This window comes from Chelonia mydas, chromosome 1 (assembly GCF_015237465.2).
Source record: "Chelonia mydas isolate rCheMyd1 chromosome 1, rCheMyd1.pri.v2, whole genome shotgun sequence".
NCBI lineage: Eukaryota > Metazoa > Chordata > Testudines > Cheloniidae > Chelonia > Chelonia mydas.
The window spans coordinates 65,222,861-65,294,949 of NC_057849.1; the positions used below are offsets into that span (position 1 = coordinate 65,222,861).

Below are 72,089 nucleotides of genomic sequence, written 5' to 3' on the forward strand. Positions count from 1 at the left end.
CTTTCTGCATTCCCGTAAGGTATTTAAATTTCCCTACCCCCCAGTAGGTGCACAACAGCACCTTTTCACACCATCCGTACTTCAATTCCACAGCACTCAAAAGTCGAGAGGCAAAGGCCACAGGTCGGTCCTTTGCTCCATACTCCTGTGTTAATGCACAACCAATGGTAGTGTCTGATACCAAAGGGTACAGATAAAAGAATTTCTCCCCATCCGGGGAGGCCAGCACTGGAGCACTGGCCAGGTTTTCCTTCAGCACTCTCACTGCCTCAGTACACTCTTCTGACCATTCCCAAGTTGAGGCTCGGGTTAGATCAAATAGAGGCTGGGCTATTTCTGCATAATTGGCCACAAAATCCCTGCAAAATCCAGTTAGACCCAGAAAACTTTGCAAGCTTTTAACATCCGTAGGCAGTGGCAGGGACTGAATCAGTTGCACCCGTCCCTTATCGATTTCCCTTCCCATCTGAGACACTTCCACTCCTAAGTAGGTCACTCTTGTCTGTCCCATCTGAGCCTTTTTCCCATTGACCTTCAATCCTGCTCTTGCCAAAGCTTGCAGGACCTGCTCAGTTAGTTCCCTGTCTTCTTCCTCTGTCCCTGACATTAGCAACAGGTCGTCTACATATTGTATGCACCTTGCTGAATCCACCCCCTCCAGAGCCTGTTTCATGTATCTGTGAAAAATTGCAGGGGAGTCCCTATATCCCTGGGGTAGGACTGTCCAGCAGAATTGTCTGCCCTCCCATGTGAATGCAGTTTTATACTGACATGAGGTAGCTAGTGGCAGAGACCAAAACCCATTAGCTATGTCCAAAACAGTGAAAATTCGGAATTGGGGTCCAATACGGGCCAACATTTCAGGGTACGCTGCCACCACTGAGGCTGGAGAATTGGCCAGAGCATTTAGTGCCCTGTAATCCACAGTGAGGCGCCAGCTGCCATTTGGCTTCCTCACGGGCCACACAGCAGCATTACAAGGGGATGCAACTGCCCGAATCAGTCCCCTCTGTTCCAATTCCCCAATAGTTGCCCCCACCTCTGCCAATGCCTCCCGAGGAATAGGGTACTGTTTCTGTGGGGGAGGGTCCCCTCCCTCCATCAGTACCTCCATGCTGCCCCTACCACAATCCAGGTTATCCTTCGCCCACACAGGGATGTGTTCCCACCCAGCCGGGGGTGGTGGGAGGGCATGTGCTGCTTTAATGGTCATAGTGGCTATCCCCATGGGAATGGTATAGCCCTGACCGTCCTGCGTTTGCCCCAGTAAACACACCCAATTGGCTAAATCCAGTACAAGTCCCAGTTTGTGTAAATCTCCTGCCCCCAACAGATTAAGCATATCATTACAACCCCACATAATCTCCCCTTCCCCCCAGATTCCTTTGATTTGTCCCCGCCTCAGGGTTAACTGTGTCTCCCCTCCTGTTGCCCCTACAATTGTCACAGTCCCTTCTGAGGGTCTCCCCTGCCCCCATGTGGTTAAACTGATGGCTGCTCCAGTGTCTATCAAAAAATCCCTCATGGGACTCCCTTCGATTGCCCCCTGGAGCGTGGGGCGACCAGATGCATCCCGTCCTAAACTGAGAACATGGACAGGACGCCTCCCAGGGCACCCCTAAGTTGCAGCACCCACCTCTGTCCCTCCCACTGGTTCATGGGGGGACCGGGGGTCCTGGCACCGAACACATTCCTGTCTCCATGCAAAATTGTGTGTCTGGCATTTCAGGCAGTCCCAGTCCCTTGGTCTCCGGGACCACTTTCCCCCTGATCTGGTAAAATCATGGGTAGTCAGTTTAGCCTGCAGTCTCTGGATCTGTTGCTCTATAGCTGCCCGCTCGTCCCTGACTATCCTCCCAAAGCCACGAACTCTCCCTCTACCTCCTCCTCTCCAGGCTGACCCACTCCTTTCCACCTTGTATTGATCCCCCGCAGTAATAGCATGGACTGGCTCTTCCCCCTGATGCATCTGCCTCCACACATCTGCCTGTTCCAGAAACTGGGGTAGCTGATTGGGAGCAAGTTCAGGGTGCTGCAACCTTAAATGCCCCACGAACTGCGGATTGCTCAGCTCCAACCATTTCTCCAGCAATTCCACACCCCTACCCTGCTCCACACCCCCACCAGGTCCCGGTGCCCCTGCCTGTGGTAACACCCATGGACCATCCAGGGGATTCACCCAGCACCGTGCCCATGCCTGTATGCGATTAAGTGTATCCCGCCCTGTTTCCCCAGGGATTCGCTTCATCTTATTCATCCCCGCAGTACGAGAGTACACCCCAAACAAGTGTTTTGCCACCTGTCCGGGGATTAGAAATGGGTGTGCCACTCCTGCCACATCGATTCCCAAGGTACCTCGTCCCAAAAGACTACGCCATAAGATCACCTGGTCCTCACGAGTTAGACCCTCCATCTCCCTGTCCACCTCCACTAGCCACAGCACAAACTGATCCCAATCATTCCGGGGTACCTTTCCCAAACGACCCAGTACTGCCTCCCGGTCCTTCAGGGACAAGGGGTGGATTTCTGCCTGTTCTACTACTTGTGGGGCCTGGTCCCCCCACCCCGCAACCGGGGCCACTATTCCTGCCTCCTGCAGTTCCTCCCGGGTAGCCTCTCTCGCAGGGGCTGTAACTGTGGATCGCCGGCTTACAACATCCACTGGCAGTGGTGGGTACAGTGTTTTTTCAGGGTAGGGTGGTGGAGGTGTCTCCTTCAGTTCCATTAGTGGGGCGGATGGTTTGGGGTCCCCAAGTCCATTGCCCCCATGTTTACAATGATACAATTCCTCCTCTAAGTCTCCTACTCTCCCCAGCAGTTCGTCCCTCTCTCTCCGGATTGCCTCACAAGACTCCTCTGTCCGTGCAGCATCCCGTGCCTTCAAATCTGCTACCTCTACTGCTAACACAGATTTTTCTGTTAAAATGCGTTGCTGATCCACAATCCCCTCCAAATCCTTAATGTGTTGGAGGAGATCAGCTTCCCTTTTTACCCAGTATGCCATCCCAGCACACAAACCTTGTAATACCATTCCCTTTTTCCTACACTCCTTTCCCTTGGGGTCTCCCAAAACCTCTCCCATCTCCTTCTCAATCTCATCCCAGGTGAACCCCTGCACCTGGTATGGGCCCTGATTCTTCCTTATCCATTTGTTCAAAAAATCCGTTACCCCAGCTTGCCAGAACCCGCAACTACCATCACGAGAGTTCGCCATACCCCCTCCAAGCAGCTGCGCGGACTGTTGGGGAGGGGGACTTACAGGCTGCCACTCACCTATCCAATGCGATGTATCCGAGTCACGGCACCAAGATGTTAGAGAGCTTATTCCTTCACTCTCCCACTTCCCTGGTCCTTCTCGCATGAACAGAGAGCAACAATACCCGAAGTCCGAAGGTGCAAACAATTCGATGTTTATTGGGGTGAACTTCCAGCAAGCTTAAATACAAGTTCCTTTTTCCTTATTTTCGAATCCCAACTTACTTCCTGTTTGCCCCTAATTTATATAGTAATATTCTTAGCTATACCTTAACCAATCATTCTACTAAAATTTAACTAACCAATCCTAACATATTGTAACATGATTAGCTAACCAATTATATCCCACCACCTTAATTAGATTACACCCAGCAAAATTAATTATACAGCAGACAGAAACAATCACAGGACCAGACAGAGATTATACAGACAAACAATAGCAAAGTGGGAAAACAATACAGAAGTGAGGATTTCACATCCCAGCTATTGATAAGTGAGTTCTTGCCAGACAGGATGCTATCAAACTAAGTTTCCTTTTACATTTTCTAGGCACTTCCCTTTCTTTGGAGGTGATAGGAATTATCAGGACAGGATTGTATTCAGGACAGGATTGTATTCCTAACAGCCCAATAGCACCTTCTTTCAATGTGGCTAGTTTGGAATGTGAGGATGTGACTGTTCGCTTCCTGGCTTATGGCTGCCTCTGCTGCTTAGCCAAAGGCCTTAGCCTAAGAACAGGGCCTCAAACTGTCACAGTAAGAGAAGGCCCTTACACCAGCAGACAGTGATTTTGATTCTTTTATACCTCTAACTAGCCAAGTAATAAGAATACCCCTAAATTCTTAAAGTACAGGCCTTTACAGACAGGCCTGAATATCTATATCCTAACAATAACCACCAGAGACTGACTCTAAAATAAATAAATAGGCTGAGATTCTAGCAAACAAGACAGTAGCTTTAGTGAAGTGCCAGTATGGTGTATGGATACATACTGGCTGTCAGGGTTACCTCCCCACTCTGAACCCTAGGGTACAGATGTGGGGACCCGCATGAAAGACCCCGTAAGCTTATTTTTACCAGCTTAGGTTAAAAACTTTCCCAAGGCACAAATTCCGTCTTGTCTTTGAACAGTATGCTGCCACCACCAAGTGATTTAGACAAAGAACAGGGAAAGGACCACTTGGAATTCCTATTTCCCCAAAATATCCCTCCAAGCCCTTACACCCCCTTTCCTGGGGAGGCTTGAGAATAAACAAGATGAGCACAAACCAGCCTTGAATTTTTAAGACCCAAAAAACCCAATCAGATTCTTAAAAATCAGAACTTTATTAGAAGAACAAAAAAAGATAAGAGAACAACTCTATAAGATCAGAATGGAAGATAATCTTTCAGGCAGTCAGATTCAAATCATAGAGAATCCCTCTAGGCAAATCCTTAAGTTACAAAAAGACACAAAAACAGGAATACACATTTCCTCCAGCACAGCGAATTTCAAAGCCAAAACAAAGAAAACCTAATGCATTTTCTAGCTAAATTACTTACTAACTTTACAGGAGTTGGAGGGCTTGCATCCTTGATCTGTTCCCGGCAAAGGTATCACACAGACAGACAAAAGCCTTTTCCCCCACTCCAGATTTGAAAATATCTTGTCCCCTCATTGATCATTTTGGGTCAGGTGCCAGCCAGGTTATCTGAGCTTCTTAACCCTTTACAGGTAAAAGGACTTTGCCTCTGGCCAGGAGGGATTTTATAGCACTGTATACAGAAAGGTGGTTACCCTTCCCTTTATATTTATGACACTGGCTATGTCCAAGTTCTGGCTGTGGATAAGGAATTCCAATGGTGGGGTAGGAGAGAAACTGCATGAACCAATAATACGTACTGGAGATGCTAACCCCACTTAAATTATTGTTAACCCAGATCCACTCTGTTTCTTTCCTCCTGGCTAGGGGAAATGACCTCAGGAATTCTGGGGAGGGCAGAACTAAATAGTGTGAGGACAAACACGAAGTGACGTGTTCTAAGCAGCCACTAGAGCAGTGGTTCTCAAACTAGGGCCACTGCTTGTTCAGGGGAAGTCCCTGGCGGGCTGGGCCGGTTTGTTTACCTGCCGCGTCTGCAGGTTTGGCTGATCGCAGCTCCCACCGGCCACGGTTCGCCACTACAGGCTAATGGGGGCCCAGGAAGTGGCGCGGGCCGAGGAATGTGTTGGCCGCCCTTCCTGCAGCCCCCATTGGCCTGGAGCGGTGAACCATGGCCAGTGAGAGCCACGATCGGCTGACCCTGCGGACACAGCAGGTAAACAAATCGGCCCGACCCACCAGGGGTTTTCCCTGAACAAGTGGCAGCCCTAGTTTGAGAACCACTGACTTTGGGGGATTAAGAGGAATCTCTCCACCTCCCTATCCATTGTTAACTTGCTTATACTCCAGACTAAAGTGAAAATCCAGTTGTTGTTTTTTTTATAGGCTTAGCTAACTATTACCACCAGTTTGTAAATGGTTTCAGTAACATTCAGTAACATTCAGTTGCATCCGATGAAGTAAGCTGTAGCTCACGAAAGCTTATGCTCAAATAAATTGGTTAGTCTCTAAGGTGCCACAAGTACTCCTTTTCTTTTTGTGAATACAGACTAACACGGCTATTACTCTGAAAATTCAGTAACATTGTGCCTGCTATCACAGACAAAACCATATAAAGTAGGGTGGATGGCAGCTTGTCAGAAAGACTCTGAGATAAAGAAAATTCTGTCAGGAAATCCTGTTCTGGCCAGTCCAAACTTAGACAAAATCTTTGAACTGTGCACTGATGCATCAGACACAGGCCTAGGAGCAGAACTGATACAAATAGGGGAAAATAACAAGAAGCAATGCATTGCTTACTTATGTTAAAAAAATAAAACTGAGATCACTGAACTGAACTATTTGGTCATAGAAAAAGAATGTTATGCATTTGTGTGGGCAATCAAGCAGCTAAGACCTTATCTATTTAACAGAAAATTCCTAAAACCACTTTCCATTGGTATGGCTGCACAGGACAAAAGATACCAAATTCAAACTGCTACATTGGAGCATTGCCCTCAAAGAATGTAGCACGGAAATTGTACACATTAAGGGTAAATAAAATGTAGTAGCTTATGTTTTAACCAGGCAAGAGGGTCCTTGGACCATGCCAATGGATGAGCCAATGGCTGACTCTGCTGTGCCAATGGAAGATGGTCTGACCAGGGACCTCCTAATGCCAGCAAGTGTAAGAGGTGCATAAGGGTTACAAGAATCCCCTGAGTCTGGTATTTACATTCTAGTTCACCAAAAGGGGTCATGTAAGGTCTCTAATAAGAGCCCATGTCAGACTGGTCATCAATATCATTGCAAAACACATGTATAGATGTTGTGTAAGGAGTTACGTCTCTATACTGAAAATAATGTTCTTAAGGTCTGTATCTGGGGACTAATCATCAGCAAAGGTTAAAAAGAGGTTTTCTTTCAGGTAAAACAAAAATCAGTCTGTTTTTTAATGAAAATTAAGTACTGTATGGTTCACAGTGGGCCTCCCCTCAGATTTCTGAACCAAATGCTAATGAGCGATTGTGAAATCTCCAAAGAGAGGAAATTAGCAGGAAGAGGTAAACAGCAGGGAATATTCTGTTTAGGGGTAATACAATGAATTTTGGAAGATATAAATTGCATACAGATGAACCCCTAGTTATTCCTTCAGTCTGTGAGAACAAGCTATCTGCAGGGTTAATCTTATGAGAAGGGGTCTCAAACAACTAATTGAAAATGCTGGGGAAAGAATTGGAGTTACGATTTCTTGCAGCAGATAGGGGAATGCCTGGTTAGCCAAATTTAGTCTCTAGAAAGCAGGTGATGATTTTGTTTTATTTGTAACCATTTGTTTCCAATATTATTATTCACTATCTCCTGAATCTCTGTTCTTTGACAATAAATTTATTTTTGTTTTCTCTATAAATATATCTCAGAGTTGTGTTCCAAGGTATAACTAATAAACTGGTGTGTACTGTTCTTTTGGGAACAGCAGGCCTGCTAATTCTGTGAGTGTTCAGTGAATAAGGGCTGGACACTACAACAAACTCTCCAAGGACTCAGGGGTTGCTTTGTGTGCCTATCGTTACCTGTCCAGGCAGAGCGAGGCCTGTGAAGGCTTAGAAGGCAGTGCTTGTGTTTCTGGTAGTTCTGAAACTGGTGGTTTCAGGGAGCTTATCCACAGAAGGCACAAACAAGCCTTCCTCTCACTGAGGGCAGGTGGTGGCAAGGTTCCTCACAACGCTGGGTGCCCCCTGGAAGCATCACACACATGACTAATATCAGGTCATTTACCTGGTATTCTTGAGCTTTCTGAATTAAAACAGAAGCCATCTGGAATAGCTCAGATCCATGGATCCATAGAATCATAGACTATTAGGGTTGGAAGAGACTTCAGGAGGTCATCTAGTCCAATCCCCTGCTCAAAGCAGGACCAACACCAACTAAATCATCCCAGCCAGGGCTTTGTCAAGCTGGGCCTTAAAAACTACTAAGGAAGGAGATTCCACCACCTCCCTAGGTAACCCATTCCAATGCTTCACCACCTGCCTAGTGAAATAGTGTCCAGCTTCCTGCCTTGCTAAAATCCAGCTTCTTTAGTATTCCCGTTTACACCATTGTCTCCACAATGGTGCTGAGACAGGGCTGTGCCTCTTCCTGCTGAAGCTTTCATAGGTCTCCTCCTTGATTTTCCACTTTCCTCCCTCATTCACCACTCTGGCAATCTGAGGGTCTCTTTTCTTTCTTTTACTCCTTTAGAGAGAGGGATTCATTCACTTCTGACACATGTAGCATGACAACATATACAAAAAGAGCCATGCTTTAAGCAACAACTAGAGAAAACTCACTGGCCAGGATGTCCCCATGTTTGGTAAGTTCCCTACAACACATGCTGGTCCTCTCTGGTAACTGGAGTGGACAAAGAATCTTACTCTTGATAGGGGTTTCTGCTTTCATGATTTCTGCCTTGGTGTTTTTTTTCCTGATGTCCACCAGAACAGTATATAGAGTCTTGAGTCCAGCTTGTTAGTATTAGGGTCAAGAAAATGCAGTGGAAGACTTACACTAGAAAAACTGGATTCCTATCAAGCTTGCAGGGTTTCCACCTCAAGTCTACCCACGCATTTATTGCTTTCATTCTGCGTTGCAAACCAGTGTGTCTGATTTCCTGTTTCCTTCACTAGAGCTTTGTTGATGTTTAAAGTTTTTCTGGTCTCAGCTTTAAGAACAAGGATTTCCCAGATAAATAAAATTACGTGAAGCTATCAATATATCCTCAGGTTTATACAGGAATTTGCAACTGTGGTTAAAAGGTAAATCATCACCCTTTCTGCTAACACTTTTCTTGGCTAAAAAAACCAAACCAAAACAGTTCAATGCTGAAACATAGCAAAAATTTGACAAATTTGCCCAAGGCAATGGTAATTTTTGGAGATACTTAATTGTCACCATTTTCACAGCAACTTTTGACGGCACAAATCTCCTCATCATTATGACCAAAAGAAATTCCGTAGTGGCCAAGTGTTAATGTGCTAATTATTTCACATTTCTCTAACGGTGTTCTTTTTGTCTCATCCACAACACCATGTGGCACCAAGCAAGCTTGTAGCCTTCCAGCAGTGAATGTAAATTATATTGAAAATGAGTAGACCACATATTCTTCTGCCAAAAATAGACCCCCAAACAAGAAGTAAAACTACTATTTAATTTATGAAGCACTATATAATCATATGGGCTATGCTAGAAAAATAGATTATAATACCCTTGATATTTTTGCAAGTACTTTTCCAACAGAAGTGCCTGACGAAGACAAACAATGAGTAAAAATTCAAATACATTCATAAGAAATTTGAAACTCCCAATTTCCATAGCACAGCAGCAAGCTTTGAAAACATTAACTGCCAGTCAGTTTCTAGTCCTTAATGATCTGTTTTACATTCCCATGGGATCAATGTTGTACAAAGTTTAAAAAGCATGAGGGTGGCAGTTTATATAAATCTGCTATGGTACTGTAGACTTTAATTTTCTGTTTGATCCAGACAAATTTAATCTTTCCTTAAATTCAACATTTTAGTACTCCAGAGAGATCATACCAACCTAACATAATAGTCCTAGTCCTGGTATGAATAATAATTTTATAATTAGAAATTGAAATAAATAAAGCAATCCTCTGGCATTCCAACAAGCTTCTGACCCAAACTATTATAAATCAAGTAGATTCTGTTCATGTATGTTACTTCAATCCTTGTATACTAAATCTGAAGTCAACTTCATTTAAGTTAAGGAGAGATTTGCTGACCTTGAATGCAGAATGGGGTCTTTAATGTTGGAAGGCAAAATGATTTAGTCACATTATGGCTTCAGTGTCAAAGGATGTATTAGATGTTTCATTGTAACATGAGCTTGCTAAAATGATGCACATCACCTCTAAACTATACATGCTAGTAATTGATATTGGAGCCAGGAAAAATTAGGCAGAATTGCAGATTCATTTACACTGGAATGTTTCACAGATTCATGTCCATTTCAACAAATGTTTCTTTTCTTTTTTTGGTAGAGGGGAATGAAGCATTTGGTTTCAACTTTTACCAAAGCAAAACCTTTTCATTTTTCAATAAGATTAACAAATACTCAAAGCCAGAATAAAATGTTTTGTTTTAGTTTGAACAAAAACTGTTCGTGTGACCTGAAACAATTTTCTTCCACTTTTGGATTTGGATTCAGAGAAATTGCAAAATAAATAAATAAAAAAAAAATAAAAAAAAAATATTGCTCTTTGTTCAACTTAAAATATTTTTTTTCAAAATTAGCAGTGAATCAAAATATCTGTTCAACCAACTATATTCAATATGCTTTATAGAAATAATCCAGAATTCTACATAATAATGATCCAATGGGCTATCATAATAATGATAATAGGCTGTAATGTTTTGGAACATTCCTGGAGAAAATGGGGACTTTTTAAAAGATACATCCAATTCACAACAATGACTTTGAATAAACATTTTAAGTGTGTGTGTATATTCACAGAGAGTGTTAATTAAAGTTCTATGTGTTTGTATTTACATAAAGAGGTGGTTGGAAAATGGTGTGGGTGGGCTGAGTTGGTTTTGTTTTTGTTTTTACCCCGTGGGAAATTTCAGCTTTTCAGTGCAATATTGAAAATTGAAATGTTTGTCTGAAAACTAAAATATTTTCAACCAAAGAGCAGAAACATTTCAGTTTTCATTAAGTTTTCCAACAAAATATTGAAATTTTCTATGGAAAGCAGACACTTTGGGAAAAACTGGTTTGTCAAAAACCCAATTTTCCATCAAAAACAGTTCTGACAGAAAATGTTCAACCAATCCTATATATATTACATATACATAATACATAATACATGTTTTTTAAAAAAGATGTTAAAAAACAACACTAATGTTACAAATGAATTTGGTCTTACAATATACTTATATATGCACAAGCAAGGATCATTATCTTCATTTTACCAGCAAGGTAGCTATGCTCTTCCATTCCAAATTTCTTAATTAAGCAATAGTTTAGCTAGATCAAAAGGAAGCAATCACTGTTTTCATAGCCTTATCAGGGGTCTGGTTATCAGCAAGCTAACTGTATCACAGAAAGGGTCAGTGCCTTAGCCAAACAGAAAAGGAGTACTGGTGGCACCTTAGAGACTAACCAATTTATTTGAGCATAAGCTTTCAGGAGCTACAGCTCAGTTCATCCAATGAAGTGAGCTGTAGCTCACGAAAGCTTATGCTCAAATAAATTGGTTAGTCTCTGAGGTGCCACAAGTACTCCTTTTCTGTTTGCGAATACAGACTAACATGACTGTTACTCTGAAACCTGCCTTAGCCAAGTGAACCTGTGACAAAATCAAGAACAAAACTTGCATCTCCTAACTGACCAACTCCATGCCTTAACCACGAAAACATGCTTTTTCACACATCAACTTCCTGATATGAACAGTGTACAAAGTGCTATTGCACCATATCTTGGAAATAGTACACAAATAGTACACAGATGTAAACAGTGGTAAATCTGTCTGCAATAAAAGCTAGAGGCATTCAAGATGCTGAGCTAACTGTATTTTTGGAACACCAAATATCTTCATTGAAATTAAGTCAAGCTTATAAAAAAGAAGTGATCTTCAAAATGACACTTCAGTCTCTCAAAATGAATGAGAAACAAAGATGAATGTAGTGCAGTCTTCCTTTGTTCAAGAACTCTGAAAACACAAAGACAAGGTGGCACCAGAAACATTGGTGGACAATTTCTCTGTGCTCTGCTAACATCCATGGCAATTGTAAATTATTTCTGCATAGCTCATTCTCTTCATATAGATATAAGGAAACAAAATTAGTCAGACTCATGAATGCTGGGCAGCTGTCAGCAACTGAACATAATACATGAATAATCCTACTTCCAAAATTAAATATTTGTAATGTAATTAAGGGTTTAATTCCTGTCAGCATTCATTGTCTGTGGATTTCGCTATGGATCCTCTGGTGGGTTTTCCTAACTCTGCTTCCATGGAGCTTAATCCTGATTCTGCTTAATACATTGTTCTACATTACTTACATATTCAGTCATCAGGTCCAGGCAGTCCTCCTTCAGTCTGCACAGTACAACAGTCTCCCGCACACTCCCAAAGCTTAAAAAAGGAAGGTACAGGCTCACTAGGAAGAAGTAAGAATCACTTATAGCACTTGGGCCTGATGATCTCCTTTGCTACAAGAGATGGAGGCATCAATTGATAGACAAGGTGTGAAAAAGATCTGCAAAAGCAGAGGGAAGCAGCAGCTCCATGGTTTGTTCTGCTCTCCCCAAAGCTTGAGTACAGCTCACAGGTCTGGAGCAAGAAAAGATAAACAAATAAACTGAAAATAAGAGTTACAAACAAGTGAATTACTAGCTACCAACTTGCTTCCACACTGGTCAGGGCCCAACCACAGAAAGAGCTGCTGAGAGGCTTGTATGGTTAAGGTTCAGTGAGGCTTTACCCTCCTTCCCCATCTCTGTTAGAACATGGATTATAAGGATGTGCCTCCGCAGGAAGCATCAGCACCAACTCTGCCCTGGATGAACCATTTTTCGGATCAATTCGTCCTGACTGGAGTATCAGGCCTGAGCATACGCCATGCCTGTTAGTGCTTTCAACAGCCTTGCCTAAAGGGGAAAAAAACCTTAAATAAAGTAGGACTCCAAACATGATATAGAGACCAGGAAATGTGGTGTAGTCCTCACATACCCCCAACACACTTCCTTTCGAGAGACCTGATAAGGATGTGAAAACTGTGATTGCTTCCTTTTGATCTAGCTAAACTATTGCTTAATTAGGACATTTGGAACGTAAGAGCACAGTCACTTGACAAAATAAAATATTTTCAAAATACAACAGAAACAATGGAGACCAATACAATAATATTTATGTGTATGGTTTTGTGCTTATTATACAATTGACAACTCTGAATTCATTATTAAAAAAAACCTGCTGTCTTAGTGTATTTTCAATTCATCATTCCATACTATACATTTGCAAAACACATCTTGGACATCGCATTAGTACTCAGAAAATGGTAGTGATACAATCATCTAACAAAGGGCTGCAAAAAAACAAACCACCTACTTAGCTAGGTGATTCTGACTGACGTGGCCATCAACAAGTTGCACTTCTACCACCAAAAAACTCATTGATGGAGCAGCAAGTGAAGCTGCTAATCTATGGTACAGTCACAAACAATAGCTTTGAAGCAGAAAGGCTAAAGTTGCAAGAAAATGCTACACTGAGGCTGTACTTTTCCAGTTCTATTTATCTTCTTTTTGATTTCCAAGAGCAGTTTTTTTCAATCAGCCATATACGTGCATTTACTTGCATTCATGTCTGTCCTGATTCCTGTGCTTTTGGGGTTATCATCTTTCAATTTGCTACCAGTACTAAACTTTATGACCTATTTCTGTCAAAAAAGACAACAGATGAAATTCATGATGAGCATGGATGTGTATGTTTAGACACGAGAGAGTTTAACAGCTATCTACAATCACTAAAGATGCTGACATTTCTAATATGTTCAGGAGTTTGTCCAAGAATCTAAAAATTATTTCTAATACACATGCTGAAGTTTGACAACTTGGTGCTTCAAGTTAGGCATCTAAATCTATATTCAGTCACCTAAACAACCATTTTAGACACCTAAGTGGTAATTTAAGTGGCCATAATGGATATTTAGGTGACTATGTTTAAACATCCACGTTTTCAAATTGGACCCAATGACCTCACCTCTTTATATATAACGAAAGCTGACCTTTATCTTATTTGGAGAATAATTTTCCCATGTGGCAGCTGTGCTTTCACTGAAGCAAAGAGAAGCTTTAGAATGCACACACTTATGAGAAAGATTACTGGAGCTTCCCCACTCAGAGGAAGGAAGAGCCTCAGATCCCTTCACCTCTTTCCCCTAGGCCAAAAGAAGCAATCTGTCTTCCCCTGTCAATAAGGCTGTTCTTAAGGACAAAAGTATCCATTCCAAGTACCTCCTCAGATCTCCCTCTTCTATCCTTCCCTAATAACCTTGTGTTCTCGTCTCAGGCACACTGCTACATGTTACACCAACTGCAGCCTTCTTGTGATGCTTATGTTCACCCCACATCAGAGTGATTACAAGTAGTCTACACCTGAGGAGACAGATGTGACTAGGTCCTCTTCTGAGAGCTCTTCTGGCTAGCTGAAGATGGAGAAAAGTATTCTTACTCACTATGTCAATCTGCTTGCCCATCAGTGATAACATGGCTCTCAGATTTCACACTTTGATATCTTTGTTTTGCTGTTTCTGATAAATGGAAAACTTCATCTATTGACAGCTCACTTAGTGTTACTCCCTTCTTTCTAACATCACTTCTCTTGGACTGAACTTGATCCAGTATACCATCATTTACCTCCTGTGTCCTTCCTGACCCTAAAGGAGCCTCTTTGCCTTATATCAGGTGATCAACTTTTTCTTCTGACAGTGAAGTCTTATGATTTGCTTCCAGTCCTTCAGTAGCCCATGGAATACTCCCTCTGTCTACCTTACCTAAGATTAGCATTGTGGGCAGACAAATGAAGCATCTTTCTCTGAAATCCCATCCAATGTTGGCCATATTTGAATACACAACAAGGAGGTAGGGTGGAATTTGTCTAGGGCAGCAGTAGAATACCCTATTTCTTCTTAGATTTTTAATGTGCGTGTCAGGGGTTGGGGGCAGCAAAGAAAGGAAAGGCCAGTTTCCCTGGGTCACGTTTTCTCTGTTTATGTGGCATGCCCTCTTTTTTATAGATATGCACATCCAGCACACTGTGCAACTTGCCCTGCTCTGTGCACTGGACCAGCATGGTAATATTGTTTTTGTGTGTGTAAATCTGACTACTTTTCCTTCACACAAAATGACTGTTATCCCTTTGCGCTCTGCACAAAAGATGCATGTTTGGGCCCTCTATAAGTTAAGTGCCCATTTCGACAATGTAAACTGCCAAGAAAAGTGGGGAAAAAAGAAATGCAAAGAACGTCTGACTTTAATTAATCCCCCTGCCCCCCCCACACACACCTCACTACGTTTCCCCTCTTCATTTTACAGAGTTTTGCTGCTGCAAAACTAAATACTCAATTAAGACAGAAACATCTAAATAAAATGCAACTACAGTGCCGCTGTGATTCCAGAGACAATGATCCACAACTGGCACAGTCAGCCAATTTTCACCAATTGGGAAACTGAGGGACATTCTGTTGTCAAGGAGCTTGCAATATTTCAGTAATGAGATGGCCGTAGCTAGTGCTTCAGCTAATGCTACTAATTACCCTTTCAAAAGATTTTTATCAGTTCAGCCATTGGCATAGGAAGATATTGGTTCAGTAGAAGTATATCCCTCCCAATATTTTGTCTTATTTTTCACATCATTGCTTGGTATATACATGAGCTGTTAATGCCTGTTCTATGCTAACCTGAAAATAACAATGTGATCTGGTTTTCTTCTCCTTCAGTCAACTAGATGAGAATGTTTACTGTGAAGAATTTTCACCCATAAAAACATATATTACCTGTATCAGCCAGTTTATGACTGGATCTGATGCAGATATTGCAGATGTTCAACTTAGAAATGAGAAAATCACAAATGCAGGTGCAACTGAATTCAAGTATCAGAGGGCTAGCCGTGTTAGTCTGTATCCACAAAAACAACGAGGAGTGCGATGGCACCTAAAAGACTAACAGATTTATTTGGGCATAAGCTTTTGTGGGTAAAAACCCCACTTCTTCAGATGCATGGAGTCATCTGTTATAAATACATAAATAAATAAATAACTTGTTAGTCTTTAAGGTGCCACCGCACTCCTCGTTGTTTTAAATAAATTCAGTAGTGTCACCAAACACAAGCATTCAGTTCTATCTTTGGATGTACTAGACCCATAATGATCTCAAGTCTGAAGGCTGGTTGCTGGGTGATTTCAGGTTTCAAATTATATTTGGCAGATTAGCAATCAGAAATTGACCGCTTACATTTCTCACAGCACATTTTGGATGGCAAGAGCAGGGGGACTGCAGGTAATTGAGCTACATTGACAGAGCTACTTGCCGAAACCTGTGTAGCTCCTTCTTCCTGTCTACTTGGCTTTAGCCAGGGTTATTAGTGCCTATCAATTCCTTTCGAAAGCAATACATTTCACCAAATTCATCCCAACACAAGAAAACACATAAAGCATAGTTATTGTACATTTTACTTTGTCCCAACTCAGTGAACCATTAAAAATGAAGTGAATCGCTGAACAAAAGTGAGCCGAACAACAAAAACCTGAAATCAGTAAAAACATGTTTAGACTAACAGCGTTTTATTTCACTTAAAAAGAAAAGTTACCTCTTCTGTGATGTCCATGACTATGGGCAAATAATTTTTTCTGACTTTTTTGCACTTCCTCTTATCTCCTGACCTTAACATGTGGATTGCTTAAGTCTTTAGGGCTGTCCCCAAGGCATAGTGTGGGAGAGTTGGTTCATTTTTATGAAGATAAGCCTCTCCATAGTGCTGTTAGACAGAATCCTTTGGTCAGTGACAATGGCCCTGATAGACCAAAAAACATTTGTGTTCACTCTAAGTGGCTGACCTTTATTTCTAGAAAAGTGTGGGGGGGGGGGGGGCAGGGGGGTCTCAGCTTTAATACCAGTGGCACAAAAGAAATAAGAAATTCCAACTGATCTAATGAGTTGAAGGGAACTACTGGATCTGTGGTGCCATTTTGTAAAAAAAATCTCCACAGCTCCATAGCATCAAATATGTAAATATATATTCACACTGACTACTAGCAAATTTAGCACAGTTTAGCACAAAGCTGAAAAGCGAGCTAATTTACTAAGGACTTGGGTCTGAAGTGAAAGCCATGAGTGTAACCCCAAAAGGTAAAACAACCTGTGCATTTGAGGAGTTAACTGTAGTTACCATATCTATATGGGATTGAATCTGCTCTGGTGTAATCTTGTATCTGAAGGACTCAAATATTCTCAAACAAACAGGGGAGGATTTTTTCTAATCAGAAGCCCTATCTCCTCCACTGCTCAGAATATTGTACAGTTACTTGAAATGCACCATATGTTGCACAGGGGGAAAATGTGCTATCTGTTAGCATCGAGAAGCTGAGTAGCACAATTTAAGCCACAATTTAAGCTGGGGGTTATAAATGGAGGGAAAAGGAGCTAGTAATTACAAGTATAGTCAAGAGAAGATAAGGTCTCAAAGTTGCCGGAACATAGTTGTATTCCATGGTAACACAGAAGGTCAGAAAATCACCTTATGGATATCATAAGGATGTCATAAATGAACTCAAGAAACAAAACTGAACAATGACATAGGAGCCAAACAGAGCCCAGAACAATGGTGCCAGGGAGGAAAGGTTAAAATCACTGTCTGGGTGATAATATGAATTAAAAAGTAATAACAAAAATAATCAGTAAAGAACATAAGTGTGGAAATGGTCTTACCCTTCTTCACTAGAGGCCAGTTCATCTCTTGGTATTCCAGGGCCAGATTCTACTACCCTTACTAAACTCTGAGTAATACCTTACTTCAAGAGGAATCACACTGATCTGAAGTGGATTTTTATGGGACAGCTCTCCAAGTAAAGCATCATTGGTTGTGAGCAAGCGCGACAGAATTGGGGCCAGAATGACTTGCAATGAGCCTTGCCCCAATCATTGATGGATACGCATATTAAAGTAATCACATCCTCTATAAAAGGAAAATGGGTATTAAAGATTGGGGAACAGTGGGTATCCTCAGACGTTGAGGTAATGAATCAGAATTAGAGCTGGTAGAAAAAATGGAACACATCCTTCCCAACCATTTTCTGGAAAATGTATCCCTGTTTTTAATTGTTTGACCAGCTTTCATGTTTTTCATGCTCAGCAACTCTACTGCAACCTGGGGTAAAACGTGTTACAGCTCCTAGCAGGTTTGGACCCTGCATCTCCCATATATATGCAACACACCCATTTCATTGGGAAATGATACCTCTTTCCATTTCCAAGCCCTTCAAAATGTCCATTGGTGCATAAACCATGCTTTTTCACACTGCGCTGCCCACTAACACACAGCAGACCTATTTGATATTGCCCCATTCACTGCACTGCAGGCAAAATTGCTGCATAACATTCTGGATTTAGCTTTCTCTTCTTTGATGATTTCCCTCTGCCTTAGTGTGTGCCACACTTTTAGTGGGATGATAAATAATAAATAATATTTTATCATTTTATAACGTACTTTCCTTATATATTGCACCTAGTCCTACCATCTTTGTTCATGCTGAGTAGTACCTTATATGAGTGCTCCCATAGACTTCACAGAGGAGTACTCTGAGTACTGTAAATTGTTACGCAATATAGTAATTTTCATCCACAGATCTCAAACTGCTTTTCAGAGGTAAGTATTGTTATCTTCATTGTGGTTGTGAGGAAGCTAACACACAGACAGCTTAAGTGATTTGTCTACTGTTACTCACACCTTCTTGTCAACTGTTTAAAATGGGCCATCCTAATTATCACTACATTTTTTTCTCCTGCTGATAATAGCCCACCTTAATTGATTAGTCTTGTTAGAGTTGGTATGGCAAACCCATATTTTCATGTTCTCTGTGTATATATATCTTCCTACCGTATTTTCCACTGCATGCATCTGATGAAGTGGGTTTTAGCCCACGAAAGCTTATGCTCAAATAAATGTGTTAATCTCTAAGGTGTCACAAGTACTCCTCATTCTTTTTCATAATATCAGTGACTTCCTCAATGTTAAGTCAGTAGTGCAAAAAGGAAATAGAACTCAGATCTCCTGACTGCATGTCATGTGTCCTATCCACCAGCTGCTCTTGACACACCAGATTTGGAATGTGTCATCTAAATTATGCATGACTATATAAGTGTGTATGTGTGGGGGGGATTACTGGACAGTATAATAGAGTGAGTTATGAACAGCACATGGGCACTACTATAATTGCTTATATATAAATAACTGAAATAGACGTAGGTTTAAGCCCTGCTGTAGGCTTGAATTTCCTTTCTTTTGTGGATTTTAGTCAGACCCTTACCGCATGTTGAACAGAATTGTTTGTAGTCTAATTTGCTAGAATTATTGCTAAAGTTCCTCATGAAACAAAGAGCCAAACAGAAGTACCTAGGGAGAGGAACAACAGCCAGAAGGTGAGACAAAGACAGAACAAGAGAAGTAATCTCATTTGGCAGGTCCAGCCAGCCACAGCAGAGTGATAGTGTAGAAATTTGTTGAGAGATATTTTCAGGACATCCCTGTCCGCACAGAAAACAGGGTATGCATTATGCAGTTCAAAGCACAAGATTCGCTGTTACTGCTGCTGGCAAATGTCTATGCATGGCAGCAATGGATTGCCCCTAGTGCCATTTATATTTCTATCTCAACAATAGCCAACCATCTTTATACACTTAAAATCTGCAGTGAGGACAGGATTGCTTTTTAGAAACATTGTTGCTAGCAGTATTTTTCATGTGAGATTAATAAATCCCACATTCCAGTGTCTGACACTGAAATATAACCCTCTGTTTGACATGACCATGACAGCCTTCAGGAAAAAAGAAGGTCTTTTCAGAAGGCTACATGTGGAAATTGTATACAAGTAAACTGAGAGGAGTGGGAAGACGGATGCATACCTGATTTTCAGTAGCAAAGAATTTGCAGGTGCAACTGTGATGAATACCAGGAAGTTGTGTGCCCACAAAATGGGACTTGGGCCCATTTTGACTGCTTTCTGTATCATAGGTATCCATTTTGTGTACTTTCAGACTTTTCTAATAATAGCACATGCAGATTCAGTGGCCCTGGGTGGAGTGATTTAACAACAACTCCCAAGTGGCTGTGTGGTCAGCAACTATAAAATAAAAGCACAGCAGCTGACAAGGGCAAATTCTCAAAGCTTCTGACCTGGATTGAGAAAGAAAGAGCAAATCTATGAGGAGGGAGCGAGCACAGAGAGTGGATCCCTTGTGATAAGTTGAAAAACCTGTAGAAGTAGGGAAATAAATGTTACACCAAACTCTGTAATGCAATGGGAAAATGTACAATTGCTAACAGATGGGCTTTAACAATGAGAACCTGTGCCCATCTCAAAGAATCATGTGTCAATAACCAAAATGAAGAATAGAAACATAATCAGAAATGAAACAAGACCAGGCAAATGATAACCAACTAAAAAAGGAATAATAAATAAAAATGACAAGAAAATACTTGCACATAAGGAAGGAAGGAAAGGTTAATTCTGTCTTCTCAATTTCTTTTTTGCAAGCTGGCTGGGCTTTTCTAAAATTGTCTGAGAGCATGTCCTTCCTCATGTTAGCCCTGAAACATGCTGTGGTCACATGGAGGTTTCAGGGGCAGGGGGAAATTCTACACATGGTACAATCCAAATGCATCCCAATTGTGTTCCAGAGATTGTAAATCATAACGGAATTTGGCCATATATATTATATTCTGGATATGGGAGTTACTGTACATTGTATAGCATATATCTAGATTTATCCAGGCCATTAAGACATCTTTAATACAAATTTAAAAAAAGCAGTGCTAGTTTGTTTTTAGTGCTCCTATTTCTTCAATTACAATACATACAGCTACTCTGTACCCATAAAGTCCTCTGGAGAATATGCTCCTTCTAAGATTTTTCTTGCACTTTTAAAAAGTTCCCTCTTGCGCTATTTCTAGTATCTACAGTATGCTGAACTGAAAATTGTGTTTTGGGACCCTGGCACTTGTTTTTATTTTGTTTATTTAACTGTTTCATCTTTATGTTTTTTATAATGCTGTACATGCCATAGCATACGGTATGCTTACTCCCAGAATCACTCATATTACTTTCCCTTTGTATAAAGTGTCATAATGTCTTCTAAAAGTTGTTTTGCTGTTAATAGGGGGAAGCTCATGTTAATTTATGATTTAGAATACTACTTTTAGTTTGCCAGATGTTGGCTCAGTTACAAGACAGGTTAATAATTCAAAAGATGTGTCGGTTTATTATTTGACTCAATGGCACTCACAAAATACCCATACCTACTATGGCATTCTTTGTATTTGACATTTTACCTTCACATTTTTTAATATCTAGTGAGAAAATCTGGCCCTATTGAAGTCAGTGACAAAACTGCAATTTATTTCCATAGGACCAGGATTTCATCCTTAGTGTAAACAAGGCTTGTAACCAGAAGTATTGCTTCCAGACCAATCATCTTTCACAGCCAGTCAAACAGCAGACTGCAGATTAGCTCCTACCACACACAATAGTCTAAGGGTCCACTGATACTTGGAAAATGACCCATTGTTGACAATCCTTGTCAGCTGTCACCCTCTATTGTTCATCAACCAATGGTGAAAACTGTTTGTCTGACAGAGAAGACAGGGCTAACCCATTTTGAATTTTCCAATACAAAAGAGGCTTGTAAACCAGCTTAACCAGACTTGAGGAATCTCCCCAGTTGAGGAAATCTCCAGACAGTATAGAGGCAGAATAGCCTAGTGTGGCAGTTTGGAAAATGTAGCTAAGTAAACCTTACAAATGAATGTTATGAAATTGCTTGTATCACTGAACGTCTCACTGTATACTGAATCAGCCATTTGATATTAGGGTTTGTGTCACATACCCCCCAGACCTGGGCTAGGGACATTCTACAGGAACAAATAAGAGTCATTAACTGGCTGGTCTTCAATTCAAAGAGTTACATGCTAGAATGATGAGAAGGCCGCAGCTTAAGAGAAATCAGTTCTTCTCAGGTTCCCTGTAAGGTGTGGGGTTGCAACAATGGAAATGACTCAGCAGAAAAGAAGGGACAAAGATAAAAGGTATTAGAAGTTGCTGTTAAGAGGGACATGCTCACTGAGCTAAGAGGGAGTCTTATGACTGGTGGGTCTAAACACACTAAGGACAACTTGTTGCAGGATTAGAAGAGAGTCCATGATGACAAGACTGAGTCATGGGAGTCGGGGTGAGGAGAGGGAACCTGAAGGCACTGACTGAAACACAAAGAACATTCAAGCATGATGAGGACCTTAAGGGACGGAATTGCATGCAGGTGTTTATTGTTTTTTGACTAAGAATGCTTCTTTGGGGCTATGCCTTTGAGTAAAATATAATTGCTTTAAAAAGTCCTCCGCAAAGTCTGTGGGTTACTTACTTCAACAGTCATGTGTCTGTGAAGGGTTAAAATATAAACTGGAGTACCCATGAGGGTGGAGTTCTGGGGAAGGTATGCTTTAGTAATGGGGTACCTTAGGGGATCAGCACCGATCCTGGTTGCCAGGCTCTGAGTAGAGTGAAAGCTAAGTTCAAAAGGCATCAATGCCTCATAATGTGCCAGAGGGGAAGGGAGCATTGGGAGGGGGCCAGTGGAGGGCTACTGGGTCCAGGCTTGCATGGAGCCAGTGACCACTAACCACCACATAACAGGTATAGTGGATCAGCAAATGATACTCCAGATGTGAGTCTGGAGTAATGGCTACACCGACACAGTATTCTATACACCATGATTTCTATTTTTGTTTGTCTTCTATCACTTTTTATCATTTACATTTATACAAGATATATTTATGAGGGAAGGAGTTTATCCCTTTGTGATTATTGGCTTTCCAAATTGTTTTCTCGGGGCACTGTTGTAAGAATCTATTAGCTGCTCCACAGTTAATGTGCCACTTACTGTCTGTTAAACAGATTTTCTATTATCTTTCTATCCTTTGCCAAAAATAGGAAACAAAAAAACACAGAGGGAAAAATAAAAGTTTCTCTTATGTCCAAATGCTACTCTCCAGGTTCCTGGAAATGTCATTTAACTTTCTGTGTTAACATGGTGACTACCCAGGAGTCTGGTAAGCCTGGCAGCCTTGGCAGGTATTCATGACAGCTTGTCAAGCCGGAGGCAACTGCACACAGTCTTTCCTCACCATAATTAATAATTAATTATTAGTCATTATTTTTTAATGACTGGTTCTTTTGAATTCACGGGTATTTATTTTACACAATTTGTTTTGTTGTTTATTTTTTTAAAGTAAGAAAGGCAAGCAGTGTGCATTCTTTCAAACAAAAGACAAATGAGCTTGCTGCCTTCACGGAGGAAATAATGTGCAGATTTATATACATACAGACCTACATACACGCATGCATGTGTGGTATGCACACCTATATATACATAGGGAATCTAGCCCTTATTTCCAAACACAAGTAACTTGAGCACCTTTTTGCAAGCCCAGAAAATTAAACACAGTCTAAACCACATCAGTTAAGTTGTCTACTATTTTACAAAAAGAAAACAACAGCAGTGTTGTTTCTTAGGCTATGCCTACACTTCAATGGCTACAGAGGTAACACTGCAGCTGCACTGCTGTAGTGCGTCAGTGTAGACCCTCACTACAGTGATGGGAAGGGTTCTCCCATCTCTATAGTTAATCCTGAGAGGAGGTAACTAGGTTGAAGGAAGAATTCTTCTGTCAGCCTAGTATTGTCTACACCAGGGTAAGTTGGCTTAAGAGGGGTGTGCATTTTTCACACCCCTGAGCGATGTAACTGGGTCAACTTAACTCTTTAGTATAGACCTGGCCTTAGTGATTTGGAATGACATGTTCTCAGGAAGTGTAGAGAAGTCACTCTCCAGAATGCTGTCATGTGATTGGTATGAACTTCCTCCTCAGAGACATCACAAGGACTAGTTGAAAGCAGGCTTAGATTGGAGAGAAGAAAAGGTTTATGGAATCATTTTAATAAATGTGAATCATAAATGTTATTTGTATCAGCCATGTGCTCCATTTAATCACAGTCACCAGTTAAAATGACAATAGGTTAAATAATAGTCACTTGATGCAGAGCAGCTGGAGTACTTTTTCTGCACATTGACAACTGTATAAACACACGCACACACACACAGATTCCCTTTGAGCCTTCACATAGCTGTCTGCTCTTCCACAACTGAGTGAGGCTTCGTAGTTGTATTTATGAAATGGAGCCCAGATCCTGCAAACCCTTAGCATGTGAGTAACTTTACACATCTAGGGCTATTCACATGACTAACATGCATGTTGGCAGGAATAGACTCAAAGGGTTTTATTCCCTTCTAGGCTGGAGCTCTGTTTGGCACAGGAGGATGGGGCAATGTCAACAAGATGGTTCCAGTCCCCTCATTCCGAGGGCCATCCCTAGCCCCATCAGCAACTGAAGCTGCGTCTGGGCAGCTCTGACTTCTGCCGCTGCTGAAGTGAAGCTCTGATATGCCCTCTCCTCACTGTCTGTGTGTGCCCCTCCTATCTCCTATACCTAACGTAAGGGAATTGTGGCCCTTTATACCACCTGGCAACAAGGAAAAACCCAGCTAGAAGTGTGGCTGATAAAGTATCATTTTCCCCCAAGATGGACTCACCTTAGCAAATTACATGTGTTGAAATGTCTGCAGAATTGAGACCTAACAAGGGCCATCTCAGGATAGAACTAGAGGAATACAATCCGATATAATTGGCTTCACAGAATTCAGTTTTTATGTTTTTATATCATTTTGACAGATAATATCAGTTTGTCAGCATTTTCTTCTATTTTTATTCATTTCAGCTTTCATAGTTAAGAGAAATTATGAGAGAGAAACCAAAAATAATTATTTAGTGACAATAGTTTTTGAGATTAAAATATTTAAAGCTTTTCTAGCTGTTAAAAGATAAATTAACATCACATTTCAAAATATACAAAGTAAATGTCCTGAAATCAAATTCCAATAAGTTATTGAGCAGCATTTTTCTTACTTTGCCTGTCTGTATATTACAATTGTTATCGATATAAATAATATTTGTTCAATTGTGTGGCTACAGTGAAATTGACATTATTGATAAAAATCTGATCCTTCCAAGCCTAGATGTGTGTATATATATATATATATATAATAGGGCTGTCAATTAATCACAATTAACTCATGCAAATAACTCAAAACATTAATCATGATTAAAAAATTAATCTCTTTATCATGAAAGTGTAACTTACAAATATAGATTTTTTTGTTATATAACTGCATTCAAAAAACAAAACAATGTAAAACTTTAGAGCCTACAAGTCCACTCAGTCCTACTTTTTGTTCAGCAAATTGCTAAGACAAACAAGTTTGTTTATATTTACAGGAGATACTGCTGCCTGCTTCTTATTTACAATGTCACCTGAAAGTTAGAACAGGCATGTACATGGCATTTTTGTAGCTGGTGTTGCAAGGTATTTACATGCCAGATATGCTAAACATTCATGCTCCTTCATGCTTTGGCCACCATTGCAGAGGACATACTTCCATGCTGATGATGCTTGTTAAAAAAATAATGCATTATTTAAATTTGTGGCTGAACTCCTTGGGGGAGAATTGTATGTCTCTTGTTCTGTTTTACCCGCATTCTGCCATATATTTCATGTTATAGCAGTCTCAGATAATGACCCAGCACATGTTCATTTTAAGAACACTTTCACAGCAGATTTGACAAAACACAAAGAAGGTACCAATGTGAGATTTCTAAAAATAACTACAGCACTCGACCCAAGGTTTAAGAATCTGAAGTGCCATCCAAAATCTGAGAGGGGCGAGGTGGGGAGCATGCCTTCAGAAGTCTTAAAAGAGCAACACGCAGATGCAGAAACTACAGAATCTGAATCATCAAAAAAGAAAATCAGCCTTCTGCTGGTGGCATCCAATTCAAATGATGAAAATGAACATGCGTCAGTCTGCTCTGCTTTGGATCATTATCAAGCAGAATCCATCATCAGGGTGGTTGAAGCATGAAGGGACATATGAATCTTTAGTGCGTCTGGCATGTAAATATCTTGCAACACCAGCCATAACAGTGCCATGCAAACGCCTGTTCTCACTTTCAGGTGACATTATGAACAAGAAGCAGGCAGCATTATCTCCTGCATATTGCAACCAAACTTGTTTGTCTGAGCGATTGGCTCAAGTACGACTGAGTGGACTTGTCGGCTCTAAAGGTTTAAAAAAATATATTTTTGAATACGGGGTTTTTTTGGTACAGAATTCTACATTTGTAAGTTCAATTTTCATGATAAAGAGATTGCACTACAGTATTTTTATTAGGTAAATTGAAAAATACTATATCTTTTGTTTTTTACAGTGCAAATATTTGTAATCAAAAATATATATAAAGTGAGCACTGTACACGTATTCTGTGTCGTAACTGAAATCAATATATTTGAAAATGTAGAAAACATCCAAAAATATTTAAATAAATGGTATTCTATTATTAACAGCGCAATTAATCACATGATTAATCATGATTAATTTTTTAATCATTTGACAGCCCTAATATTTTACATACATGTATGCATTTACACCTCTTAAAAGGTATTATAAACTGACAAAATAAACATCAGCTATCCATATCTGCCCCTGATTTAGCCGTCATAAATTGGTTTATTTCTCATGTGTCAGAGCAATGGTGTTTTACGAGGACTGAATCTGAAGATGCAGCATGGTTTAGAGTTGGGATCGGCAACCTTTGGCACATGGCCCATCAGGGAAATCTGCTGGCAAGCCGGGACAGTTTGTTTACCTGCAGCATCCGCGGGTTCAGCCGATCGCAGCTCCCACTGGCCGCGGTTCACCCCTCCAGGCCAATGGAGGCTGCGGGAAGTGGCAGCCAGCACATCCTTGGCCCATGCCTCTTTCTGCAGGCCCCATTCACCTGGAACAGCGAACTGCAGCCAGCGGGACCTGCGATCGGCCGAACTGGCGGACGCTGCAGGTAAACAAACCGTCCCGGCCTGTCAGCAGATTTCCCTGACGGTCTGTGTCGCAAAGCTTGTCGATTCCTGGTTTAGATATTTCATTGGCAGGAGTTTGAGAAGATCACATTATTCACATATGACAAAATCACAGATGAGTTATGCATCTCACCCCCAATACCTAATTCCAACTTTCTACCATGACATCATGTATTCTATGACATCAATGTTACAGAAAATCTATTTTAGAAGTTTTTAGAGATCTAAACAAGTGGTATTATTTTCAATATATTACAAAATTACAGGTTTCAGAGTAACAGCCGTGTTAGTCTGTATTCGCAAAAAGAAAAGGAGTACTTGTGGCACTTTAGAGACTAACCAATGTATTTGAGCATAAGCTTTCGCGAGCTACAGCTCACTTCATCGGATGCATACTTTGGAAAATACAGATGTTTTTATACACACAAACCATGAAAAATGGGTATTTATCACTACAAAAGGTTTTCTCCCCCCCCCCCCCCAAACTACTCTCCTGCTGGTAATAGCTTATCTAAAGTGATCACTCTCCTTACAATGTGTATGATAATCAAGGTGGGTCATTTCCAGGTTTCCCCCCCCCCCCCCAACCCACTCTCCTGTTGGTAATAGCTTATCAAAAGTGATCACTCTCCTTACAATGTGGTAAGGAGAGTGATCACTTTAGATAAGCTATTACCAACAGGAGATTGGGTTTGTTGGGGGCAGGGGGGAGAAAACCTGGATTTGTGCTGGAAATGGCCCACCTCGATTATCATACACATTGTAAGGAGAGTGATCACTTTAGATAAGATATTACCAGCAGGAGAGTAGTTTGCGGGGGGAGAGAAAACCTTTTGTAGTGATAAACACCCATTTTTTCATGGTTTGTGTGTATAAAAACATCTGTATTTTCCATTATATGCATCCGATGAAGTGAGCGGTAGCTCACGAAAGCTTATGCTCAAATAAATTGGTCAGTCTCTAAGGTGCCACAAGTCCTCCTTTTCTTTTTACATGAGCTGGAACCACAATCCTAGTTCCAAGTATTGACATAGCATGAAGCACTAGGGCACGTTTGAGCTCAGGCTCATAGTAATATATACATGGAAAATGTTGGTATAAGAAAAGCAATCTTATCTCATGCATTGTCACAAGTGTGACAAATTCACAACCTTTATATAGGCACAACTGCTACTATGCTCATGTTATAACAATTTGGAAATGTTTTAAGGTCTAGTGAAATTATTTCATTCTGTTTTTACCATTCTTTGAAAAACCATAGCCAGTGTTACTCGAAAGCAATTAATAAGGGATTAAAGGTGAAGGTGAACTTTCTCTTTGTTCCTGCTTTATGCATGTGAAGGCTGCTCTCTTCAACTAAAATAATAAATCCAATGTTGCAACCTTTAAAAAAATCAGATATCACAAGAATGAGTAAATGCATCCCAGGTACCAGCATTAACCGTCATATCCACCCCAAAGCTGCTCAGCTTTCAACTAATATATTGCTCCAGGATAGAAGTGGCAACGTATTGCCAATATTTTAATGAAGGACTTCTACAAATATATTCCCTAAAACCTGTGAAAAATTCTGTATGATAACAAGAGGTACAAATGCCTGTAAGGAAGATGGGTAATGAATTGAAAGATCTATTTTTGATTGTTTGTTTTGCTATTGTTATGGAAGACATCCCCACATAGCCTTCCAAGTCATTTTTTCTCAGTTTGTGTGTGAGGAAATTTTGACTCTTGGGAAAATAAGCTGTGTTTTTGTTAGTTTTAGGTTATTCAAGGTTGTGTGTTAAAGACATCTTGGAGAGGGAGTTGTGCAAGAGGAAGAAGAGTTTGCTGTCTAACTTGGGCTCTCATTGCAGTAAATTTTTGAGGAAGAGTTACTCTTTGGGAACTGGGGGTTGGTATTGGGCTGAGATTCCTGGCCTGCATACTATTTGGTCATCTCATTTCCACAGTGGGATACATTTATAAATAAAGCAAATTACGCTTGGAATATACCCAGACTGTGTCACTAATTTCTCCTCCATTAGGAAGCTATCCTGCAAGCCCGTTATCTGCTCCCCCCAATAGAATAACAACATTGGTGTTGAAAGAAAGGGCAACACTACTCAAACAAAAATCCTTTCTGAGATGCATAACCAAAGAACCTGGTAAGACTTTGCTGGAAATAGTTACACTTTGTCCCTGAAATTATGCCAAGTATCATAATAGTATAACACTGTATTCAACTTGTGTACTTTAATATGGTGGGTCTATGAAGAATTTGTAGAGCAATGCCAGCAGTATCCTCCTTTGGGAATTTTACTTTTTAAAATTCTTTATACTCAGTGTAATGTATTACATTACAAAAAGGGGAGGGGAAAAAAAGCAGCTTTTACAGGAGCTTTTTAATGAGCCGAAAAGGTAAATAGTGTCTGGCAAGGCTAATTAAGTAAGCAGTATTAAAAGAGGGAATATATTCCACGGGAGGCAAGGAAACAACCCTCCCCTTTTATTTGTTCACACTGGATTTTAAACAAGGGGTTGCCAGGGTGCAAGAGAGTATGTTAGTTAATCTAAGAGGTCTTTTTTCACCTCTAATGTTGATGAATTCCCCTCCCCGCAAAACAGGGCCGGCTCTAGGCACCAGCTAAGCAAGCTGATGCCTGGGGCGGCGCTGCTGAAGGGGTGGCACTCCAGCTGTTCTTGGGGTGGCACTCCGGCAATTTGGTGGAAGCACCTCTCCGATGTGCCTGTTCTCTCCGGCAGCGGCGTATTTGGCAGGGTTTTTTTGTTTTTGTTTTTTTGGCTGCTTGGGGCAGCAAAAAACGTAGAGCTGGCCCTGTCCCAAAATGACCTTTTCTCATTTGTAAATTATATAAAGATACAAATAGTGCACTGTGGAAGATAAAAGTCTTTAATTCTTTTCTTTGTGACACGTGTGATATTAAAGAAACATGATGGAATTCTGCAGAAAGAAAATCTGTAAAGTTTTCATGGTTCTGAGAGATCAGCTGTTTGCCAAAGTAGTTTGTGTCTGTTTTTTTCAGGACTTAAGCCAGTGGAAAAGCACATGTATGACAGACAAGAAGGAATATCTCCAGAGGATCAGATAGCTCACGAAAGCTCATGCTCAAATAAACTGGTTAGTCTCTAAGGTGCCACAAGTACTCCTTTTCTTTTTACGAATACAGACTAACACGGCTGTTACTCTGAAACCTACATACCCTTGTTAATTGAAATCAAGTACTTTTCTTCATTTGCTATCCAATAACCTTTGAAACCCAGGAACAAATCAAGGAGAGGCTGAACGCTATAAAACAGCTCTTGAATATTACATGGGGGAAAGTGCCTAGTTATAGTGCAACGGGAAAAAGAATGAGCTGATTCAGGTGCACCATTTGGATCTAATTTTCAAACGGAAGTTTGCTCAATTATATGTGCAAAACTGTACATTCAATGTATGTGCTATTTTTACTCTTATACTCCCCACTGCTTGGCCTGACATACCTAGCCCAAAGCTGTCTTTAAGCTGTCCCAGTGGTCATGTAATTTGTAATCCAGAAGGTTTAGTGCAACCGCAAGTCCTCACCACACCCTGTCCAAGCCAATGGTTGGGAACTAGCTTACTCTGCCAATACCCCATAGAACCATTTCTCATGAGAGTACTGAGAGGTACAGTATTGTCAACTCCAAACATTAAATGATCATGAGATTGACTTATAAATAATGAGATTAAAAAAAAGGGTTGGGTTATTTTTACGTGTCTTCAGATTCTGAGTTTTAGGGTACACTCACTTAATATTTTCTAGCTTTTCTCAATCTTTGTCTAGCAAGGGCTAGACATTCACTTTGACTTTTTTTAATGCAAGCTAAAATTGTCGTATAACCACATTAATCTACACCTGGACTAAAGAAAAAGGACCAAATATTGCATGACTAGTGATAAAACTGTAAGAGTTGGTGACTTCAGAAATATCAAAATTTATAGAAGACATAATGGCCTAGCACGTCCATCCTGCTGAATGAAAGTCAAAGACAAATTTGTTCTAAACACAGCCAAATTTCTGGCCTGCCAAACTAGCCCCCTGACAGCAGGCACTGGACCCATGCCAATGCTGTGACAATTAAAACAAAAACCAACTAACAAAACAGCTCCCCTGACCAGATCTACAGGGTGCAGACAGGAAGGCAAAACCCACGAAAGGAGCATGCCATCTTTGCTTTGTGAGAGAAAAACGTCTTTCCCAATGACAAATGACATTCATCTCTGCTCTCAGCACATCCAGAAGTCCAAGACAACAACAATCTCCAACTGACATTTAACTATTTAGGGAGCGAGAGTGGTCAGCACAAAATGATGACAACTAAAGCAGCTTTACTTAGGAGGAATCATATAAGGTGTTGTGGGGACAGATGCAATAGGGGCCAATCCAGCCCTTAGTTGCCCGCAAATGGCTCAGTCAGCAATAGGAGAGAAGGAGTATGGCCAAGACTGCAGTCTGCCACTCGACCAATCCCTCCTCTGGGTTTGGCTGCATATTGAGGCTACACTGCCACATATCCAGGAGTGGGGGAAAGAAAAGAAAGAAGGGTCCTCTCCCAGTAGCTCAAACTGGGAGGTGTGTCCATAACTCTGCTGGCTGAGACTAAGCTTTACTGATTAGTGGAGTAGGCATTTTTGTTCTTTCAAACAGAAATAAAAAGAGACAATACAAAACTGCAGGTATTGGTACAGGCCCCTGTTCTACAAATGCCAGCGATAGGGTAACAGTTACAGCAACGAGCCAATACAGGACAGACCAGTAAGTACGTTAGCAACAACAAACTAGCAGGTGCAATATTAATGGAAGACACAAGGGGACCCAGAACTTTGTGTGTCATGCCATCAATTCTCAGACTTCCAGAGGATATTGACCATAAATAAATAATTCTTCCATTCTGCTTTTGATTAAAATGTTAGTAAAGATACAGAAATACATGTGCAGAATCTAAAATCTCACCAGGACTGAGAAAAATCCATAAAAGAGGTCAAGGAAGGTTTCCCCACTGCTCAGTCTTCCTCAGATTAATACCTATTCCCTAGAAGATAGAATTTCAGAAGGATAAGGGATTTGAAAGAAGGTATTGTAACTCACAGTACCCACACTGCTATACAAACTTGTGCTACACACATTATTATACATACAGAGAGCTTGTCTTTCTCAAGCGTGATATTAATATTCACAGGAAAGGGAAATCAGAAAGAATATCTGAAGTGAACTAAATAGCAGTACCTGTATTCAAAACAATTTCAGAAACCAGAAGTAGGACATAATGCCACTAAACATGGACAAACCAGTTTCTGAACAACATTTGGACTGAACCCACCAGAAAGCCCTTTTTGAAAATTGAGACAAACTTATTTTCATAATACTTTATATTTTCTCATACCTTTGCATTTGCTGGTTCCCACCTCTCAGGCTGGGTGCTATGTTTCTGTGTTTGGTCAGTTTAGTACACAACGATAGATAGATAGATAGATAGATAGATAGATAGATAGACGTAAAACTTATTTTTGTGTCAACTTCAAAAAAACTGATCTTTATACTAAAAATATGATAATGTTTATAAAAGGAGTATTCATAGAAGATTAATATCATTCTGCACAGAGTACTCAACTGATACATAAATTTAAAAAAATCAGTTTACTGAATTAGTATTCACCTTTTAAATGTGCCCATCAGCCTAGCACATAGCCATTTGGTGGCTTACTTAATACAAAAAATCTGAGTAACATCCAATGATTGAATATTGAGGTATACATGGTTTTAGGCTTTCCTCATTTAAATAAAAGATACAAATACAGATTCATACCTAGGTAGGGTATATGAACTGAACTGAACCCATTTCATCCTTGCATGCTGAGCACATATTTTTTCTAAACTAATCAAAACTTAAAGGAGGCTTATTTTGTTTGTTTTGGCTGAGTGAAAATACTGTCAGGCTTTCTTAAAGGTGATGACATAGATGATACTTTCCAAAAAAACCCAACAACCTTTCATTGATTTGAAGATAAATTTCTTTCTGATACCCTTATTACTGAGCTCCTAGCAAAATGCAATGTATGGAAAGAAAGGTATCGTCAAGAACAGGGGAATACTAAAGGTTGTCCTAAAATGCAGTATAGCTGGTCATTTGTTTTAATGAATACAAAAAAATGCTTCCTCTGCCTTTCCAATGATTTTGGGAAAGAGAGAAAAAGATCATGTATACTGTGCAGCTAAGTTGGTATTTCTATTCTTCATGTGTAAGATGTTTGAAAGATAAAAATGTGGACGTCACTACAGCCTAACTCTGCAAATTGCAGATTGCTTCTCACTGATTTCATATGGCATCTACCTTTAAATCAACAAGCATGGGAATGGGACAGTGATGGAGGTTCCTCCTGCTCTACATGTACCCTCCAGAGTGTGAGTTAGAGATGGCTATTATAGCCTACACTACTGGCCACTGGCCAAGCTGTGTGACTTGGGATGAGGTGAATGTCCCCCACCCCCCAGTTCCTTGTGAAATTACCTAGTGTCCACCCAACTAATTAGAGAGGCTCATGATATGGACTAGGTGGTAGCTCAATGGGCAGTGGACTGGAATTGTAGCAACTTCTTGCTGGGCATGGGGAAATGGGATTAAAGCTAAAGCAGGTTCTATTGGTGAGTAGAGGAAAGGAAGGAGAATTATGAGCAACTTTCACTTGGGGAAAGAGGTCAACAAGCACAAGAGTGACAGCTAAACTGGAGACAGAGTTGATGGTTATTTTGGAGAAGAGAACGTCAAAAATACAGATTAGGCAGCTGAAAGAAGGAGGGCTGAGAATTTGCAGAGCTAGGAGAAGACAGAATAATCCATGAAAATGGAGAAGAGATGTGGATCATTACGGATTGGCTCAAATATGAACCAGATCCTTCTGGAGTTTAAAAATCTTTTAGTATTTCATAGATTGCTTGTTCCTTGTATTCATCCTCCTATTTTCTTTCTTTCTTTCTTTCTTTCTTTCTTTCTTTCTTTCTTTCTTTCTTTCTTTCTAAAGAAGGCAGAATTCTTCTCCAACAACTAATAATTACCCTGCCCCTGTCAGAATAAAAAAGACACATTAGCGATAATCTTCAAAATCAAGGTAGTCATGAGGCAGTCAGAACTTTTCCATTCATTGACAGTGTTTTTCTTCAGTACCACACTACTATATCCATTTTATACTTAAATCAAAATGAGAGGAAATAACATGCTGAAGTGTTTTTGTCAGAAATGTTTTCCTGTTATCACCTAATCTATTTTTGATATCTAGTTTTGTTTTAGCTTTGTATTATTTTAATTGGACAAGGACTGAATTGGGCTTTTGTAATATATACAGTCTGTACTCACCACGGTGCTTTATTTCTTGAACAAGACACTGATTTTACTTCTTTAGAACATATGATTCATGTATCCTGAAGACACTGCACCTTGTACACTAATTATTATTATATGCATCTACCTAGAGTTGTCTGTATATCTTTTCAGTGTTTGAAGCAGTGATGTGGATTTTCAAGCAGAAGAATTAAGAATTTAAAAAGTGTGAAATTCAAGGAGCAAAGTGGTGGCTTTTTCTTTTTGGAAATACCAAAAGTAAAATCTGCCAATACTTTAGAATATCAGGGTTGAAAGGGACCTCAGGAGGTCATCTAGTCCAACCCCCTCCTCAAAGCAGGACAAATCCCCAATTTTTTTCCCCCAGATCCCTAAATGGCCCCCTCAGGGATTGAACTCACAAGGATTGAACTCATTAGCAGGCCAATGCTCAAACCACTGAGCTACTTATTTATAAATGTAATGTTCTGTGGTTACTGGATAATTCTTGACCAGTTCAGTAAAGGTGAAGGCAAAAATTTGTCCATGGTGATTTTATATCTGTTTTTGTTCTATACCAAAAACGTTGTTAATTTATAGTTATGGCTGCTCAACTGCACATCCTATCAATACCATCACCAAAAATCCAGGGAAAAAATCAATATCAACCCACAATTTGCATATCCAGGTCTTCACAGTCACACTCACATACACAACCTGAATGTAAATACAGGTTGGTTATGTGATGTACGGATGTATGTGATGGGGTAAAATCTTTAACATGGTCCTTTTAAATTGAAAACATGAAGTTGGAGTTCAGTTTCTCCACATGAGTATGTGAGGAAACAGATGTGTGTAGTATTGCTAACCCAAATTGTTAAAAAATCATGAATATGCCCAGTCAGGGGATTAGCGGTGTACTCCGGGTAGGGCAGTATCACCTCATGGTGAGAGTCCAAAAGTCTGTATCCCTGGCATTCATGTCTTGAGGTAGTGTCACCCACTGGCAAGAGTCCAAAGAATGCTTTACCTAGTGGCAATAGCTCAGGGTAGTGTCATCCAGTGGTGCGGGGTTGAGCACTGCCCACTGCCTGAGGTGGCCAGAGCCAGTCTGCCCCGTATAGCAACTGGCTCTCCTTCCTCCTCTGGTGTTGCTGCAGTCATCTGTGGTTGGCTAGATTCTTCCATCTCAGATATTTCTACATGCATAATGTCAAAGAAGTCAGTGATGCTACAAAGACAAGCCACCTCCTCCTGCAGCTCTCTTACATGTTTCTTGAGGGATTCCAACAACACGGTATCCCTGTCTGGCTTTTGTTGGCAGGAACATGCATTCTGCATTCCCAGCAAGTTAAGACCAGGGCTCGGGTCAGGATGCCTGTCTGGTGGAGATCTCCAGAGGTGCAGACAGAAGAGTTAGCAGTATTGTTGGTGATACTGTTTTCCTCCTTGGCAGGTTCTTCCTTGGGGATAGCTGCAAGTTAAGGAAAGGAAAAGGAAAAAAACCCATACAACTCTATTTCCCTGACTTCCTCTGTTAGCAAACTCAACCTGCTAAATCCCTTAGACTCCCATCTGCTTTCATCTCACCTGCCGCATGTCAATATTCAGAGTTGAACCAGTGATGCTGTATTGTTCAATATTCCATGGCTGAGATAGATAAAAGTGGGGGCTCTGTATCATTGGAAAGGGAGTTACCCAACTTCCCAGTAAAACTTGGCACTCACTTCTCACTCCCTGAAGCTAATATGACACAATTCTGTATTTAGAAATTGTTGCTCTTTCTAAAAGTTTTTTATGGATTCCTTTAAGCCCTCTACAGTTGCTCTCATGGGAGCAGATTCAATATTGCCAACCCCCAAAGTTCAAAAATAATAAATCAAACCTCAACTATTAGTGAAATTGACCACAAAATCAGGCACTGGTCACTGTGGAGGATGAGGGTCAAAGCATGTGGTGGGTGAGTTCAGCAAACCCTTACTTACATGAACAAACCTTACTTACATTATTATGTTGATATATTATATATCTGTATTGTATTGCAGTAGTGGTTAGGGACCCCAACTGGGTATCAGAGATCCTTTCTAGTAGGAGCTGTACAAACTCATAGCAAAAAGATGGTTCCTGCTCCAAAGAGATTACCTATTAACGACATTGGGACTACTCAAATGTAGAAAGGTTTCTTGGAACGAGCCCAACATTTGAATATCAGTGTATATAGGTGATCCATACATTTACTGTACTGCATTATTATTATAGCCTCAATTACAGTCAATATGATTTTACATCTTTTTTTGGCAACATACATGCTATAGCAGGGGTGGGCAAATCTTCTGATCTGAGGGCTGCATTGGTTTTCAGAAATTGTATGGAAGGCCAGTTAGGGGAGGTTGTGCCTCCCCAAACAGCCAGGCGTGGCCCGACCCCCACCCCCATCCGACCCTCCCCCACTTCCCGCCCCCTGATGGCCCCTGCCCCAGCCAACCCCCTGGTCTGTGTCCCCTGACCAACCCCGGACCCCCCGCCCCTAACTGCCCCATCCAACACCCCCTCTCCTTCCTGACTGCCCTCCCTGGGACCCCTGCCCCATCCAACCACCCCTTCTCCCTGACAGGCCCGGAACCCCTGTCCCCATTCAACCCCCCTGTTCCCTGCCCTCTGACCACCCCAACCTCTATCCCCATCCTCGGCCCCTGACCACCCCCCAAACTTCCCTGCCCTCTGTCCAACCCCCTCCCCCGCTCCTTGCCCCTCTGCCTGGAGAACCGCTGCCTGGCGGCGCGGCTGCACCAGAACTGGCAGTTGCGCTGCCCGGCTGGAGCCAGCCATGCACCGCGCAGCACACAGCAGCGGGTCAGGCCGGGCTCTGCCGCTGCGCAGCCCCAGGAGCTCACAGCCCAGGCGCCCAGAGCATTGCGCTGGCAGTGCAGTGAGCTGAGCCTGCGGGGGAGGGGGGGCAGCAGGGGAGGGGCCGGGGGCAAGCTCAGGGGCTGGGCCAGGAGCTCAGGGGCCGGGCCGAATGGCCCCGCAGGCCGGATGTGGCCCGCGGGCCGAGGTTTGCCCAACTGTGTGCTATAGCAACTTCCCCTTGGTTATTGCACTCTGTGCTTGTGTTCAGTGTCTTGTACATATGCAGTTTTACCCAATTTGTGATCTTCCTTAGACATGAAAAGTAAACATAATGGGCTTTTTATGTGTGATACGTTATTCAAACTCTCTGATAACTTTATAATTGTAAGAGGACATGATTGAAGTCATTTTCCCAAACCAGACACATCTAACCTAATTAATAAATAAGTAAATTAATGAAATAAAACCTTCTCATACCAACCTCAGACCAAGAAATAAAAAGAGCCAGAGGAAATTACCATCAATGATTAAAATATATTCACAGCTCTACCACTAAGAATACTTTCAAGAAATTATTGTTAATCACAGCATTTCTGAAATCCAGATATTTTCAGTCATTTTAAATTTAGATAGACAGACAAGAAAGACATGGCAAGAAAGACAAACATGGCATCAATGGGTTCTATTAACTAGTACATTAGACATCAAGCAATAGCCTTTGTTGAGCAAAAATGCCTATTTGTTGGTTTCTAAGCACCTGTTCAAAAGCACTGGTTAATAAAAACAGAACAATGACATCTTAATGAAGGCTATAACTTAATGAGCTGTTACAAAAGATACAAAGTTCTGTTTATGCAAAAAGTTTTTGTTTTAGTTTTTCTAAATTTACTTATTTGTTCTAACTTAAAATGATGGATCCGCATTACTGTTGATAGATTAACACAGAGGTTAATAGTGGGAACTGCCTGTATACATGGTCTTCATTAACACCGTATAATTAAACTGAAATTCCTTGAGCTTGACTTGTCAGACAAGATCTTATCTAGATGAATGGTTTTCCTTGCTTTGATTGCTTGAATGATTCTGAGAGTCATTTGACACTTGGCAGCCTACATTATGACATGTTATCAACCAAGCACTGTAAAGAAAAAATAATTATTTCAGAGAAGAAATACATGATAAAAATATTTAAAAATGTAACAATAGCAGTGTTGGCTCTGAGAAAAAAATTACAAAGCAGAGACAAGTCCAGTGAAGAAGAACATCTTTCTTCAGAGAACTTGCAACAAGGTTACCAATCAGTGAACACAGCTGTCAACTATCAATCCCCTGCAGGAACATTATTTTGAGAAAGTTCAAACAATTAAGCAAATGTATTCATTGTACTCCTCCCCATAAATTAACATAACCACTTTTTCTGTTAATACCATTGTCTTGGGGCTATTTCTTGACACACTTTCACTCAAGGGCAGTCAGAAGATAAATTTCATGTTGAGAGAAAATGTTGGAATGCCATTTCTGTCAATTCCACCTTAACTTCATCCTCTTTCTATGAACCCCTTTCCTACAAATTGCTGTGTATCCTCAAATTCTAAGAGCTCTCACAGTTCACCAATGAAATTACCTTCAAAATTAGCTCAGTCTTGACAGGAAGGGTGGTCTTGTGGCTACAGGCGCTGGATGAGACCCCAAGATTGGCATTTAATTTGCAGTTCTGCCACCTTGCTCAGGTAAATTGCTTAGGGCTGGTAGATACTTCAAAAGTTCTACTGACATAACTGTGTCAGTGTGGGTGTGATTTATTGCCAGCATAGTTGTGCCAGTAAAAAACCCTAGTGGAGATGCATTGATACTGGTATAGCTTGTTTTGGTTCCCAAATCAAAATAAGCTACACTGGTATAAGCCTAACCACTATAACTGCATTTATAGTGGGGGGCGGGGGAAAAGGAGGATGCAATTTTTTACTGTGCAAGCATAGTTAAAGCAGTAAATTTCTAAGTGTAGACAAACCCTTAATCTCTCTAGCCCCCTCTGTTAAGAGGGGGGTAATGATACCTCCTTTCTCCCATCCTTTGTCTATTTAGAACGCTAGCTTTTCAGGGCATGGGTTATCTCATACTCTGTTTGTACTGTTCCTGTATTTTTGAAGTCTCTAGATGTTACCACAATAGATATAATAACATCAATTGTAAATGTATTAAACACAGAGGCAATACAGGTAAATTTCCTACCCATGGCAAATGTCAGCATTCTGGCAGTGTGTTTCCAATATGGCGTTACTGATGTGTGGTATTTTTATCAGAAAACCTGCAACTAAAATTAAATATACTCTGCCCACAACTGTAACTTGATAATGTGTCATCATGTAGTCATTTCAAAATTGAAAATAACACATATGCTTCCTATTATTATTATTATTTAGTCCTTGGGTTAATTGCTTGGGAGTGATAGACTCAGACTAAGCTACCAGACCTCATCCTCTTGAGAGGCTACTAATGCCCTTTTGTCCTTTAATTTAATGCACAGCATATTTTATGGATTCAAAGAAGAAAATACCATAACAAAAGTTAGAGGGTAATGTTACTTCTGTATACTTTAAAATTCATTAACACTTTGACTCTAAGATACCTCCAACAAATTGCACTAAGGTGTTGAGGATGAGTGAACTTATCCTGGAGACCTTAAGTTCACAATGCCTGCACAATACATAGCCTGTCCACCATAACACAGTTCCCTCTCTCTACTTCCCCCTTCCAAAACTTCCCCTAGTTACCCATATGTATAGGGTCTAGTTCTTCACTGCCTTGCTCCTTGTGTAGTGAGTGTAAAATGTTACCAAATCAGAATGGTGGTGTTTTACACCTACTTTTCCCTTTGTAAATTACTACATAAGGTGTAAGACAATGGAGAATCGGGACTATCAAAACACCACTTTGGCATCTATGACAAGAAATCCTTGCCCTGTAGGCACATACCATGTCTGCCAGCTGCCTCCTGGGCTATAAAAAGCAGAGGGAGGTAACTCCCAATGAGAGGCCTAGCCAAGAAGAAGAGGTTGGATATGGGTGTGGGAAATATGGCAGGGTGGGACTCAAATGCTCAGAGTAGTTTTGAATCAGATCCTCAACCCAGCAGCCACATACACTTCACCTTCAATTTCACAAGACACTTAGGTAACTTTAACAGAACTGAGTAACTGACCAGTTTCCTAGAGCTAAATGTGACTCACCAATATCACAAAAAGCTCTGTGCTACCTGGGGATTCCTCTACCCTAGAAGACTCCTCAGATGAATGTTTAGGGCAGTTTTATGTCCCCTATGCATTGCTGAAATAGCACAGAAGGGCTGTATTAGGCCAATAATCTGTCCTAGAATGTAAAGATTGATAATGATGATGAGGTCAGTGAGGAGAATAGTACTGATTATTTTGAAAGCAAAATAACTCGAAACACTTTTACATGCAGAAATCTGCTTCAGTAATGTGAAGACACACAGAAATTAATAGACGACAGCCTGAAAGATCAATTAACCAATACTATGAATTGAAGATAGCTAATAATAAACAATACTTGGCATTTACATTAAAGCATTTTATAAACAGTGAACACTTAATCTATCAACATATTTTCAACAGCTTTAGGAGATAAGTGCATAGGTTTATCCAAAGTTTACAGATGAGGAAAATGAGACAGAGACAATTGTACACTTATTGGGGTATCCTATTGTCTGGGATTAGGTAATTTTAGGATTCTGTGCTTTACTAACCTGGAAGTTTGCAAAAATGGTGAGTAAACATGGAAATATGCTGTTTGCTCCCAGATTCTGTACCTCTGATGTATGTTTTTTTGCCAATTTTCATCCTAATTGTGGACCACTCAAGTGCATGAAAATACTGACTACACTAAAAAAATCCAATACATTACAGTAGGTAAATATGTTTATGTTAATAATAAATGAGTCTAAGTGTAAATGTGAGTCTGTCTGTTAAAGGTAATTGTAATACACACACACACACATACACACACACGTGTACATCGGTCCTAATTAAAGACATAGTGGAACTCCCTGCTCTGGAAACAGAGATGGTGACTTTGTTACCTGGGAAGACCAGGTGACTGAGATGTCATTGCTCCTTCCAGAGTGAGGAACAGGATCTGGATCCTGGGGTTCCCCCTGGAAAGAGACTTGGCAGCTCAGCAATCTGGGTGGATCCCGTAGGAACCCAGGGAGAACCCCTGAACCCAGCTCCCTGCTTTGGAAAGAGAGATGGTGGATTAGTTACCTGAGTGGATCTCAGGGAACCCAGGCAGAGCCCTTGCACCCAGCTCCCTTCTCTGGAAGGAGACATGGTGGATCAGTAGCTGGGGTGGCCTACATAACCAAGCTACCATCTCTCCTTCTGGAGTGGGCCAGAAGAAGAAGAGGTGAAGGAGGCAATGTGAGAAGATGATCCCCTCACTTTCTCTACCTCTCCAGCTTCAGAACCCATTCCAGGCCCACTCCCAAAGGAGAGTCATGTTTTGGTAAAATGGGCCACCCAGGTTACCGATACTGCAGTCTCTGTTTCCAGATCAGGGATCCAAGACAGAAGTACTCTTACTTTTCTACAGTATTAACTCTTATATTTACCCAGAACGCCGTGAAGTTAAATTTTGCACTGATTTTCGCCTGTTTTAAAAAAAAATTTCTAACAAATGCTGATAACTTCCTGGGAAATTTTAAACAAAATAAAAACCTAAAATGAAGGGCTTTGGGTATGTGACAAATAATATTAGATCTGCGATGTTTGTTAGTGAAATCACTGCATATTAACATTAACTTTGTATTATCCATCAATTGTTCCACCCAATTAGGGAGCATCGTTAACAGTTTCCAAAGGGAAACCTATTCATCTGTCTCAGCTAAGAAAGATGGCGGTTAGATGCAGGGTCTACAGGTTGAGTCAAGAATAGGAGAATAAGTGGTGGGAAATCCTGGAAATTATAAAGATCTGTTAGCTGTTCTAGTCCGTGCCCCTATTAGTGTAGGATATTGTCCCACAATTTTGTTATGGGAATTTTCTCTAATCTACAGAACTATCAACCGGGTCAAGGGCCCAGTACTGAGTAGTCCTTAAACATGTGTGTACTCATGTGAGTAAGGATGATTTAAATAAGTAAAGTTTACAGGAACAAGCCATGGTTTTGTATCTCTATTAAGTCAGTCAGGAACAATTGTCCATTATTTCCTGTGCTGATTGTTCCTGATAGTTTCATTAGCCTCTAGTTATTTGATATTTGTTACCTAATGTTCCATTATTTTACTATGGATGCATATATTGTACTGGATGGTAATTGTCAGGAAAATAGGTATTGAAAAGGCAGCAAATGAGATTTTACAATAATAAAGTTTTGCAGTGACATAAGTCCGAACAACTCTCTGTGGTGAAAAGGGTAAGATAAGATGATAAATATGAAATAATTTGAAGACAAGAAAAGAAACATTAACAGCATTATATATATGAAATTTCAGCTACAAATCTGACTCCTGGTTTTATTGAATTTTATCTATTTTCATTGAGTTATGGAACAGTAGTCCTATTTTTATGCATTTGCATCTTCTTGAAATGTTGAGATTTTGTATAAATTTGTTACTTATCCTGACAAAAGCCAGATACGTACATTTGTTCAATACATACAACAAAGATTCCTTATCTGAGATCTCAGGAGATAAATCCTACTCTTCTTACTCACAAAAGTAGTTTCACTGACTTCAGTAAAACTTTTCCTGTAAGTAAAGTTAGTACGAATTAGCCCCTCAAGCCAATAATTAATCCTTCAAAATGTAAGATAGATAAGAGTTGTAGATTCACCTGGTGACGAAGACTCCCAAGGGCTTTTATTTTATCGGAATTAACCCAAGAAAAATATTGCTTCTTTAACAGAGAGGGGTTGGTTTTTCACTACCATTATTTTCAAATATCATTAGGATGTATTATTCATAGCAAATAATTTACTTGAGGAATGAAGCCCTGTTGTGATTTTGAATTGTCCTCAAGCAGACTTTGAGTTTGGCAAATGTATTGATATTTTTAAAACTGTTTCATGGATGTTTTCTGTGAACATATTTCAGCTGACATGTTAGCTTTGATTATGCCTTTTTGGCAGAGACTGCCCCAAAGGTGCCAGTTGGTGTTAATTATGATAGCGGTTTATGTGATATGGCTATCAGTCACGGGGCGCTGGCCTGAGACCCACACCTATTTCTCACAAGCCATTGAGAGATGGTGACTGGTCTCTATTAGTGACCTACTCACAATTCAGAAACAGAAGTATTAATAAAAAATTGAAACAATAAGAAAACTTTTGACTGCTGTATCAGCAGACAAAATATGTGGTTTGTGGGGTTTTTTTGACCATGTCTATCTTATATATATAGTATTCACATAGAAATACCACTACTTCTCATTAAGTTTATTGAAGACTTCAAAAATGTCCCTTACTCTTATGAAGCTGAATGACTGGCTTATGGGGAGTGGATGTGCTCCTTCATATACATAGATAAAAGTCTTCAAAGCAGAAGAAAAATATTGAACAATCACCATGGTTACAAGTTCAATTATTAACATTCAAACTGAGAGTTCAAACTAAAAATCAATTACCAGTGATTTAGCAGTCAACCTACAAAAAATGTGTATCTAAAATAAGCATTCAGGATAACAATGAATTCAAAATAATAATAATAATAACAGCTAAACCTAGGGTAGTAATATACATATCTTGAAATCCCACATGCCAGATGGAGAAAGAGCCAATTGAAAGAGCCAAATTCTCAGTTTGAGAAAGCTTAATAAAGGAGGTAAATTGACATTAAAACTGAAAATGGCATGCATTAGCAATTCTCTCTTTGCTCTTGTTAAAGAGAGAAAAAAACAACAACAAATAATTCACACACCATGATGGCACTTCAGAAACAAATAGCAAGTAAAGGTGACAAGCCCAGTCTAAGAAGTTCAAACAAGTCAGCAGTAGTAGTTAGGGGAAAGAAAAGTACAAGAGGAGAAATGGGATTGGCAATTTCAACTCACATGGTCCTTTGAGCTCCAGGAAGTGGGATTAAGCTGAATCAAATAACCTTCAATTTACCAATAATTCACCCATAACATCGTCTTGAACTAGCTGAGTAACAATCCTAGCTTAACTTCCTTTGTATCATGAGCATCTTAAAATAGTGTTTGCACTGGCAGACCAACATTCAGTAAGAGCTCTCAAGCATACTACCTTTTGTGGAATGGTCTGCACTTCAGCTTCACCAAGTTTCTTGTTCTGCAAACTTGCAACAGAGTGAGGCTCCTACAAAAGATGCCTTAGTACCATAAACTAGAGCCACATCCCCATGCATTCTAGTCCACCGTCTGCTATTTATATTTCTGTGCCCTTCATAGTCATTAGTGAGTAAGACATCACACCTCCACCATAAGACTTGCTGGAACATATCCCCGCAGAAGGGGAAGAAGTGGAACACTAGGGAAAGTAGTGCCTCTTCAGAAATCCTAGAATGAGAGCACAGTCTCCCCAGCTAAGCAAAATCATAGAGAATTCAGTCAAGAGGTGCATAGAAACTTCAGAGGCTCTGAAACTGAGTTTTCAGTTGCAGAAGTTGGGACAATGTTCCTGAAAGACCCTTCTACCGTGGGAAATCAGGAGTCTGGGGTCCCTGTGACTCCAAAAATCTCTCACTCATCATTTCTGTTCCCTTATCCTCATCTACTTTTCCATCTTCACAGTAGTAGCTGTTGCCAGAAGCTGGGAATGAGTGACAGGGGAAGGATCACTTGATGATTACCTGTTCTGTTCATTTCCTCTGGGGCACCTAGCACTGGCCACTGTCGGAAGACAGGATAGTGGGCTAGACAGATCTTTGGTCTGACCCAGTCGGGCCATTCTTATGTTCTTAGTTCCCATGGGGTTTGTGCATTTTTAAGAATTCAGGAGCATCATCAGGGCCTCCATAGGGAAGAAAAAGAGGAAATATGTGAGGAGGGATAGTCAGAGAAACAGGAATTCATTTACAAAAATGCCCTGCCCCCCAGCAACTCCACAGATCCCAAACACAGTACATCTGTGATGCAGAGTCCTCGCCACACAACTTTCTGCATCAGGCAGACCAATCTCAGGAACAGTGAGCCCAGTACTTAGTGCATATATAGTGACTAAGAGCCTGATTTTTCAAGGTATTTAGGCGCTGAATGAGGCAAAGAGTTGCCTAGTGTGATTTTCAAAAGCCTAATGGGCCAAGATGTTCCTTACTCCCACATACCCAGGGGTCAGGGTATGGCCCAAAGCCTTTTGTAGTTAGTCATTACCTTTTAGTTTACTTCACAGATCATCACTATTATAGGAAAGAGTGAACAACACTTAATGGATCTGGAGCCTTTGAGAGATAGAAGAGTCTGTTTTTATGTTTCCACTATCCAAGCACATTTGGATGGGCTCCCACACATATTTTATGCTTTCACAAATTGAAAGCATAAAAAGGCAAACTCTGCTGTGTTTGTAAAGATGCTGAGGCAGGTTTAAAGAGTCTTGCAAATTCTTAAGTAGTGAGAACAGCACAAGCAAGGATTAAACACACACACACACACACACACACACACACACACACACACACACTTTTTTAACTACAAAAGAGTAATGTGATAAGGATATACCTAACTACCTGTCTCCAATGTTCTCTTTATAGGGTAGCTTACTAAAAAGAGAGATAGTGATTTAGAAGAGTCAACATAAATACTTAAGCAAAGTTACCAAAGTGGTGTCTATGCCATACTAGAACTAAAGTGAGTATGAAAAGAAGTAAGGAAATCTGAGAATGTCATATGATGCCATATATACTTACCATATCCTTCTTAGTAATCTGCACCAAAAAGGGCACAAGATTTAAGTTTGCCTTCTTGAAAACATACATTAAAGATGTTTGTTAGAAAATGCTGGCACTACAGCTAGGTGGGAAATAATTTTCCTGTCCCTCAAATACTTCCAAGCGTTCAAAAATGTTTCCTGTCTCAAATCATGACAAATTCAAAATCTCAGAAATTGTCACAAACCAAACCAACCCACCCAGTTATTTTTTTCCAGTTTGGGTCAATCAAAACATTTCAGCAATTGTCGAATGATCTATTATTTAGTCTAATTATCTTCAGTTTCAAAACAAAATGTTGTTTCAAATTGTGTGATAGGGTACTTACCCCATACATGCCATGAGAGGGTTAAAATGAGCCTGAGAGGTGAATTAGCCCTCCTGGTTGCACCCAGAGAGCGGGCCAGGCATAATCAGAGATAAAGCCCAGCTGGAAGAGAGAGGGTTTTTTTTTCTCTCCTTAAGAGTTGATGAGTCCAGTTGGAGGTAGGAGACTCATAGAAGAGGAGTGGGGAGTTCCTTTTCTCTGGGAAGCAGGCTGAAAGAAGGCTGAGAAGGAGGAAGGAAGGAAGGAAGGAAGGAGGAGACGACTCATAGAAGAGGAGTGGGGAGTTCCTTTTCTCTGGGAAGCAGACTGAAAGAAGGCTGAGAAGGAGGAAGGAAAGATGAGTAGACAGAGTGAGAGTTTGTGCAAGAGTAAGCTCGAAGCCTTAGCAAACAATTGTATTCAGAGAGAACCGGAATTTACTAGGCTGTCAACCATACAGAGAAGTCCCATTGAATCAGTCTTCATGGATGCAAAAGTGGAGGAAAGAAACAGCTTTTTATCATTAATCAATCTCCACCATGTATACTTATAATTGTATATTTGGACCTACTCCTACTGTATATAGAAGTCCCACTGACTTCAATGGAAATTCCATGCATGGAATGAAGATTATGATAGGATAAGAGGTTATGAGTAATTTAAGAATTCTAGGGATAGATAGGGCATGAATACTTATTTCTGTGGGTAATCCCATAACTACATCATATATATTAGAATGCCACACAACTTAATGATAATATTTGTCCAATATACCTGTAAACCTAAACTAAACCCAATATATGATTGCCCTCTCCCTCTCAAACAACTCATGAAAAACCTTTGAACTCTTGAAAATAGTGGTGTAAAATTACTAGTTTTCATTATACATTCACTTTTAGAGCAGACATTTTCCACTGTAATACCATTGTTTATGTGGAGAACAATTCACATGTGCAGTGGACTAGCAAAAGGCAGTTGTAGAGGCTGCACTCATGAATGTATTGATGAAAAACTTGGTCAGGCATTTCAATATTACAATGTGCATATATTAACTAAGTGTGATTAGACCTGTGCACAAAAGATCTTTCCATTTTAGGAAGGATTTTACACTGCTCCTGAAGTCAATTAGGCCCACAGATTACAAAAGGGCATATAGCAAATTCTGATTTACTACATGTTTTAACAAAATCCAGGTCTTCCATGACACCATTTTCCCCATGCCATGCTTTCATTAGATATTAGAGTAAATCATGTGGTGCAAGGTATGGAATAAATTTGGCATTAGCTCAGCCTTAGAACTCGTGAAGTAATATTTTCTGAATACTGTAATTTCTTTGACAAGTTTTGTGATATTACTGAATAAATTAGTTGATGATTTTTTTCTACTATTCACCCAGAATCATAACACTGGCACAAAAGTTTTGAACATATTTACAAAAAGTTATTTAGCAAATTTCAGGTCATATTTTATATTAAATGTTCTGTGAATATTTTTCTGTATTATTCATTCAGGTCGACTCAGCATCTGCAATTTGTCACCACTGTGGACAAGAAGCAAATAAAGTGGTATTTAGAATGAGACTGTGGACAAATAAAAGAGATGTTTTAATATATGCTATTTTAGATAAGAATCTACTAGCCGGAGTTCAGTTAATTAATTTCTGAACTTTTAGTTTAACAGTTACTGTAACCACTAATTGTTTCAGTACTTTTACAGAGGATGTCTCTTTGTCAGCACTAATAGCCATGTTCATTGATCATGCTATCCTAGAGCAATGAACACCAGCAATATACTCTCAGTACTTATTCCAACACAATTTTATTCCTTTCTATCCTTTAATACATTGAAAACTTAAGGCTCAATAGAAAAGCAACAATCTGCCCCAAATAAGGTTCAGTGTGTAGCTGTGATGCTCCAGAAGTCAACTGAAGAAAGATTTGTGACCCTGGTGCCCATGGAGTCTGTTCTCACTCACTGTGAACCACTATGCAGGTAGCCTGTGCAGCAAAGTAAGGAGGCTCTTGTCTCTTACCTTAGGCACACATATATAATTTCCTCCAGTGAACATGCTCTCTCACTAATACCAAGACATAACTTCCTGCAGGTCATTCTGGGAACATCAAGGCATGGGAACACCTGCCAGCAAACATACCTGCAATCTGCAGCAAGGGAAGTCATATTTGTGGATCAGGAGAAATATATTTCTCCAAATGTGCACTAGCAATGTAACATGACCCAAAAGAACCAAGACACATTCATTTCACTGAGTTCATTATTTAAATTCCCTCAAACTGGTGATAAGCAGCTTATTACAAAAGCTAGTCCTAAACTGCTTAACTGACTGTAGATACCTTGTGTGATTCAAAATGTGCAGTTAGTTGGAAAAATCACTGAACAGTTTTCTCTTCTAAGGGAGGTGCCACTACAAGCAGGAATATATATGTTTATGACAAATGGCTGCACATATCAAATATGTCTGATTTCCAAATGGTCAGTTGACATTCTGAGCGGAGAGTCTAGTTCACGCCCCCTTTTGCAGTCAAATGTTGAGGAGTAGCTATTCTTCTCCAAATTGCTCGCTAATGTCCTTAGGTCACTGATCTAATTACTTTCTGAGATTTCTGAGAAAGGAACATGAGCATTCATTTCAAAGTAAGTGGGGATTTTTGTCTGTTTGAATGATGTCTGTAATACCATGAGGATAATGGTCAGTTTCTTAAAACCTTTTCCAGACAACATAAGATAAGGGAAATAGATTTGCTTTTCAATTGGGATTCACGCTGTCTATTCATCACAGCCTCAATCCAGAATTTATGACATTCTGGGGTAAATAGACTCTAAGAGCCTATAAAAGCACGGCTTGCCAGGCTGACAGTTTCAAAGACAATTGCCCAGTATAGAAAGTGGGAAAGGGAAAACATGACTCACACCAAGATCTACTTGGAGAGTGGGCAATGTACAACAACTACCTCGCTGTTCTTTCCATGACCCACAATGATAGATACAGTCACCTGGGATCGTATGATGACTCTAAGGAGTTTAGGCAGCAAGAATATAAGAATGGCCATTCTGGATCAGAACAGTGGTCCATCTAGCTCAGAATCCTGTCTTCTGACACTGGCCAATTATCAAGTGATCCGTCCCCTGTTCTCCCATCCCAACTTTTAGCAGTTAGAGATTAAGGAACATCCTGTAGCTGACCAGGCCAGTGGTGGAAGCAAGAGTTTGACCTACTGGTTAGAGCTGGATCCAGCAAATGAGCTGAGGGTCAGTACCAGAGGGACAGAAGCCAAATGCCAGAGCCAGGGGGTAAACCAGAGTCGTAAGCAAGAGGCAGAGGCAGGGATTTAAACCAGAAGTCTGAAGTCAAAGAGAAGCATGGGCTGGAGCAGAGCCTGGAAGCAGGCTGGAGCAGGTCTGGAACAGGCTGGACCAGGACTGGAACAAGGGCAAATGCAGCAGTAGGCATGATACATGTTGAGCAGCCACTGATCTGCTGTGGAGGCCAGGCATATAAGTAGGGCTGCCAAACCAGCAGGCAATCAGGGGCTAGGGCCACTCTGTCAGTTCCAAGGCAGTGCAGCTGGGTTAAGTGGTTATCTAGCAGTGCAGTTAATTAGGGAACAGGCCAGCAGTTGGTCCTAGTGGACTGGTACAAGACAGCACTTCCCTCCTTTCACAGTCATCTCCCAGGGGACCTTGGGCCAGATTTTGAGAGGTAGGCCCAGCGAAAAGTGTGCAGGAGGTGTGGGGGTTGGACATGTTCCACAGGTTCCTGTGAATGCTCCTCTGGGCCATAACCTTCCCAGTGAATCAGATATTGGAGTCTTCTGAAGACTCAGTGGGAGTCCAGAATCTGCTGGACCACATTTTCCTCTTTGTCCTCCACGGTTATTGGTGCGGGGGAGGAGGGAGGTGTAGCATGGTGTGGGAAAAGTTTCAAGAAGGAGACATGGAACATTGGGTGGATTTTGAGCGATTCTGGCAACTGCAATCAAATGGCTACCAGGTTAAGTTCTTCCATGATCGCAAATGGCCCCAAGTATTTGTGGTTTAGCATCACGAATGGATGAGTAGATCACAGGTTTTGGGTGGACAACCAAACTTGTCTCCTACACTGAGGTTGGAAATCAGCTGACTGTGTTGGTCAGCATGGTGCTTGTATGTTGTCTTAGCCTCTTCTAACCAGTTACCAAGTTCTTGATGTATTTGATGAATATTTGTGGTGAGGTCATCAATGGTGGGCATTGGCGAGTCAAGGGGGATTTTGGGGTGATTATTCATTAAGAAAGAGCTCTGTGGGTTCAAAGCATGTTTGGAGCTGTTGTAAAGGAATTCTGTACGGGGAATGAGACAATCATCCTAATTTAAGAAGCAGCATAGGTACTGCTCCCAGACCTGATTGATTCTCTCTGCCTGAAAATTGGTACTAGGGTGGTAAGTGGTCAAGGTACAAGGGCCAATACCCAGGAGGCACAGAAATTCCCACCTAAGGGGAAATGAACTGGGACCCCCAGTCAGATACTATGCTTGTGGACAACCCATGAAGACCAAAGACATTGTCTTTGAATAGGCAGGCTGATTCCTGGATGGTGAGGAGGCTGCATCATGATATAAAATGTGTTATCTTTGTCAGGTGATTGACTACAGCTAGTATAGTGGTGTACCTTTGGGATGATGACAGCTCCATGATCAAGTCCATTAACATGATGGTCCAAGGCCAAGGTTGAATGAGCGAGGGCTGAAGGAGATGAAGTGTTTTGGAATGGGGGCATTGGTCCACGCACAGAGGTCACAGGACTGGGGGTAGGTTGCTACCAAAGGGCGGAGGGCCAGCCACCAGAAATTCCTCAACACCAGAGCCTAAGGAGCATTCCTCAAGTGAGGTGACCCACCAGAGGAGCATCATGGCAGATTCACTGGATATGAAGCCTGGGTCAGCCATTGTGTATGTATATTTGGTGCAGGCACAAGGTGTCCACATTTCCCTTGTCAAACATATCTGCAAGGTCATGGTATTTTCAAAGTATTTTGGTGGTGGCAAGTGGAATGGTTGGGGGCATGCCCAACTCCCATGTGTCTGTTCCTTTGCAGCAGGGATTCCTCAAATAATGACACAAGCTTCAGAGGATACCAGCTGTCTCTTTGGCCTCAGGAAGGCAGAATCACAGGCAGTTCAGTGAGCAAAAGCATACTGTCCCTTTTTAGCAATGGATATGGGGGTCATGATCAGTAAGCCAGGGCATTCCCAGGATGACCAGAGAGTGGGGGGCCCGGAGAGTTATCACCCTAAAGGGGGTGGTCCAGTGAATGATTGACCCTGAGGGCAGTAGAAATCCATCAATAATTTCCACCAGATCTGGGGAATTCTTATGTATTTCAAGGATCCTATGGACCTTAATCACATCCTAGTCCATAAAATTATCTGAGGCCCCTGTAGTCGACCAGAGCCTCCTGGCTAGGCTTCTTGGGATTAGGAGCCGCAATGGCAGTTGGAGATCTATCAAGGCAGGATTCACAGTTACCGCTGTCACAACAGATCAGCGCAGCCCAGCACATCTTACTGGGGCTGGAGCTTGGCATTTCCTGACCCTGAAGCTGGTCTTAGTTTTGCAGAGTATCTCAAAGCGAAGTGTCCACAGCCCCACACTACAAACACAGACCCAAAGTTTGGCGCCGGCTCTTCTCAGTCTCAGACAGGCATGAGCAGACCTTGTTGACATGAGTCATGGAGTGGGTCCCGCAGTGGGGTGTGCAATTGAGAGGTGGGAGGCTGGGACGTTGACAGGGCTCAAGCTGGGCCACATTCATGGTGTTGTTCGGTAAAGTGGTCCTCAATTCTGATACATAGGTTGATCAGGGCATCAAGACGGGATAGCAGCTTGACCCATGCCTTTATATCAACATTCAGCCCAGTACGAAACTGTCGCTGCGCAACTTCATTTCCCTTGGTGTCTGTGGAGAGGCGACAAAATGTATCATTGTATTGGGCAGCTGATTAATGCCTTTGCTGTAGCTTTGTAGCTTAGCTTCAGCAGTTTGGGTGTGGTGGGAGCCACTAAAGATAACTGACATGACCTGAATGAACTGCTCCAAATGTCCCAGGTGGGGTCTGGACTGTTCCAAGTGGGGGCAAACTCAGGCCAAGTCCTCGCCAGTGAGAAAACTAATGATTAGCCCTGCTTGGGCCTCATCTGCAGGGAACAATTTGGGGCATAGAAAGAAGAGGAGCCAGGATGGGTTTAAGAAATCTCAGAACTGACCATAGTCACCAGGAAACTTGTCTGGGAGTGGGGCCTTCAGCTGCTGGGTATGGACAAGAGCCGGGGTTGTCAGCGAAGCAGCCTGAGCTTCTGGTGCTGCATTCTTTGTGTTCAGTGTGGACACCTGCACCTGCAAGTTCTGTATGGCCCCCACCTGTTCTGCGAGGGAAAAACTGGCTTGAATGGGGTCCATGTTGGCAAGATGGGCCCCTCGCCTTTGTGTGGGCTGCTCAAATAGAAGGTGAAAGGGCCATGGGCTGTCATGCCTAGTGGTGGAGGCAAACATTTGGCCTACTAGTAAAAGCTGGGTCCAGGGTGGACAGAGTCCAGGAAAAGAGTCAAGGACACTACTGGAGGGCCAGAAGCCAAACGCCAGAGCCAGGATGTAAACCAGAGGTGGAGCCAGCAATCAGTACTGCAGAGACAGAAGCTGAATGTCAGAATCAGAGGGTCAGCCAGAGTTGTAAGACAGAGGCAGAGCCAGGGATCAAAGCTAGAAGTCTGAAGCCAGAGGGGAACAGGGGCTGGAGCAGAGCAGGAGCAGGGACTGGTTGCAGGCTGGAGCAGGAACTGGGTTACTGGAGCAAAGGCAAGCACAGCTGCAGGCGTGGTACAGTCAGCAACAGCTGATCTGCTGTGGGGACCAGGTTTAAAAACACTCCGTCAAGGGCTGGGCCCACTCTGTCAGGTCAAAAGCAATACAGCTGGGTTCATTGGTTGCCCAGCAGTACAGTTAGTCACACAGCAGGCAAGCAACTGATCCCAACTGGTTTATTCCCTCACACACACATAGAATGGGGTTGCATCTCTGGCTAATTGTCATTGATGGACCTATTCTCCATGATCTTATCTAATGCTTTTTTGAACCCAGTTATATGTTTGACCTTCATAATATCCCCTGGCAATGAGTTCCACAGGTTGACTCCTTCCAAGACTCTGTGGAAATCAAAACAATGGTGACTGCAAAAGAGTGAGTGTCCAGATTTGGTGATAAGATCCTGATCTTAGCACCCCCACAGCCAAAGAGAAGACCCATCCTTTTGGTCCTTGTGTTCCCACAATACCATCAGATGAAGTGAGTTATAGCCCACAAAAGCTTATGCCCAAATACATTTGTTAGTCTCTAAGGTGTCACAAGGACTCCTCATTGTTTTTGCTGATATAGACTAACACGGCTACCCCTCTGAAACCAATACAATCAGAGTGACTCAAGAACACTACGCAAAAAGTTATAGAACATTCTTTTACTTGTACTTTCAAAAGATGTAATTAGAAGGAAGTGTGCTGAATACAAATCCTCTTGACTGAATTTTAATTACATCATATTTTATGATTTAAATATCATGGTGTTGGACACAAGAGAGAGACTGAGATTCAGTGCGCAAATTAGTCACCTCAACACCACAATGTGGTTATGTGATAAATGAAGGTGCGGGGGTAGCTCCCTTTTATGGACACCCAGCCAGCCAATTAGCTACAAAATCCCTGTTAGTAGCTGTTCTCTACTTGCTTTACCTGTCAAGGGTTAAAAAAGCCCATAGGTAAAAGGAAGGGAGTGAGCACCTGACCAAAAGAGCAAATGGGAGGTCTAGAACTTTTTAAAATTGGGAAAAAACTTTCCCTTTGTCTGTCTGTTGTTCTCTGAAGGGAGGAGGCACAGAGCAGCAATGATGTAAGAAGCTTTAAACCAGGTATGAAAAATCATCAAATCATACCTAGAATTTACTTATCTGAAACCCCAGATATATAAGTAGATCAGGGAATGTCTAGGAAGACGTGATTAGGTTTATCTCTTTCATTTCTTTATGGCTTGTGGACTCCTCTGTGCTTTTGTTTTGCTTGTAACCATTAAGCTGAACCTCAAGAAAACCATTCTTGGTGCTTAATTATTATATTTGCTCTTTAAATCTAGCAATAGCCTAAGTTCCAAATGTATTTTCTTTCTTTTTGTTTTTAATAAAATTTACCTTTTTAAAGAACAGGATTGGGTTTTTGTTTCCTAAGAGGTTTGTGCACGTTGTTTAATTAGCTGGTGGCAACAGCTGATTTCCTTTGTTTTCGTTCTTAGCTCTTCCTTGGAGTGGGGGTGAAAGAGCTTGAGGGTACCCCACAGGGACGAATTCCCAAGTGCGCCTTCCTGGGTCCAAAGGGGTGGGGTTTTTTTTGCACTTGGGTGATGGCAGCATCTACCCATCCAAGGTCAGAGAGAAGTTGTAACCTTGGGAGTTTTATACAAGCTTGGAGTGGCCAGTATTACATTTTAGAATCCTTGCAGGCTCCCACCTTATGCACTCGAAGTGCCAGAGTAGGGAATCAGCCTTGACAAGTTACAATACAGACTATGTATATTTTTTTATCAAAATGGGACAGACATGGGTCTTTTTTTCTGATCCTTGAAAAGAAGAGTATAGAAATATGTCAAAGACTTGAAAAGAACTTTATTATAAACAGATCAAATTGAAGGCAAGGCCAGAGAAAATAACGTCAACCTAGGGGACAGACAGTCCAGGGAGAACATTGGCTGGCGAAGTACACAACAGACCCTGAGGCAACTCTAAACAGACCTATACAACTGCCAATGGAAGTGCAGTCTGATAAGAAGTGTAAGACCACTGCTGTAAAAATAACGTCTCCCCTTCAGAAATGCATTTCTATTATTTCAGCTGAAGAGGTGGCAGAAAGGTGATACAAGCGAATGGAGCACATGGCATACCACCAACCTCACATAATATGGTCTTTTGAACAAAATATCTGATACTCCTTAAATAAAGATAGAGTGTCCTGAGATAATCATTACCTACTTACAACTCTGATTAACAAATAACCCACCATTTTCAAGTGATTATGTGCTTCTAAAAAGGAAAGTAGATTATTAGTTTGTTTCTTTTTAAAATTGTGTTGGGTAATATATTAAATTGTGTGTGTTCTGTGACTCTTCTTCTTAGCATATGCGCAACGTGCCTCAGGTGGCACATGACCAGGATTAATTAATGAATTTGGTCTACTGGTTGGATCATTATCTTCTCCAGCCCATTATCTCTTCTCTCTATATATATTTATATAATGAGAACTGGGAATGCCTCATGCTGAGCAAATTGACTGTCCTAGAAGGTACAATGAGGTAGAAATCATCTAATGTGTAACTACAAAAGAATCTTGTTACAAAGATTAAACTTATTGCTGAAACAGGAAATGGCAAAATGTTTAAAGATCTAGCTACAGCTGACATAGGTTCTCCTTTCCTATTGCTGTATCTGGAAGTTCAAGAAGCATTTAACACTATTGATCATAATATTATTTCAACCTGATTTCAGTTTCTGGTGGGAGAGACAGTTAGGATGGCTTGAGGATGGTGTGCTTCCTATTTCTCTTAGCTAACCATATGAGCATTAGGGTGGGGGGAGCAATGGACAGATAAAAATTCAGAGGCAATCTGTTTAATTTATATTCAGGTTTAGTAAGAGATCTTTGCATCTCTTATACCAAGCTGCTAACAAGGAGTCTAGTTTTGTACTAGCTTTTGGTTTCATTGAGAGGACAATTATATGTAGATTCACTTAGTTCTTCCATGTTAAGTAGCAGGATAAGCTAATGCTAGCCCAAGGAGGGGTAAGAGGAACGCGATAGCAGATATGCTATTGTTTGCTGTAGTCTCACTCAGGATTTATCCACAACCCCGGACCTGCAGCACTCTTTGTTCTTCCTAGGAGACTGTGTAGAGGCAACATGTGTTACAGCTGCCTGCAGGGCTGAGATGACTGTGAGTTGTGACTAGTTTGCTCCACTCTTATGTCCAAGTTATATTTTGGAAACAAAAACAAGCTGGACTGCAATGGCTTGTATTGGAAGTTAGATTTTTTTTTGATGGAGAAGAAGAAATATGGAGTCAGTATTGTTGCATCAATTGGAGCAGAGTGGGCCTAATCTCATTGATCCAGTAATAGCTGAATGAAAGTTAACACAATATCCCAGTAACTTATAACAATGAATGGTAATAGAAAAAACATGGAAAAAAGACTGCATTTGTATAAGCAATAAAAGACTAATGTGATCCAGGTACTTTGCCGAGGTCATAAATTGCAGACAAGAGGATTTTGAAAGCAGAAAATAATGAGAAAATTGGTGTGTTGGAAATTAGGCCTTAACTGGAGATGGCCTAATCTGCACCTCTTATGGTATTTAAAAAAAAAAAAAAAAAAAGAACTCTTGGGGGATTTCTTTGGGAAAGGTTGAAATGCTTCTGTTTCATTCAAAAATCTTTGCCCTTCATCTCTGAAATTTAACAAATCTCTGAGATGTCTAGGCCTTTGCACATGGTGTAAACAGAAGGCCACTATTGCTGGGGCAGTGAGAATCCCAGACTGATGTACTTGAGGTGCTTCCCTTGTCTTCATTTTTATTGTATGTCTGTTTCCAACCCCCACTATTTTCCTCCCTTCCTCTCTTTTCCTCTCTTGGCTTCTGACCTGACCCTGAGATCAGGTGCATCAAACATCACCAGCATAAGACAGCTCATCCAGCCTTTCTCTGGCCAGCCTGAAAAGGAGCTGTATAAGACCTGCCACACCCATCCAGCTGGTGTCCTAGGCCAAAGAAGCAAGGCAGAACCCAGAGATGAGTCTGTTTTGCCAAGGAGCCTGCCCTGAGCTGTTGCCCATAACTGACCAGCATTGACCCCTGTGGATGTAAACAGAAAGTTGCTTTCCCCTGCATCCTTCACTTCCCTGGTCTCTCTAGATTCCTTACTGTGTCCCTTTATTAAAGGCAAGAATACCTCTAAAACCAAGCAGCTACCATAAACATTGTCAGTTTAAAAGAAGGTACTGTAATATCCACTCTTTTACAGAATTTTAGAATGTTTAAATATTTGTTTGTGTAAATAACCATTCATTTTGAACTGAAAAATGCTTCCTCAGCTCAGCTCTGTGTAGCTCAAGAGCTTGTCTCTCCCACCAACAGAAGTTGGTCCAATAAAATATATTTCCTCACCCACCTTGTCTCTCTCATACTCTGGGACTGATATGGCAACAACAACACAGCTTAAAGTAATATGAAACAATAACTGATATTTAACTTCAGTAGAGATCAGGGAAGAGACTTTCCAGTTTGCTTCTGCTGGGGGAGACAGGGACGTTGTGAGGAGATACACTCATGTATGTGCTCTGTACAGAGACTGCAAGAAATATTGAAATATCACAAAGAAATATCCCAGTGAAGAATATGCAACAGAGCAGAGTCTCAGACACATAAGTCTGTGCACACATATAGTGGAGATGAAGAGGATATAGCTGGCGGTACCCTTTATAAAACAGACTCTGGGAGGAGATAATTACACTGAAAGCTAACAGTCAGATCCTAGAGAAAGATGTAATAGCTAATGAAGATATGTATCCATTGTTAGTGAGCAGGTATATAAAGAAACATGGCAGAGTGTATAGCCCCAATCCATCAGTACAGCACAGCAAACAGTATTGATGGAACCTTAAATGTATAACTACAGCCAGTTTGATGAGGAAAGATTAATTAAAGCAACTGAATAGGCAAGAATTGAATACTACCCAAATTTCCACATTACAAATGAGGTTTTTAAGGCGTGGCTTGACAAAGCCTTGGCTGGGATGATTTAGTTGGGGATTGGTCCTGCTTTGAGCATGGGGTTGGACTAAATGACCTCCTGAGGTCTCTTCCAGCCCTGATATTCTATATTCTGGGAGGAAACAGTGATGCTGCAAAGAGACGCACTGAAAACTGTGGTAGATTGCCAGTGCCATAAGTCCTGAGTAAGGGACAGTGCATAGTTGTCAGGAGACCAGCATCAGTTTGTGACTAGAGATTCACAGCTTGATAGCTAAAAGAAAAGGAGTACTTGTGGCACCTTAGAGACTAACCAATTTATTTGAGCATAAGCTTTCGTGAGCTACAGCTCACTTCATCGGATGCATACCACAAGTACTCCTTTTCTTTTTGCAAATACAGACTAACACGGCTGTTACTCTGAAACTTAGCTTGATAGCTGATTCCCCACTTGTCCCAGAGGGGAAGTAATCTATACCAGCCCTATATCTGATGTACATTACTTCCCTCTCCCTGTCAGTTCCTGTTCATCCCCATTCTATTCATCTGCACAGGACTGGGTAGCATCAGCTTCAGGGAGGCTGCCATACAGCCCAGTCAGTGATACAGATAGCCAGTGCAGGGGAGTAAAGGTGCATTTGCCTGCCTGGACATGTAGCAACAATCACAAACTGGCCTGAAAATTAAAGGCTGACGGTTGCAGGAACGGGGGATATTCAGCCCAGTATCTGCCCTCAGTGGAATTCCCCAAATCCACAGGAGGTGGAAAATTGGTCAGTATGCTCAGTAATCTATCATCAGGAACTATGAACTCATAGTTGACAAAGCAATACTGTTAGACTTGAACTTGTTCAGAAGACAGAGGATCTCTGTCTGGTGGAATAACATTCACAAAGCTGAGCATGCATTCCAGCAGCTAGTCCTGGAGAAAACTCCAGTCAGTAGGTTACTCTAATAGACTGGTATTAAAAGTCTTTTTAGATCCTCCCATCTTTCAGCGTATTGTGCTTTAAATGCAACAAGAGTATTTTCCAGGCAACAGAAATGGTCTTTTTAGACAACTGCATTAACATCTATGGCTTGCATCCATTTCTAGAAAACATTACAGCTATTAACAAGGAAGTTCTAGCTGTCAGGATCTTCACGGAATGAAATTATTTGTAGGTAGTATGCTGGTTTGCTTAATAAACTTCAACCTAAAATATCTAAAGTGTTTGTCCCCAGTCGCTCTAGCTTTTCTTTTTGTTGAAAAAATAAGTAGGAACTAGAGCTTTGTTCAGGGGAAAAAATGTGACAACACCATTCTAAAGCTGTTAAACTCATTCCAATTGCTAGTACATTTTAATGCCAGGATGGTTCCTATCCTGTTCTGTGACACTTTACCCTATGCGGTTGGTGCAGTACTGTCACACTGTACTGAGATGAGAGTTGGATAAATAATTGGTTTTGTGTCTCCAACACCATCTCCAGCAGAGAGGGTATACTCTCAAATTGCTAAAGGACGTCGGATGGTATTGATTGCAGGGAAAACGTTTCATCAGTATTTCTTCGACTGCTACTGTACTATTTATACAGACCATAAACCATTCCTGAGTTTTTATCTAATGGAAGCAAAAGGATAACTCCTGTGGCCTCTGCCAGAACATACCACTGGGAATACACACAAAAAAGATGTAGAAAGATCATTATTAAGATTGCAAAGTTAAGCAATTAAAAGTTAGGAAATGTCAGAATTAAGGTTATGTGTGGAAAAAATACTAGGTGATCATGTCATTAATGACTGTATCATAATGCATACACTGAAGGTGGCCAAATTAAAGTTGCATAAGAACTTTAATTCTGGAATTACCCAATTTGGAGTGCTTGACTTTGCAACCTGAATAATGTTCTTTTAACATTGCTTTTTGGGTATAATTACCAAGGTTTTTAAAAAAGCATATAAAAATAACAGAAATTCCATCATGTGGCATGATATTTACACCCCCAGGGGTTCGCCGTTCCCAGCCAATGGGAGCTGCGGGAAGTGGCGCGGGCCAGGCCACCACTTCCTGCCACTCCCATTGGCCGGGAACAGCAAACCGTGGCCACTGGGAGCTGCGAGTGGCCGTACCTGCAGACGCTAAGGTAAACAAAGCATCTCATGGCCCGCCAAGGGCTTACTCTGAACAAGCCATGAACCAAGTCTGGGAACCCCTGCACTAAAGGGTACAAGACACCTGCTTTGCCAGTGGGTTTCATAGATATTTTCTGAGAGCAGAGGAATGGCCAGACTCAGCAATCTAGTAACACAGATTTTGTTGCCCATTTTCCCCCAAGCTTGACCTTTTCTGCCCCATTCTCTTTAACCTGTCCCAATATCATTTTCCTCTGGGAGTCAGTCCCACTCTGCACACCTCAGGCTTCTTGTTCAAGTCCCATTTTCCATGCCTATCGAGTCCTAGTCTCCCCTCTCCAAGTCCCAACATCCCCCTAACTCCCAATTTCTTTCCCTCTAGCCAGTCTCACTCTCTACCTGCCCCCCCTCCACCTCCATGTCCAGCCTCAGTGTTGCCTCCCTCAGCCAACTGCTCTCCAGTTTCCCATTTCCCTGACAGGCTCCCAGTCCCAGTCTCCCCCCATGGCTCCAAACCCCAGTCTCCATGCCCAACCAGTCCCAGTCTCCCCCTCTAACTCCCAGTCACAATTTATCCCCTTTCACAAGACCCCTTGTCTGTCCCCACATCCAGCTTTCATTCCCCTCAACATTCCAGTCAGAAGTCTTCATCTTCCACTCTGCCTGGATGCCAGTCCAGTGGGTGGGGGGATGATTGAGAGTACAGGAGAGACAGGGTCCCAGCTCTCAGTTCCAGACCCATCCTGGCATAGAGCAGCTGGGATCAGCCATTACAGGAAAAGTCCACTTTCATCCCTATAGACCTGGGCTGGTGCATGCTCAATTGCTCTCTGGGCATGGTGCATACACAGTCTGGTCAGCACTAGGACCTATGACAGGTTAAAGTATGCTCAGTGAGGACTGAATCTTTGGAGACTTTAGATGTTAAGATCTAGCAAGTTTCTACTGGCCATGTGTGAACTATGATTTTTCAAAGGCTTATGACATGGCTATATTTGGGAAGATTTTCACAAGGGCAGCAAAAAGAGTCATAAAGGCCACGCCCCTGCCAAATTTCATGTACCTGCTCCAAAGCATGGGGGTGCTAAAAAGCTTCAAAGGAAAGTCATTAAGAATGTTTTTAACAGGCGAAAATATTGTAGCCTCACTCTCAGAAATGGCTTGACCATTTTGGCTGATGCTTTCCAGAAACAATCATCCTGAGGATGGAGATTTCAGCCCAAATGGTTGAAGTTTGGCAAAGTTATAAACAGCTGAAAACAGGGTTTTATAACGGGAAGTATCTGGAGACATTAATAATAGTCAGTGCTACCAGCCTTGCCTATAATAAATTTACCTTTATGTAGAGTCCAGAAAATACACCTGCTAATGCTGATGTACTGGAATTGGGTACCCATTACCATCTGACCATAACACCATCCCCAGAGGATACAGTCTTTCTGAAGGGGAGGGCTCTGAGTTACTACAGAGAATTCTTTCCCAAGTATCTGGCTGGTGGGTCTTGCCTACATGCTCAGAGTCCAACAGATCACCATATTTGGGTCAGGGTATTTCGGTCATATTTTCCCTACGTCAGATTGGTAAAGACCATGGAGGGATTTCACCTTCCTCTGCAGCATGGAGCATGGGTCACTTGCAGGTTTAAACTAGTGTAAATGGTGGATTCTGTGTAACTTGAAGTCTTTAAATCTTGATTGAGGACTTCAGTAACTCAGCCAGACGTTAGGGGTCTATTACAGGAGTCGATGGGTGAGATTCTGTGGCCTGCAATGGTCAGGAGGTCAGACTAGATGATCAAGAATCTAAGAATCTATAAGTCTATGATGGATCAGTTACAGGCAAGCCCAGAGAATGCAGCTTTAATGTGAGAATGGATCCTTGCAGATCCTGGGCTGTCTTAGATGCTTCAGTTCATTCTGAAGAAGATACTGAACAATCCTAATTCTATACCTCTTGCAAGGAAGGTGTTTCTGATCCTGGCTGGAAAATACAAATGGGGAGGAATTTACTTATATAGAACAAGACTGTGCCTTTTCCTGTGTGGCTGTGCAAGGGAATAAGGGAATAAACCCCCTCACTCTGCAGGGTGTCTTACCCAGATTGCTACTTTCTGTGAAAAAGGAGGGGAGAGGGAGGTCATGGTCCCTTGTGCAGTTGGATTTGTATGTGTGGAGTGGGGGAGGTATATTTTGGCTCTGCCTCCCACTTCACTGGTGCAGCTGAGCCAGCATTGCAGGAGAAATACTGAGCCTACACAAAGGTGGTACAAATTATTATTTCCCTTGGAGCAAAGACTACACAGAAAATCATGCACACAGCAAGAAGTAAAGTCTTCATTTTGACCTTCATTAGGGTCTGAACCTAGGCAATTATGTCCTATGAGATGAGTACAGTAGAAGTGCCTATTAATGAACAAATCCTGCATGGAGTTCAGTATCTCAGAAGACAAGTCCCTTAATATGCTGTTTACCTCTTTTTACTCTGTGTATTGTATTCATGAATAGCTAGATGATGGGTGCACCCTCCATTTAAGAGAGGCTCAGGAAGTGACTCTGTGATATAAGGTGTGTGTGTGTGGGTGTGTGTGTCCAGAGTTGTGCTGCTGAGAGCAGAGCATGTATTGGAAAAGCCTTATTATTAAAATATCTGTTTAGTTTACCCTACCCTGTGTGGACCTCCATTCCTTTGATCAGTCTTAATCAGTGGTGGGCTACCTGCTGCTGGCGGGCCGCACGTGGCCTGTCAGTGTAATTTGCTGGCGGGCTGCCAGACAGTTTGTTTACATTTTCACAGATGCCCGCAGCTCCCTGTGGCTGTGGTTCACCGTTCCCGGCCAATGGGAGCTGTGGGAAGCGATGGCCAGCACGTCCCTGTGGCCCAGGCCGCAGGTTGCCCACCACTGGTCTAAACAAAGGCAATACACTATGGCAATGAAGTTCCAATAAATAAGGGCTAGTCTGTAACCTTACAATCTACCTTGAATAGGGGATACTATATAGCTGCACTGCCCCAGGAGCAGATCGAGAACAAATTGCAACTCACAATACCTCCTCATTTCCCCTTTGGTCTGGGGAGGGAGTAAATTACCTCACCCAGTTCTGTGGAGCCATTTAATCCTCCTGTGTGCCTAACCAGCCATTACAGCCCATGAGTAGCTGAGGAGGAGCTCATCCCATTTTCTTGCCCTTTCTGCTCCCTGTTCTCTTCCCCATGGCCACAGTCAAAATCTAAACAGGGGGTAAGGGAGGGCCTTATTTAGCCCTCATTCCCCTGCAAGGGCTGAGAAAATCTAACCCCTATGTTCACATCCTTCAAATATTCTCAGTGCTGTACCCGAAAAGCAGAAATGCTGAAAAAATCCCAGAGCTGGTTGAAAAAAGAGAAGAGTTACATTTAGATGGAAATGTTCTAACCTGCTTTAGTGCAAGTGTAGAGTAAATTGGTTATAGCTTGCAATGTGATTGTCAAAAAGTCAATATGCTTTTGGGCTACATTATATGGGTGCATCTTGTCACGGAGCAAATAAGTGACAGTCCCTGTCTTTGTGGCACTGGGGATGCTGCGTCTAGAAAATGGAGGTTCCCAGAACTGAATGTAGTACTCTAGTGGGCCTTTGGACTCCAATTTAATCTATGGGGAAAATGGAGCCTAAGTTTCACTGGGCTGGTGCACAGATACGTTTTAGCTTTACAGCTGTGAAGCTATGGAAGCCTGGAGAGGCTCCATAGATAAAACTGTGTAAGTCTGACATTTGCTGAACATAGCCCTTAATGATCACACTAGATCTCTCTGAAGTCATTTGTGATCTGAAAGCTTTACAAAAAATCTTAGGGGAGAAAGCAAAAAGCTATAATGAAGATAAGAGGCGGACAAGGTGCCCAACAATTCACATTCTACATTTTTGAAAGGAAAGACGTCTGTGATCCCAAAGAATTGTTTCTAATGTCAGTATATCTGAATAATTTTACAGACAAAATAACAGAGCCAGGTTTGCCAATTTAAACTCCATCTCACATCACATTCCATTATGCCTCGATACGTAGACAAACACTAAGATAAAGGGCAGTTACCTTGTGAATTCTATTTGATGAATACATTGCACCGAGGCTGCAGCTGCCTCTGTACTTGGGAAAGAGCAGGAAGACAAAGAGGTAGAGAAAGAAAGGAGAAATTAGGAGCATGGCTTGAGCCCCCCAAAGAACCACATGGATATTTTTAAAAGCACTTCCGAGACACAGAATAAAGGATAGAGAAAAAGAGGCTTCAACAACAAAGTAACACTTTTGCAGCTGGTGTTATTTCCTTGGGTGTTCAATGAAGAGGAAGAGAATGGATATTTATTTTACCACAACGCTTTTCAGTGTTGCAATCAGGACAAAGTAAGAATAAGAAAGTAGCAGGGCTTCATTAAATTAATCACTGATAATATTTACCCTATAAATATAGTTTCAATTTCTGTTGGCGAATTGTTCATGAGAGGTCCTGGTTTCTGCAAATGCGTTCATTATTTGTAAACGGAGAGTAACATCTTGGGGTGAGTCCCCAAATGGTATTTTTTATGATTTTATTTTTCTCTCCTCAGTTTATGTATCTGTTATCACTTCACAAGCTGTGCCTTTCTGGAGTGCTGTGCTGAGACAAAGGGATACACTTTGTGATTTTTCCTCCTCAAAGACTTATTTTGTTTTGTCTGACTGAGAGCAGCAAGAGAGACACTTACATTTCAGCATAGAGCAACGATAAAACTATTCCATTGTTAGGTGTTCTGTTGTTCTGTTGTTCAAGGAGGGGTGCAATGTTTTATTGTATTTGAGACTAGAGATGGATTGCTCTAGAGAAAGGCCTTTCTGGTTTTGAGATCAAAATAAAAGTAGGGCAAAAAAGGTGCTTATGTGAGCCAAGGCTTACTAATAGTACTCAAGTGTCATGTTCCAGTAGTGTCAAATGAAGTATGTTTCAGAAAGATTTTGATATTATTATGGTAGATAATTCCAAGGGCCAGATGTCCCCATCTTGGGAGTGGGGTAGAGATAGGAATTTTCCCCAGAACATTGTTTTAGAATGGCAGAGTTTGCCTCCATGTAGAATGTAGGGAGAGTTCATCCCTTAGAATCCCCAGATGCCCCATAATGCATACATATCTCTTGAACCCTTCTGCTCTCATTTCTGGGTTCCCTACACTATCACCTCTTTTTGAATAATACTGTGGACTCCCCTGCTTGCTGCTGCTGCCCCACAGGACCTCTCTTAAAGAGGGAGAGATGTTTCTACCACCTGAAGGGACGTTGCAGAAACAGTTGATGAAGACTTTAGGCTGCATTAGCTTTTCATTGGACTCACTGGGATGAAACAACCTCTCCACATCCATGGTCTGTCCCTTCTCTGCCCTCAAGTAAATCCTTGGACATGTGGAGAGGTCCCCATGGATCCAGGAAGAGGGGGCAATGGGCTGCAGAGGTGGGTGACCTTTTCCGATACATTTGGGAAGGGGGAGATCCACACATGGAAGAGGGCCCTCGATACAGTCTGAAGGAGATTGGAGTAACCAGATGTAGCCACTCTCTTCCTCTATATCCCATTGCTTCTTTATCTATTGTTGTTTAAATGGGAAATTTGTGATATTAGTGTTCTAACCAATACCTACAGAACATGTCCACTGCCTTTAATACAACCACTGAACATCTGTATCTATCTAAGTGCTTGTCTACTCAAAGCAGCAATGTATGCTACATGGGTGTGATTTCTAAAGTGTACTAACATGTTGTGCATTAATTAGTCGATAAGGACCCTGCTGCTGTGCATTAAAAGTTCCCTAGTATGCTTTATGGTCATGCAGTTTGAAACAAATGTAGTTTGCATTACCCCACCATGTGGACACGCTGTACAGGTTTCTCATGGTGCCCATCATCATAGGATCTAAGCATTGCACTGGCAAATCAGAGCTGCATAGTGAGAAAATCCTAGTCTTTGTATTTTCTTTTGATAGACTGTGTGTGTGTGTGTGTGTGTGTGTGTGTGTGTGTGTGTGTGTGTGTGTGTGTGTGTGCGCATAATGAAACATTAGGGGACAAATTCTGCCCTCCAATGAGCTTGTAGAGCTCCCATTGAAGTGAGCAGAGCCACAGGTGTGGATCTGAGAGTGAAAGTGATGAGAACAGATCTATATATAGCCTGCTGAATACAACTGCTGTCAGGTATTTAGAATGTCCTCTGTCCAATGTTTATTCAGAATGTTATTTTCAGTGCAGCTGGGAATATTATACTAACAAACAAGCAAGCTTGAGTAATGAGAATGTAACACAGCTGATATTCTTAAAGGTGAATATGAAAAAAAATTGTATCCAAAGGATTCTACTGCTATTACAAATGCATATTGAGATTCCAACACTGAAATATGATGAGTGACTAATGTCAGTTCAAGATGAAAGGCTACAAAGTTAAAAGGAATCCTCTGATCATGAATCCTCTCATAGTACCACAGCACAACTTAAAAGCCTTGGCATTCCTGACCAGAAGGGGATTGACTAAAGATCAGAAATAGATTAATATATTAACAAAATAGATGGAGATTTTAAAGCAAAGTCATAATAAGTGTCTCTAATTTCCCCACATTAAGTTATGATTTTATTGTTGTTTGATTAGAAGAAATGGTTTATTGTTGTTTGATTAGAAGAAATGGCTATACTGCAAATGGGAGGAAATAGAGGGTACCATAATTCATAAAAAGAGTAAATATTTTTGCATTCCTGACACCGATATTGACTGACCTCGAGCAGAATGTAGGGCCAAATTCTGGGTCCAATTACACTGATGTAAATCTGGACTAAATCCATCGACTTCAGTAATTTGAGAACCTGAAAGCAGAATTTGGCCAATTGATTGATGATATTGTGAGTCCAATTCTGATACCAGTGACATTGGTGCAAACCTGGAATAACACCAGTTAAGTTAGAAAGAGACAATACTCCTGTACATCAGTGAAACAGACATGGAATCTGATCCTCTATAATGTAGCTTTTGAATTGGATTGCACACGTGCATAGGAAGTAAGAGGATGTAATAACCTGCCTTAAACACCTATTCAGACTACCAAGAGCTTGACTCTGGGATCACAGAATTAAGCAGGTTCTTTGCAATTTGTTAGTCCCTCTCTAGACCAGGTGGGCAGGTAGTAGATGGGGAGTGTGACGGGTCAGACCCCCTCCCTCCCATCCAGGATGCCACTGGAGTCCCACTCAGCCCTCCGGCCCTTCCAGCCTGGGTTTCCCTTGCACTGGTTTGCAGTGCCAGGCTCTCAAGCCCCTTTTCCAGCACACCCTCAGGCAAGACCACAACCAGCTGCAGACACAGACTGCAGTCATATCTTTGTGAGAAGATTCAGCTAGCACTCACGTGTATACCCACTGTGGACAGGTAAACCCCAGATAATATTGTCTTGCGCTGTGTAGAAAGATCTGCACAGCACAAGCTCATAATAATTCACCCTCTCTCTCAAAGTGAAGAGATATGCACAGCTTCTTGCCCCCCCCCCCGATATGAATTGCACAAACTGAGTTATGCTATCACCAAGAAATAAGTTTATTAACTACAAAAGACAGATTTTAAGTGATTATAAGGGATAGCAAACAGAACAAAACAGATTACTAAGCAAATAAAACAAAACATGCATACTAAGCTTAAGATCTTAAAGAGACTGGTTTCAAGAAGCAATTTCTCACCCTAAATGTTATTTTAGGCAAGTTTCAGAGTTTCTGTAGCTTAGAGTTCCAGTTATCTGATCCAGTTATCTGATCTGAAAGCTTTAAAAAAAATCTTAGGGAAGAAAGCAAAAAGCTATAACGAAGATAAGAGGCAGACAAGGTACCCAACAAGTCCGTTCTTACCGACTAGACCCCTGTCTCAGTCTGGACTCGCCCCTACCTTTCCCATCAGGTTAGTTCCTTTGTCTCTTCAGGTATTTTCAGCAGTCTTTCTTCTTGGGTAGGCAATGGAGGAGAATCCTGTTTGCCTTACTCCCAGCCTTAAATAAGATATACATAAGGCGGGAAGCCTTTGTTTCCAGTGGAAAAGTACCAGCAGTGTTCAAGGTGGTATTCTGCATCAGGTGACATTATTACCTGATCTTGTAGTGTCAATGCAGCATCCCAGGAAACTCCTCAGGAAGGTGGGAGATTAGTATCTTCAGAGTTCTATTGTCCTTCTTAAATGGCTCATTCAGGATGATTGCTTACTGTCTGGTGGGCATTTCCCCAAGTACACACACAGTTGTAATTGTTACATAGTCAATATTCCTAACTTCAGATACAGAAATGATACATGCATACAAATTGGATAATCACATTCAGTAAATCCATAACATTTCCAATGATATCTTACATGAACCATCTTGCATACAGTATATCTTCGTTATGCCATATTATTATCTTAAGCATATTTCTATAAAGAATATGGAGCATAATGTCACAGGAAGAAGTGGGGGAATGGGAGGAGTCTTGGCTCAATACCCTCACTTCACACCAGCCACTATGGCTGGAATAGCTCAGCAACCAATTACTATCCTCCTGGAGCAAAAGAGAAGCAGATAGGTAGAACAGCTTATAAAAGTAGGCCCTTATTATCAGATGGTTTCTAGGGGGACAATCTAACTCTATATCCAGAAAATGAGTGAGCAGGTCCCTCATTTCTTCCTCTGCTAAACTCCTCCCTTATCATACTCCATGCTACTTTCTTATGGCTCCTATATATTGCTTTTTACTGGCATATTGTATCCCATCTTTCAGAGAGGATCAGCAGTAGCCTTAACACCTTTTGACTTCTCCTTAACCACTGACCAATCCTGTTACCATTGAAATCAGCAGCAAAACTCCGATTGAATTTAATGGTACAGGAACAGGCTTTTATTTCCTCAAATGTATCTGTTGAGGTGCTCTTTTTCTTCTCTTCTTACAATGAAAATTTATAGTGACTCCTATAAGGCATTTTTTCATTAGGAAGATTTGAAGAAATTCACACAGCTCTGGAATATGGCCAAATACCCAAATCCATTTCATGGCACTGACAATATAGTTACTTTTCCATAACCCTGTGACTAAAACTGAATTGGTTAATGACATATAATAAATTAATGAACAACTACTTTTATGATACTGGGACCATGATATGTTGCTCAATTTATTATACCATGCAACCAAAATTTTATGAGGTCATTAAAATGTATACAATGCAATAAGAAATCAACATTTATCAGAAAAATAATTATAGGAAAACAGCCTTGTAATAAACCAAATAAATAAATAAATAAATAAATAAATCAAATGATAATGTTTAATGCCTAGCATGATAACAATAAATTCAATATCTGAGAAAACTGTAACAAAACAATGAGAAGAAGGAGACCATCTTATCAACATGGCCCTAGTTACAGAAGTGTAGAATTTTAATCTCTCTCTCTTTTTGTTGGTTTTTTTTTTTTTTTTTGCTTTCTGCTTTTGTTACTCATTTTGAGTACCTACTTGGAGCCTCTATTGGATATAGAGTCATTGTGCACTCAAAGTGTATATAGTATTTCATATTTGCTTGTCATTAATTTCTTTTAAGTACCATCCAATTATAAAAGAATAGAGTATATATTCAAACCATTATTCTAGTTTGTGTGCATTTTTTAATAGTGTCTATTTATGTATTTTGGATAAAGCATTTAAAATGCAGGGTGCAGTCCTGCCATCCTCACTCACACTTGGGAAATAACTTGATACTGCAGTAGTTTCATTGAATCCAAAGAGGCTACTCACAGAATAAATTGATACTTAATTTAAGTAAGGATGGCAGAACTACATCTGCAGGAACTTGTGCTTGGACAAAACTTTTGGGAGAGATTTACAAAGCAGAAAGGGCAGATGGGTGTCCAACTTCCATTGACGGTCAGTGGGAGTTGGCCACCTACCTTCAATTTGTGACTTTGAAAATTTCCCCCTTCCTATTAAAAGCACACTAACAGACAGCAACTAATGAATTCTCACAACATCACTGTAAATTAAGGAAGTGTGTGTTCTGCAACAAGGTTCTGAGGGACTACATCAGCTCTGAAAACAAGGCTTTAAATCCGCTTGGCTTGCCTCTCTCTATGTATAGGTGCCAGGCATGCAAGTAGGGCTGTACCCACCAGTACACAGTTCTGGCAAGAGATTTTTAGCGGGTACCAGAAAGACTTGGGGCTAGCCAGGGCTGTGCTCTGCTCCTTAAAGGAGCAGAATGCGGCTAGGGAGGGCATTCATTCTTTAAATAGCTTTTAACAGCACAATAAATATGCTAACAAACTTAAACAAAGGCTTTGTGTAAGTTTGTTAACATATGTATTGTGATGTTACATTGGTCAGGAGTCCTCAAAAGGGGAGGAGTGGGGGGGGACACACAAAGGTGTTTAAACAGTGTTTTTTATTCTGTTTCTCCCCATGGGTCTGAATTATCCATGACATCCGTACTGCATCACATCAAGTCCAAATCATTAGAGGAATGCCTCTGCTTACACAGACTAGAGGATGTTTGGATTCTGATGTCAGCTCAGTTCTGCAGCCTTACAGGAATCAGGTGTTGTCCCCAGTGTACATAGAATTCTTCTTTGCAGCCAAATTAATGTAACGTGCATTTTGTTAACTGGAACTGGAGCAGCAAAACAAAGAAAACAAATGCCTCATTTTCCAGTTTTGTGGGTGAGAGAACTATAAGTGCAGATTATAATGCCAGACACTGAGGACCTTAAACCAGCTGCTCAGGAATCTGCCAAGAACTTTGCTGAAAATATGTTCCTCATAGAATCATAGAATATCAGGGTTGGAAGGGACCTCAGGAGGTCATCTAGTCCAACCCCCTGCTCACAGCAGGACCAATCCCCAATCAAATCATCCCAGCCAGGGCTTTGTCAAGCCTGACCTTAAAAACTTCCAAGGAAGGAGATTCTACCACCTCCCTAGGTAACGCATTCCAGTGTTTCACCACCCTCCTAGTGAAACAGTGTTTCCTAATATCCAACCTAAACCTCCCCCACTGCAACTTGAGACCAGTACTCCTTGTCCTGTCCTCTTCTACCACTGAGAATAGTCTAGAACCATCCTCTCTGGAACCACCTCTCAGGTAGTTGAAAGCAGCTATCAAATCCCCCCTCATTCTTCTCTTCTGCAGACTAAACAATCCCAGTTCCCTCAGTCTCTCCTCATAAGTCATGTGTTCCAGACCCCTAATCATTTTTGTTGCCCTTCGCTGGACTCTCTACAATTTATCCACGTCCTTCTTGTAGTGTGGGGCCCAAAACTGGACACAGTACTCCAGATGAGGCCTCACCAATGTCGAATAGAGGGGAACGATCACGTCCCTCGATCTGCTCGCTATGCCCCTACTTATACATCCCAAAATGCCATTGTCCTTCTTGGCAACAAGGGCACACTGCTGACTCATATCCAGCTTCTCATCCACTGTAACCCCTAGGTCCTTTTCCGCAGAACTGCTGCCTAGCCATTCGGTCCCTAGTCTGTAGCTGTGCATTGGGTTCTTCCGTCCTAAGTGCAGGACCCTGCACTTATCCTTGTTGAACCTCATCAGGTTTCTTTTGGCCCAATCCTCCAATTTGTCTAGGTCCCTCTGTATCCTATCCCTGCCCTCCAGCGTATCTACCACTCCTCCCAGTTTAGTATCATCCGCAAATTTGCTGAGAGTGCAATCCACACCATCCTCCAGATCATTTATGAAGATATTGAACAAAACCGGCCCCAGGACCGACCCTTGGGGCACTCCACTTGACACCGGCTGCCAACTAGACATGGAGCCATTGATCACTACCCGTTGAGCCCGACAATCTAGCCAACTTTCTACCCACCTTATAGGGCATTCATCCAGCCCATACTTCTTTAACTTGCTGACAAGAATACTGTGGGAGACCGTGTCAAAAGCTTTGCTAAAGTCAAGAAACAATACATCCACTGCTTTCCCTTCATCCACAGAATCAGTAATCTCATCATAGAAGGCGATTAGATTAGTCAGGCATGACCTACCCTTGGTGAATCCATGCTGACTGTTCCTGATTACTTTCCTCTCGTGTAAGTACTTCAGGATTGATTCCTTGAGGACCTGC

At 41.3% G+C, this 72,089-nt stretch overlaps 1 long non-coding RNA gene across 1 annotated transcript; it reads right to left on the minus strand.

Moving 5' to 3' along the window:
- Positions 1–7,702: 7,702 nt before the first annotated feature.
- On the minus strand, positions 7,703–39,127 carry LOC122462031. Its single transcript, XR_006284355.1, has 4 exons — positions 39,117–39,127; positions 36,400–36,408; positions 29,786–29,788; positions 7,703–7,895 (listed from the first exon to the last, which is right to left on the minus strand). It is a non-coding gene; the product is annotated as an uncharacterized LOC122462031 (long non-coding RNA).
- Between the last annotated feature and the right edge of the window lie 32,962 nt (positions 39,128–72,089).